At 44.9% G+C, this 72,089-nt stretch overlaps 1 protein-coding gene and 1 long non-coding RNA gene across 3 annotated transcripts in view; both read right to left on the bottom strand.

Moving 5' to 3' along the window:
* Nucleotides 1-42,693: 42,693 nt before the first annotated feature.
* Nucleotides 42,694-47,261, bottom strand: LOC126995916 (uncharacterized). 2 transcript variants are annotated; one of them, XR_007750847.1, is made up of 4 exons: nucleotides 46,529-47,261; nucleotides 46,059-46,257; nucleotides 45,764-45,940; nucleotides 42,694-44,415 (listed from the first exon to the last, which is right to left on the bottom strand). It is a non-coding gene; the product is annotated as an uncharacterized LOC126995916 (long non-coding RNA). The 2 variants fall into 2 exon arrangements; XR_007750840.1 differs by lacking the exon at nucleotides 42,694-44,415 and having other exon boundaries at nucleotides 44,996-45,940.
* A 23,149-nt stretch (nucleotides 47,262-70,410) lies between these two features.
* LOC126995852 (uncharacterized) overlaps nucleotides 70,411-72,089 on the bottom strand; it is a 1,956-nt gene continuing 277 nt past the window's right edge. Inside the window, exons 1-2 of the mRNA XM_050855768.1 lie at nucleotides 71,758-72,089; nucleotides 70,411-70,531 (exon numbers count right to left, since the gene is read on the bottom strand). The exon at nucleotides 71,758-72,089 is cut by the window's right edge and continues 277 nt beyond it. Of these exons, the coding sequence (XP_050711725.1) occupies nucleotides 70,495-70,531; nucleotides 71,758-72,089 (369 nt within the window). The 3' untranslated portion in view covers nucleotides 70,411-70,494. The remainder of the gene's footprint in view (nucleotides 70,532-71,757) is intronic.

The following is a 72,089-nucleotide window of genomic DNA, read 5'->3' as shown; positions in this document are numbered from 1 at the left end:
ACATCCCCAGTCAGATCTTTTACCATTGATTTGCACTCTTTGCTTCCTATTGCTAAGCCACGCCTTGACCCAGTTCAAAACTTTACCCTCTATTCCGTGAGCCTGTAATTTAAGCAACAGTCGTTGGTGAGGAACTTTGTCAAACGCTTTACTAAAATCAAGATAGATTACATCATAATTTTCATCTCTGTCAACCGCCTCAAATACTTTATTGTAGAAGGACAAGAGATTGGTGAGGCATGACCTACCTTTTGTGAACCCATGCTGCGAGTCGTGAATTAAGCTATGTTTCTCTAAATGCTCCCGAATGTTCCTGGCTATTATGGACTCCAGCATCTTCCCTATAACCGATGTTAAGCTAATTGGGCGATAGTTTGAAGCAACTGACCTGTCCCCCTTTTTAAAAATCGGCGTCACATTAGCTACTTTCCATAGGCTCGGCACATAGCCAGTATTTACCGACATCTTAAAGATGTCGGTTAGTGGGTCACTGATTATATCACCTAACTCCTTTAATACCCTCGGAAATATCCCGTCAGGACCTGGCGACTTGTTCTTCTTAAGCTTATCTATCTCATCCTGAACTACTTGCCTGGTAATGATTATATCCCTCAATTTATCGCCATCCCCGCCCTCGTACACCTGAACTCTTTCCGGTATAGTCGTTCGATCCTCCTGTGAGAATACTGAAATGAAGTAGTCGTTCAACAATGTGCTCATATTTTCGTAATTTACTACTAGCTCCCCTGTGTTTGTTTTCAGCGGTCCAATTTTCTCCCGTGTTTTTGTTCTATACATCTGAAAGAAGCCCTTAGGATTACTTTTCGCCTCATTTGCTACTTTGATCTCATAGTTCTTTTTTGCTATCCAGGTGTTTTTCTTAACTAATCTAGATAGTTCGACGTACCGGCCCCTGAGATGTGTTTCCCCATTCTTTATTTTCTGATAAATTCCCTTCTTTAACCCAATCTCGTGTTTTAGTCCACGAGTCATCCACTTAGGATCATTGTTTTCTTTTCTAAGTGTTCGCTGTGGTATATGCTGTTCTTGCCCCTCTACTAATACTCTAACTAAATTATTGTAAGACATTTCTACCTGGTTCTCCTGGCTCTCCAATCCGCAGTTCTGGCCCTCTTGAATCCCTAAATTATCCCAGTTTACCCCTTCAAGATGTTTTCGAAGCCCCTCGTAGTTTGCTCTTCTAAAATCTGGCACTAACACTGGGTTTGGTTCGCGGGTTACCGCCCAGTCTAAGCTAAAACGAACCGTTATGTGATCACTATTTCCTAACTCTCCGCCCACCTCCAACTCACGTAGCAAGTTCCCATTATTGGTTAGGACTAAGTCTAATATGTTATCTCCTCTGGTAGGCTCAGTAACTACCTGCTTAAGGAAATTATCTTGTATAACTTCAAGAAAGTCCTCGGCTTCCAGGTCACCCACTAGATCTTCCCAGTCTATATTCCTATTTTAAAGTCCCCCATTACGCAGACATTTCTACTCATACTCGCCCTGCCAATCTCCTGTAGTAATATACTCGTGTCCTGCCTGTTAAGGTTGGGTGGCCTGTATATAACTCCTAGAGTTAGTTTTTCTTTCCCTTTGTAAACGTCCACCCAAACTGATTCTGAATCCATGTTAGTTTTGACCGAGTTGTTAACTAAACATTTAAGTGAGTCTTTAACATATAGCGCAACTCCACCTCCCTTTCTGCCCCTTCTGTCTTTGTGAAACATCTGATAACCCGTTATTTCAAATTCTGATCTAAAATTTCTATTAGCAGTGTCTATCCATGTCTCAGTGATCGCTATTATGTCAAAATTTTCTGAACAAGCTTCACCCCTTAGTAAGTCTATCTTGTTTCTGAGGCTCCTGCTGTTAGTATAGAAGATTCTTAGCCCGTCCTCTGTTACTCCTCTAGAATTACTTCTAAGCTGCCTGGTTATATTATGAGCTAGATGTCCCCTCCCATTACTCCTCCCATTGCTCCCATTACTCCTCCCCCCCTCGCCTATACTAAAAAATCCCTCAGGGTACCAAGTGCTCGCTCAAGGGAGTCTGAGAGAGCCTCAACACCCTTGAACGTCAAGTGTATCCCGTCACGGGCGTAGAGGGCGTCGTTGCCAAAGAAGAGGTCCCAATTGTCGACGAACAGCCACCCATTGCGCTCGCAGTGCTCAGCAAGTCTGCTGTTCACTGCTATCGCCCTGGACAGCCATCCATCGCCAACGCCCCTCCTTGGCAGGACGCCACACACTACTGGCGACCCACCAGCGTCTCGTATCCTGCCTAACAATTCTCTAAAATGCCTGAGAAGGTCCTCGCTCGGCACACGGGAAACGTCGTCTCCACCACAGCTGAGAAAGACAATGGGGTTCGATCCCTCGCTTTCCATACACACCTCAATCCTGTCTGATATATGATCCACCCCTGCCCCTGGGAAACAAACCCTCGTCCTGTTCTTATCCTTGGAGCAAAAATACCTGTCAACTGTCCATCTCCTCCCATATCTCTCCTCCCTTCACTCCGTCCCTCTGTCTCTCCCATGGAGGTGCCATGGTCCATCCCTTGCTCTTCCTCCTCCTCCTCCTCCTCATCCTCATCCTCATCCTCCTCATCCTTCTACTCTTCTTCCTCCTCCTCCTCCTCCTCCTCCTCCTCCTCCTCCTCCTCCTCCTCCCCCCCCCCATCGCCTAATTTTTCACAGCTTGGTCAGCCATAAGTCCCGCTAGGCAAGACAGCCAAGGTCACGGGGTCAAAAGTCACGTGTTTATGTCTATTATTATTATTATTATTATTATTATTATTATTATTATTATTATTATTATTATTATTATTATTATTATTATTATTATTATTACTATTGTTATTATTATAGAGTTTTCATCCTGATATATTAGCTTTGTCTATTTCTTTATTTTCTCCTTCACATTTCTTTATATATATATATATATATATATATATATATATATATATATATATATATATATATATATATATATATATATATATATATATATATATATATATATATATATATATATATATATATATATATATATATATATATATATATATATATATATATATATATATATATATATATATATATATATATATATATATATATATATATATATATATATATATATATATATATATATATATATATATATATATATATATATATATATATATATATATATATATATATATATATATATATATATATATATATATATATATATATATATATATATATATATATATATATATATATATATATATATATATATATATATATATGAACAGGCAAAGCCACTCCCAGTGAGGTATATGGGAGTGAGAGAGCTGAAGCCTCCAAAGACCCTTCCCATGTCCTCACTAACCGTTTCCCTATTGTCTCACCAACACCGGAGAGTAGTTCAGCATGCTCTAAAGACAGATCCTCTCTTTATCCACACCACACTACATTCACACAACATATACACCTTTTCCCAAAATCAAAATTTCAAAATGGCGCGCATACACCAAGCCTCGGAGTCCCCGACTGGGGGGGGACCACAAATTCCCCCAGGGAGGACTCCCCTTCTGGCTGCCGACCCGAGAGGTGTCTTGGTAACTCCTCGAACCTCTTTCTTCTCAATTTCTGTAACATTCGCGGTCTTCGCTCTAATTTTCATTCTGTGGAACATCATCTCTCCTCCTCTAAACCTCACCTTCTCTTCCTTACCGAAACACAGGTTTCTGAGGCTACTGACAGCAATCTCTACTCTGTTCCCTCCTACTATCTCTATCCTAAATTTCAATCCAAAGTTGGATGTTGCGCCTACGTGCGCAACGACATCACTTGCTCTCGTGCCCACGACCTTGACTCTTCTGAATTTTCCACCATCTGGTTAAGACTTCACTGTCATTCTATTAGTAAATACATCTGTGCTGTTTATCTCTCACCTAACTCTACCAACTATGTAAAATTCTTTGACTATTTGAATTCTAAAGTGGAGCACATCTTGACCCACTCTCTCTTCGCTGAAATCTCCATCCTAGGAGATTTCAATGTTCACCACCAGCTTTGGCTTTCATCCTCTTTCACTGATCATCCTGGTGAACAAGCCTACAACTTTGCTATCCTCAACGACCTAGAGCAGTTGGTCCAGCACCCAACACGTATTCCCGACCGTCTTGGAGATCGGCCCAACATTCTAGACCTCTTCCTTACCTCAAACCCTTCTGCTTATTCTGTCAAACTGTTCTCTCCGTTGGGCTCCTCCGATCACAATCTTATTTCTGCATCCTGTCCTATCGCTCCTGTACACCCTCTGGACCCACCGAAGAGGCGATGCTTCTGGCATTTTGCTTCAGCTCGGTGGGACGACCTGAGGATGTACTTTTCCGATTTCCCGTGGAATGATTATTGCTTCCAGGATAGAGACCCCTCTGTGTGTGCTCAGCGCATCACAGAGGTAATTGTCTCTGGAATGGAGGCATACATTCCTCGTTCTTTCTCTACTCCTCACGCAAAAAAGCCTTGGTTTAATCACGCTTGTTCTCGTGCTGTCAATGATAGAGAGGTAGCTCACAAAAGGTACCAGAGCTTTCAAACTAATGCTAATTATGAACTTTACATTTCTGCCCGAAATCGTGCCAAATCTATTCTACGACTAACCAAAAATTCTTTCATTAATAGAAAATGTTAAAATTTTGCTTTCTCTAATTCTCCAATGGACTTCTGGCATCTAGCCAAAAACATCTCCTCCAACTTCACTTCTTCATCTTTCCCTCCACTCCTCAGACCTGACGGCAACACTGCCGTCTCATCTATCTCTAAGGCTGAACTCTTCTCTCAAACTTTTTTTCTAAAAACTCCACTCTGGACGATTATGGGCATATTCCTCCTACTCATCCCCCCTCTGACTCCTTTATGCCTGTTATAAAGATTCTTCAAAATGATGTTTTCTATGCCCTCTCTGGCCTCAATCCTCAGGAGGCTTATGGATCTGATGGAGTGCCTCCTATTGTCCTTAAAAACTGTGCCTCCGTGCTGTCACCCTGCCTGGTCAAACTCTTTCGCCTCTGCCTGTCAACATCTACCTTTCCTTCTTGCTGGAAGTATGCCTTCATACAGCCTGTACCTAAGAAGGGTGACCGCTCCAATCCCTCAAACTACCGTCCTATTGCTTTACTTTCTTGTCTATCTAAAGCTTTTGAATCAATCCTTAACCGGAAGATTCAAAAGCACCTTTCCACTTCTGACCTTCTATCTGATCGCCAGTATGGGTTCCGCAAGGGGCGTTCTACTGGTGATCTCCTAGCCTTCTTAACTGACTCTTGGTCATCCTCTCTTAGCCGTTTCGGTGAAACTTTTGCTATTGCGCTGGACATATCAAAAGCTTTTGATAGGGTCTGGCACAAATCTTTGCTTTCAAAACTACCCTCCTACGGTTTCTATCCTTCTCTCTGTACCTTTATCTCCAGTTTCCTTTCTGACCGTTCTATTTCTGCCGTGGTAGACGGTCACTGTTCTTCTCCTAAATCTATTAACAGTGGTGTCCCACAGGTTTCTGTCCTATCTCCCACTCTTTTTCTGTTGTTCATTGATGATCTTCTTTCCAAAACGAACTGTCCTATCCATTCCTACGCCGATGATTCCACTCTGCATTATTCAACCCTTCAGGAACTTAACGACTCAAGGCTGGAGACTGCAGAACGCTTAGCCTCAGACCTTACTATTATTTCCGACTGGGGCAAGAAGAACCTGGTGTCCTTCAACGCCTCAAAACACAGTTTCTCCACCTATCCACTCGACACAAACTTCCAAACAACTATCACCTATTCTTTGACAACACCCAGCTATCACCTTCCTCAACACTAAACATTCTCGGTCTATCCTTAACTCAAAATCTCAACTGGAAACTTCATATCTCATCTCTTACTAAATCAGCTTCCTCGAGGCTGGGCGTTTTGTACCGTCTCCGCCAGTTCTTCTCCCCTGCACAGTTGCTGTCCATATACAGGGTCCTTGTCCACCCTCGTATGGAGTATTCATCTCATGTGTGGGGGGGCTCCACTCACACAGCTCGTCTGGACAGAGTGGAGGCTAAGGCTCTTCGTCTCATCAGCTCTCCTCCTCATACTGATAGTCTTCTACCTCTTAAATTCCGCCGCAATGTTGCCTCTCTTTCTATCTTCTATCGATATTTCCACGCTGACTGCTCTTCTGAACTTGCTAACTGCATGCCTCCCCCCCTTCCGCGGCCCCGCTGCACTCGACTTTCTACTCATGCTCATCCCTATACTGTCCAAACCCCTTATGCAAGAGTTAACCAGCATCTTCACTCTTTCATCCCTCACGCTGGTAAACTCTGGAACAATCTTCCTTCATCTGTATTTCCTCCTGCCTACGACTTAAACTCTTTCAAGAGGAGGGTATCAGGACACCTCTCCTCCCAAAACTGACCTATCTTTCCACCTCTTTGGATTCTTTTTAGGAGCAGTGAGTAGCAGGCTTTTTTTTATTAATGTTTGCTTTTGTGCCTTGAACTGTCTCCTCTGCTGTAAGAAAAAAAGAAAAAAAATATATATATATATATATATATATATATATATATATATATATATATATATATATATATATATCTATATATATATATATATATATATATATATATATATATATATATATATATATATATATATATATATATATATATATATATATATATATATATATATATATATATATATATATATATATATATATATATATATATATATATATATATATATCAGGTAGGCGGTGGCCGAAGTGATAGCGTACTGGAACCACATTCGCCGCGTGATGGACGAAGCGGGTTCGAATCCTCACGGTACCACTCGGATATTTCGGTCACCGCAGAGTGGCTTAAAACATGCTGTCCTGAAGACCACCCATCAACTCGGACTCTAGAGGAAGCCGTCCAAGCGAATCAAGTACGAGTTCCGGGGGGCAGCATGAGCCAATGCAAGATGGCGCCACTATAAACACTAGCCTGCGCCAGAACGGGCTGGGCCGACCATCAGGCCCCACCTGGAAGAAGCCTTGGGCCGACCATCAGGGCCCACCGGGAAGATGCCTACCGGCGCAATAGGCAACAACGTAAAAAAAAAATATATATCTATAGATATATATATATATATATATATATTTATATATATATATATATATATATGTATATATATATATATATATATATATATATATATATATATATATATATATATATATATATATATATATATATATATATATATATATATTTATATTTATATTACTTATTTATGTATATATTTATTCACCTGTTTGTATTTCTTCATTTATTCAATTATTCATTAAGTTAGCTTGTTCATAACCTAGCTCGTTTTTTTACTCGCTTAACCATTTAGTACCACGCTTCCGTGGTCTAGAGCTCTGCGTGCGTGTCTACTACTCCGTGGGCCCGGGTTGGAATTCCGGGCCGGGCAGTCGGCATGCAGCTCACCCAGCTGTTCATCCTCCCTCTCGGGCTGGTCGATAAATGGGTACCTGGGAAAACCTGGGGAAGGTAAACTGTGATAACCCGGATGTCACACTGGCCTTGTGTCCCGGGGTAATGGGATGTGTAGCCGGGTCGGGAAGTGTAGCATTCTGAGTGTTAGGTAGGAATAACCCCTCACACAATTACTCCTTAAATGGCAATCCTCTAAGTAGGTCTGGGCGTGAGAGAAACAAGTGTCCTGGTGAGCGCTGACCTCCGTCCTGGGGCTGAATGCATTCAGGATAAAAATTGGGCAAACAGAGTACTTGGTTTCATCTCATGGAGCGTAAGCAATAGGAGCGCTGAAGTCATCCTCAAACTTTACTTAGCACTAGTTAGACCTCATCTCGATTATGCAGTTCAGTTCTGGTCCCCTTACTATAGAATGGATATCAAGATGTTAGAATCTGTACAGAGGAGGATGACAAAGATGATTCAGGGGGTGAGAAACTTGCCTTATGAAGACAAGCTGAAACAGTTAAATCTACAGTCGCAAGAAAGGCGAAGGTTGTGAGGAGATTTGATCGGAGTCTATAAATGGATGAAGGGCTTTAATAAAGGGGATGTCAATAAGATTTTGTTAGTAAAAGAGCCAGGCAGGACGCGTAGCAATGGTTTTAAGTTAGACAAATTCAGATTTAACAAAGACATAGGCAAGAATTGGTTCACCAATAGCGTGGTGGACGAATGGAACAGGCTTGGGGGCCATGTTGTGGGTGCCAATACCGTAGATACATTCAAGAAGAGGTTGGATGAAGCCATGGATGGGGAGGTAAGGTGGGGTTGAGTGTACAGGAGCTGCCTTGTATAGGCCAACCGGTCTCTTGCAGACTCCTTACGTTCTTATGTTCTTATCCCTCCCACCACAGGCTCAAGGGGCAATGTTACGGAGATGAGCACCGAGGCCACGCGCTGCTACAGCGTATGCCCCCATCTTTACCTTTACCTAACCATTTACCAATCTCCTTACTACAGCATTTCTCATACGTACAGAGGCAGCAAGCGGCAGACGAGGAGAGCCATCCTGAGGGGGTTAGCGGAGGGGAGACAGACGGGGCAGCCTCACACCTCACACCTGCTCCATCTTTCCCTCCCTCCCTCCGTGATACAGTGTTTCGGCGCCACATAGACAAGCTTGCTCGGCCGGGTAAGTACGTGAGACTCTGTTCTGTTCTGTCCCGTGCGTGTAAAGGCTGCGGCAGGAAGGTTGAGGGCGGACCGTTGCAGTGCAGAAGAAAGGATGAAATGAAGGATTGTTTTTAGTGGTACTAGTGGCTGATGTTGTCGTGCTGTAGTAGATGATTGTAGTTGTGGTCGTGGTGGCGGTGATGGAAGTGAAGGTAGCGGTAGGAATTGTAGAGTTGTGTTCTTCTCGTTGATGCCGCCTTTCCCTCCAGCCTCGGTCCACACAAGGCTGCATGTACCCAAGATCTTTTTTTACTCCTTAAGATCTCGCCTGTACCCGCCACACCACCGTTGCTGCGTCGCTCCAAGAAAATCCTCCAGCCTCCAGGAAGCCACACACGTCACCCCTTGAGCAGCTTGGCAGGCCCAGTATAACGCGTTCACCAGCATGGCTGAGCCCTTCCTCGACGACTACTGTCTTGAGATAATGGGGGGAGGAGATGACAAGGACAGTAAAAGGGAAGATTGAGTTAGAGGGAGGTGAAAAAAGGTTATAATTTACTTGATCAAAAGACATTGAGAGATTGGCTTAGAGAAATCAGATTAAAATGTTATTAGCACGCAAAGGTAATGAATGTTGGAAGCTGAAGAGGGAGAAGACTAAGAAGAAGAAAGAGAACAAAAAGAGATGAGAAGAGAGGAGAATAAGAGTTAAGAGAAAGTACTGGAGGAAGAGTATAACGAAGAAGAATAAAGAGAAGAAAAGAGAACAAAACTCACGAAGTAAAAGGAAAAGGGAAGGAAAAAAACGGGAAATAAAGGAAAAGGAAGCGCCAGCCAGTAAGCCACACGCCCACACCCCGAAGACCAATGGCCGGGCGGGGAAAGAACTACAATGACCTAACACACCAAAGGGACCCAGAGACTTCATCGCTCGATAAACCCATTACTCTGATACACTTGTTTGCTCCTACAGTGTCTTCGTGTTCCATGGCTGGCTCTGAGGGCGCATGAGTGCGTGATACTGCCCTTAAATATTAAAAGGGCGCCTCTGACGCCTTTTTCTGCCCCTTAAGTGCCGCCCATGTCGAGATTATCAACCTGATTAATGACTGACGGATTCCACGCGTGATTCTGATCCTCGACAACCGATAAAGCCATGAACAGCGCATACTTGTACCCGTATCTCGGCCACAACCTTTCAAACGGTGGCCGAACTGGTAGTGTACTGGGCCCACATTCACCGCGTGATGGACGACGCGGGTTCGAATCCCCACGCTACCACCTCGGATTTTTCGGTCACCGCCGAGTGGCTTAAAACTACCCACATGCTGTCCTGAAGACCACCCATCAACTCGGACTCTAGAGGAAGCCGTCCAAGCGAATCAAGAACGAGTTCCGGGGGGCAGCATGAGCCAATGCAGGATGGCGCCACTATAAAATACTCGCCTGCGCCAGAACGGGCTGGGCCGACCATCAGGCCCCACCTGGAAGAATCCTTGGGCCGACCATCAGGCCCCACCGGGAAGATGCCTACCGGCGCCATAGGCAGCAACGTAAAAAAAAAAAAAAAAAAAAAAAAATACAGTAGAAGTAACAGCTGTTAGAGTAGTAGTAACAGTAGCATAAGTAGTAGTAATAATAGTAGTGGTGGTAATTATAGAGAAGCAGGAGCATTTAAAGGGCAAGACAGGTCGCGGCGAGGGGGAGTAATAACGCGCGGGCAGGGCAGGAAAAAGCTCCCCCGCCAGGCCACGTCAGCGATGCCCCGCAGCTGCCGGAGAGTGATATTCCCGCGATGGGCGAGCACCCGCCGCCGCCTCCACGCCACCCTACCGCCACCCTGCCACCACCCTGCCGCCACTCCATCAACCCTGGCACCGCTTCACCCCCCCCCCCCCGCTCCCCCGCCACTCCACTACCTTGCAACTACCCAGCGCTCTTTCCTCCATCAGTCTCTCTTCCACCGTGGCAACGATACACCCAACATCTCCCTCTCCACCTCCTCCAGTACCACCTTGCCACTCATCCAGCACCGTACTCCACCCTGCCACCCATTCGTCACTCCTTCATTCCACCCTGTCACATCCTCCCATCCCTCCTCCTAGATATACACCCATCCACCTCCTCTCCATTACCCCTGAAACCCTGCGATCCTTTCACCTTTTCACCTCATACTCCACATCACCTGCACCCACCCGTCTATCCACCCTGTTTTTCACTTCCCGTGGCTGTTGCTTCCCTTCCACCCTTCCACCCTGTCACCTTAGCCAAACTCCCGCTGTAGCTCTTCCACCAAGACCTTCACGCCACTTCTAGAGTCCCTTGATAGAGAGAGTCCCGACACAGGCGGCCCTGTGCATAAGGCTGCTGGGCGCCATTATTGGCCCTTCGAGCACCGCGCCGACTCTGAATGAGGTACTAAAAACATAATTTTACCTATTTTGGAGGTGGATTCGGCTGCTTTTTAATGTAACAATGCCTTGCTGCCTAGCCTTCGGCTGTAGCAACATGTCACAGAGGGGACACAAAGTGTATAATTTAACTGCAAGGCCGCTGAGAAGACAGACAGAGGCGTGCTAACAGTCAGTCGTCTTGGGAGGAAACCATCGTTATGACAGCAAGACACACACACTGCCATTGTGTGTGTCTTGCTGTCATAACCGCCCTCCCTGTGTACTGTCTATGGAAATCATTGTGAGAGAGACACAGCTACAAGGACTGAAACAATCGTTCACCTCAGGTCCAGCCATCGAAGCTGATGAGGGAAGCTGTGGCCCTTATGGCCAAAATTATTGGATGTGATCTCTCCCACAGGGCTCTAGCTGTTATTACAGACTCACAATGGATATTTCACAGTCTCATCAAGGCCAGTCTAATAGACTGGGCGTGTTACAAGAGTTTAATGAACAGAAGCTAGCTTTCGATGAGCCATACCTGTCTTGGTAAAACTAGAATCACACCCAACTCACTCTAAAAGTTAATATATTATTTTTTATATATTTTATTTGCTAATCATCACTCTGGTAACCGTTTCCATTATTATTACTCGTTTATGAGATTTTAAAATGCGGGAAAATAATACTATTTCAGCGGTGATAGGTTAGGGTACTATTTGCTCATGTGGAGCCCGAGTCTTCAGCCAGAAACTCCTCTAGGTTGGGTTATGAGTGCATCTTTATTTAATAGCCTAATATATAAGGTTGCACAGTCTTCATTTTCATTGGTTCCAATGTCATTATAATATGCTGAAGACATTTTCCTACAATATTCTCTAAACCTATTTTGACCCTCAAGCAAAATGAAACACGTTTACATGGCCTTAGTATTTTATTGTATTATTTTTCAATCAACAATGCGTAAGTATTTTAAATAAATCAAATTAAATCAAATGTTATTGAACTCATTGATAACTTATCCTCACAATACCTTGGAAACGCACAAAAATTAAATTCATTGCAGCAACTACATCCTTGTGTGTGTGTGTGTGTGTGTGTGTGTGTGTGTGTGTGTGTGTGTGTGTGTGTTAACACAATAAAGAAAGCAGCAAGGCGAGTAATGGAATCAGAGCCCCCTTCACCCCCACGTAAGTACTTTATACTAATTTTCTCTTCATACGCTAAAGTTTTCTGCAAGCAGGTAACGGAAAGGAAGCAAAGTGCCTTTGCATTGATGGAGCTTGGGTAGTGTGTCAGCCACGTGGCCCATGACAAGTATATCAAGGCTCATGACGTCCAGGGGGCAGCGTCTCTCCCTGAAGGCAAGGGTCAGGCGATGGAGGGATATGTAGGTATTAGAAAGACTTCCCAAACTGCTGCCGATAATGTTTTACAGCGATAAGTATTGTTAAATCCATCCATCACAGTAGCAACACTAGAAGAGAAGCACCCAGACTTGTGTGAAGTCTCAGTACCCTCTGAATGCTGGAGCCTCTCACGGTCGTCAGCAGCCCGCCGTGACACGCCTATATCACAGGCTACGTGGGTTACTGAGTGCCTATACTGAGACAGTGGCTGATCGTAAGGCTAATAATAATCTCCTGTCACCTTCTTACGGCACATTACAACGGCTGGTGACCAAATTATGGTAAAGTATAAGGGCGTAAAGGTGGGATGGCGACACCTGTTTGTGTAGCCACAAACTGTCTCTTATTTACTTTCCCAGAGCTCGTTGGCTGATGGCTGTTAGAGTAAGGTGTGCAGGTCTGACACAAGTGTGCTCAGTTTCAGTGGACGACCCGTATGGCTGTGAAACAGAAATAAAAAAAGAGAGCGTGTACTAGCGTTTGAAAAGCGCGGCGAAAACAGGGCCAATTATGGCGTCCAAATCTTAGGTTGTCGGGACTCTCTCTATCAAGGGACTCTAGACACTTGCCTTCCACCATACTAACCAACAAAAGAACAGACAGACGGACAGACACACAGACATACATTATAGTTCCTAACGTGTGCACGATCACCTCCACGCCTCATTATTATTATTATTATTATTATTATTATTATTATTATTATTATTATTATTATTATTATTATTATTATCATCATCATCATTGGAGTTGTTGTAAAGATCGTTTCATCCCCAATTTTTTAGTTTTGTTTTCCTTATTGTTTCTTTCACATATTTATCTGTCTGTCTCTATCTATCTTTATCTTTATCGGTCTATCTTCCTTTTAACAATATTATCCTTTGGTCTTTTTTTGTGTTGACTTCACTATGTCATTTTTGTACTTATTGTTATACTTATTTATCCACTTATTTATGTATTTATTTATTTTTTCGTTAAGTCAGCTCGTTAATTACCTAGCTATATAATTACTCCATCAACCATTTACCAATCTCCTCATGACAGCATTTCTCACACGAACAGAGGCAGCGAGCGGCAGACGAGGAGAGCCATCTTGAGGGGGTTAGCGGAGGGGGACAGACGGGGCAGCCTCACACCTCACACCTGCACTCCCTCCCTCCCTCCCTCCGTGATGCAGTGTTTTGGCGTCATACAGACACGCTTCTTCGGCCGGGTAAGTACTTGAGGCTCTGTTCTGTTCTGTACCGTGCTTGTAAAGGCTGTGGCAGGAAGGTTGAGGGCGGACCGTTGCTGTGCGGGGGTAAAGGATGAAAGGAAGGATTGGTTATAGCGGTACTAGTGGTTGGTGTTGTCGTGCTGAAGTAGATATAGATGGTAGGAGCCGTAGAGTTGTGTTGTTCATGTTGATGTTAGCTTTTCTGCCAGCCTCGGTCCACACAAGCCTTCATGTACCCAAGATATTTCTACCTCCAAAGATCTTGCCTGTACCCGCCACACCACCGTTGCTGCGCCGCTCCTAGAAAATCCTCCCCAGCCTCCAGGAAGCCACACACGTCATTCCTGGAACAGCTTTACAGGCCCAGTACCTGTAACGTGTTCACCAGCATGACTGAGCCCGTCCTCGGCATCTGATGTCTTAAGATAATTGGGGAGGCGAAGGGATGAAAGGAAATAGGAAAAAGAGCAAATATGGAGGAGCAGTAGAAGGGAATATTCAGTTAGAGAGACGGTGATAAAGGGTCTAATCTATACTATCAGAAGACACTATTAAAGAGAGATTAGCTTAGAGTAATTAGATTAAAGAAGTTATTAGCACGTGCTGAATGTTGAAAGCTGAAGAGGGAGAAGAAGAAGGAAAAAGGAGAACAAAAATAAGGCGAGAGGGAAGGAGAATAATACTTAAAAAAAAAGGACTGGAGGAAAACTGTAACGAAGAAAAAAAAGAGAAAAAAGAAAAGAAGAAAAGTATAAAGAGAAAAAACAAAGTAAAAGGTAAAAGGAAGTACAACAAATACGAAATAAAAGAGAAAGGAGACGCCAGCCAGTGAGCCACACGCCCACGCCACGAGCCAGGACCATGCAGCCAGTGAGCCACACGCCCACACCCACGCCACGAGCCAGGACCATGCAGCCAGTGAGCCACACGCCCACACCCACACCACGAGCCAGGACCATGCAGCCAGTGAGCCACACGCCCACACCCACGCCACGAGCCAGGACCATGCAGCCAGTGAGCCACACGCCCACACCCACGCCACTAGCCAGGACCATGCATCCAGTGAGCCACACGCCCACACCCACGCCACGAGCCAGGACCATGCATCCAGTGAGCCACACGCCCACGCCCACGCCACGAGCCAGGACCATGCATCCAGTGAGCCACACGCCCACGCCCACGCCACGAGCCAGGACCATGCATCCAGTGAGCCACACGCCCACGCCCACGCCACGAGCCAGGACCATGCATCCAGTGAGCCACACGCCCACGCCCACGCCACGAGCCAGGACCATGCAGCCAGTGAAAGTACGGGAAAAGAACTACAGTGATCCGACACTAACCAGTAGGAGCCCAGATACCTCATTGCTCGATAAACACATTACTCTGATACATTTGTCAGCTAATATAGTGTCTTCCTACTCTATGGCAGGCTCTGAGGGGGCTCAAGGGCGTGCTGGGGCCCTAGAAAAATAAAGTGACCCCTCTTAAGCCATTTCTGCGCCTTAAGTGCCGCCCATGGCCAGAGTAGTAACTTAAATCATGGCTCACGGATCCCACGCGTGATTCTGATCCTCGGCACGCGATAACGTCATGAACAGCACTTACTAGTACCCACACCTCGGCCACAACCTTTCCAACAGTGACGGTAACAGCGGGGAGAGAAGTAGTGAGAGTAGTGGTAAGGAGGAGGAGGAAGGAAGAGGATAACAGTCAGGATCAACACTCGGCTGTAACATTTCTTTTGATACCATATATCTATATATATATATATATATATATATATATATATATATATATATATATATATATATATATATATATATATATATATATATATATATATATATATATATATATATATATATTTGGTATCAAAAGAAAGCAAATGTATTATTCATAAATGAGAAGAGATATGGTTGAATACTAAAAAAAAAAGAACATGTATAATAAGGCCCTTTAATATAGGTTGGTTTATATAGTGAAATGATTATAAAAAAAATAGTACTTTTTTATTTAGATATCTTAAAATGGTTTTATTACAAGTTAGTCAACATATTGAAGTCTTCATATATGAATTTTTATGCAGATATATTAATGTTTGTGGCGTCAGGAAGGTTTTTCTTCGCGGCGCTTGAAATGAGTCAGATTCGGCGAATGTTCGTCGCGACTTCTGGTCGTGCTCGAGCAACAACTACTGAAGCTAGGAAGGCGTGCTTGGTGGCAAATGAAAGCTCTTTTGATCCAGATTGATAATCAGAAACAAAATGGAAAGTAATAAATAATTTTTAAAAGTTATAAGCAAAAAACTAGGACGTATCCAAATCGCGCAAAAGGGCCGAAAAACAGGCTATATTGTGACGGCTCGACGACGAACTTGGAATTGAGCTATCACAAAATACTTCGAGTAGGAAAAACTACATTGCCGTGAGGGGCTACATGACAAAGTACAGCCTTCTAGAGGCAATAGCAGTGCCACACTAAACAAAAACGGTAAAGTGTCTGGAGTTCGTCAAAATCGCTCTCGACAGGATTTACGTTTCGAGCTCTAGGGACGAAACTACTGGGAGTAGGGAAATGTTATGCACAATATTGGAAATAACATTGGCAGGGCTAAATCATTTGTTAATTTTTTTTTTAATTATCTAAAAATGAGCGGGTCTCAAGGCTGGAAACTCAAAAATAGGTATTCTTTCCGAGTCTTTTTTTTTTTTTTGCGAATTTATTCGATTTTTTACCCTTTCGAATCAGTTTTCGGCCCCGGTCGCTAATTACAGAATATGGCTCTTTTATTTTGCCGTCGATTGATACCAAAACCGTGTGGTTCCAGAAATAAGGGAGTTATGGCGATTCCCCCCAAAGGGATGATTTTTCCAAAATTCGCGGCTTAATGACAAGGCTGGGGCAAGTGTCGGTTCCATAGTATAGAGTTCACTGATTACACACATAATTTGTTTTCTGAAGGACGGCTGTGCCACTGACGGCTGACTCTAGTTCATAAAAAAAAAATTGCTGATTCTATACTACATCGCCTCGCTTGAATGGCCAGACAATTGTTTCTAGTTCTTGGGTTAGTTTGGAGCCCAAAAACCTTGAAGTGATTGAAGTTACTGAACTTCTTAAGGTACTTTAAGACCTGAATAATATCTCCTGGTAAGCGTCTCTCTTCTTGGGTCGTTCAGTGATGATGATGATGATGATGATGATGATGATGATGATGATGATGATGATGATGATGATAATGAGGAGGAGGAGGAGGAGGAGGAGGAGGAGGAGGAGGAGGAGTAGAAGGAGGTGAAATATATGAGGAGTCAAGAGCAGAAATTAAATGTCCCAGCGTTTCATGCAGAGAGAGAGAGAGAGAGAGAGAGAGAGAGAGAGAGAGAGAGAGAGAGAGAGAGAGAGAGAGAGAGAGAGAGAGAGAGAGAGAGAGAGAGAGAGAGAGAGAGAGAGAGAGAGATAGAGAGAGAGAGAGAGAGAGAGAGAGAGAGAGAGAGAGAGAGAGAGAGAGAGAGAGAGAGAGAGAGAGAGAGAGAGAGAGAGAGAGAGAGAGAGAGAGAGAGAGATAGAGAGAGAGAGAGAGAGAGAGAGAGAGAGAGAGAGAGAGAGAGAGAGAGAGAGAGAGAGAGAGAGAGAGAGAGAGAGTCGTAGTAGTAGAAGACACGGCAGGTGGTATGGGGTGTCTGTATCGTTGTGTCCCGCCATATTCTGAGGTTATAGTGTGGTCTGCCTTCCCTCCTTCCTTAATACCTTCCTTCCTTCATTCCTTCATTCCTTCATTCATTCATTCGTATCTCCCCCCTTTCCTTCCTTCTCCTTCCTTTTTTCCTTCTTTCTTTCGTATCTCCCTCCTGTCCTTCCTTCCTTCATATCTCCCTCCTCTTCTTCCTACCCTCCTGCCTTCCTGTCCCTGACTTCACATCTCCCTCCCGTCTTAGCTTCCCTCCTTTCTTTATTCCATCCTCCCTCCTTTCCTCCCATGTTCCTTTCGTATCTCCCTCCCTCCCTCCCCCCTCTCGTCAGGAGGATGCTCACCAATGACAGACTAACCAGTGACTCGGAAACTATCATGCCTTTTACTGTTTCTCTTCCTCCTCTTCCTCCTCCTCGCTCAGGTATGAAGCTTTGTCACCTGTGGGAGAGTATGCACGGGTGTGTGTGTGTGTGTGTGTGTGTGCGTGTGTGTGTGTGTGTGTGTGTGTGTGTGTGTGTGTGTGTGTGTGTGTGTGTGTGTGTGTGTGTGTGTCTGTGTGTGTGTGTGTGTGTGTGTGTCTGTGTGTGTGTGTGTGTGTGTGTGTGTGTGTGTGTGTGTGTGTGTGTCTGTGTGTGTGTGTGTGTGTGTGTGTGTGTGTGTGTAAATGGCGGAGCAGTGTTGGTTTGGGTGTCAAATCAAGTATACATAGGCAGCCATGCATATATATACATACACACATATATACATGCAAATTACATTTATACGTGCTTGACGTGTGTGTGTGTGTGTGAGTGTGTGTGTGGGGTTGGGGGGGGACGTGGATGATGCTGTGTGAATTTGACTTGCATACATGTCGAGAGAGAGAGAGAGAAGAGAGAGAGAGAGAGAGAGAGAGAGAGAGAGAGAGAGAATGCTGGTGTAATGTTTATAGTTTGTATAATGCCGCGATGACCATGCTGATGCGATACGATGCCTTGGAAAAAATAAAGAAAAATATAAAAACAAAAGGTAATGAAAAAAATTAGTAAATTCATAAATTGGCGTATATATTATTTTCAAACAACAATGTCATGAACTGTTAACGCACCTGTTATTTTTATTATCAGTAGTAATTGTTGCAGTAATAGTAGTAGTAGGAGGAGAAGGAGGAAGATGATTATTGTTGTTGTTGTTATTGTCTTTTGCTATTTATCTATTTCTATCTACTTTGTTTGATTTACTTTGTTTCCTCTATTATCATTGTTATTGGTAGTGTTCTTGTTGTTGTTATTGATTATTTATTTTGTTTACCCTTTATATTTACAGATGAGGGAACGCTGTGCCGGCGCCGGCGCTGCCAAATCTCAGGTGAGTCAAAACAACACTCGTGAAGGTGTGGCGCGTGTTTCTTACCTGCGGGAATGTTACACCAGGGTACACACACACACACACACACACACACACACACACACACACACACACACTCGCTCGTACACATACAGCCTCTTGAGAAATGGTTGGTGCTTGCATATATTTACCAAAAACATTCGCTCTCTCTCTCTCTCTCTCTCTCTCTCTCTCTCTCTCTCTCTCTCTCTCTCTCTCTCTCTCTCTCTCTCTCTCTCTCTCTCTCTCCTCCCCCCCCCCAGTGCCCACACCAACATTAACTGACCTTGCCAATCACTTCCTCAACATACTCCCGCGAACACTCGCCGAATATCCCGCCTTTTGTGCCGCTGGCGCAGGAACTCTGTAATTGTCTTTGTAGGATATACTGTCTACCATTGTACATTGTACTGTAACATGCCAAGACTGGGCCGTCAAGGGCCGTGAAGTCTTTTTCACAGATGTGTTTGCTTGTGAATAAAAGTTTCAATCAATCTCTCTCTCTCTCTCTCTCTCTCTCTCTCTCTCTCTCTCTCTCTCTCTCTCTCTCTCTCTCTCTCTCTCTCTCTCTCTCTCTCTCTCTCTCTCTCTCTCTCTCTCTCTCTCTCTCTCTCTCTCTCTCTCTCTCTCTCTCTCTCTCTCTCTCTCTCTCTCTCTCTCTCTCCTAGTCAGTAATGTCACGGTAGGAGAACACCTCGGTTCTTGCGATCATAAATTAGTCCGCGTCGACATTAGAGCTTAAACATCAGTGACTGAAAGTAAAGTAAAGGTGCCCAATTTTAAAAGAGCTAGCTTCGTAGAAATCCGACGAAAACTAATAGAAATGCAACTATCAGATGACGGTAATGTAGAGGACGCCTGGCTAAGCTTTAAAAATCATTTACTCACTCAGCAGAACATATTCGTCCCTTTGTGTAAGAAGCGAAGTAACACTAATAAAAGCCCACCTTGGTTTAACAGCGATTTTAAACACTCAGTCAAGGAGAGAAAATTGTTTTACAGGCTAAAGAAAGAGCAAAGCACGCCCGAAGACATTAGACGTTACGATGATGCCAGGCGACGAGTAAAAAGATTAGTATGTCAGGCAAAGCGTAGATATGAAGAAACTAACGCGGCCAACTGTAAAAATAATCCGAAATCCTTCTTCAGTTACATAAACAACAGAAAGGCGATCAGAAGTGGAATTGGACCCTTAACAAACAGCGACGGTGCACTAGTGACTGACAGCCAACACGCTGCAAACCTATTCAACAATCACTTTTCCGCGGTGTTTAATACTAATTGTCCTCCCACCACTACCACCAACACCAATGATAATGTAAATCCCGAGCATGCATTGCCTAACTTTGAAATAACAACCGATGAAGTCCTTAAAGCCCTCCAATCACTCAAAGCAAATAAAAGTCCTGGACCTGGCAAAGTATATCCTACTCTGCTCAGAGAAACAAAGAGCGAAATATTCTCCTCCCTTACAACCGTATTCAATATGTCCTTGCGACAAGGCATCGTCCCCTTGGTTTGGAAAAAGGCTAACGTGACACCGATTTTTAAGAAAGGAGACAAAAAAGTACCAGGTAATTACAGGCTCATTAGTCTAACTTCGGTTGTAGGTAAGCTACGCGAGAGCATAATTAGAGACAAAATTGTGAGTTACCTTGAAAGGCACTCATTAATTGGGGACTCACAACATGGCCTCCGTAACAAAAGATCCTGCCTATCAAACCTATTAACCTTTTATAACGACCTCTTCACTGTTTATGACGTAACCAAATCACTGGACGTAGTCTATCTTGATTTCCAGAAAGCGTTTGATAAAGTCCCATATCATAAATTACTTTACAAATTAAAGCAAATAGGTATTGACGGTCAAGTACACTGCGAATTGGTTCAGCAACAGACAACTAAGAGTGGTGATTGACGGATTTAACTCAGAGTGGGCGCCTGTCACTAGTGGCGTCCCTCACGGCTCGGTTCTTGGCCCAGTGCTCTTCATTATTTACATCAACGATGTGGATGTTGGACTCAATAACCGTATTAGTAAATTTGCAGAAGACACAAAGGTTGGTAACTCGGTTCACACCGATGAAGACAGGCAAAGCCTCCAAAAGGATTTGCACAAAATTTTAGCTTGGTCTGATAGATGGGAGATGCCCTTAAACGTAGACAAGTGCCAGGTCCTTCAAGTTGGAAAAAGGAATAAGAAGTTCGATTACGAGATGCGCGGCGTTAAACTCAAAAGCGTTCAATGCGTTAAGGACTTTGGGGTCAAAATCGCGTCAAACCTAAAATTCTCACAACAATGCATCGATGCAGCAATAAAGTGAACAGAATGTTGGGCTTCATTAAAAGAAACTTTTTATTCAAGAATAAAGATGTAATACTTCCACTAGTCAGACCCAACTTGGAATATGCGGTACAGTTTTGGTCTCCCCACCATGCAAAGGACATTGCTAAATTAGATGTTCAGCGTCGGGCAACAAAAATGATCCCTTCCTTGTGCAACAAATCTTACGACGAAAGGCTTTCCACCCTTAACATGTTCTCTTTTGAGAAACGTCGCCTCCGAGGAAAACTGATCGAATGTTTTAAAATACTTAATGGTTTCACGAATGTAGACAGATCAACATTGTTTATGATCGATGACACTTTGCGTACGAGGATGAATGGCGTAAAACTCAAATGTAGACAAGTAAATTCAGACTGCCCCAAATTTTTCTTCACCAACGTTGTAGTGTTTGAATGGAATAAGCTCCCACCGTCAGTGGTCCAGTGTAACACGATTGACTCCTTCAAAAACAAGCTCGACCGTCACTTCCTTCAACTTAATGTCAACTAGAGTTGAAATGCAACGTTTTGGAACCTTCTGATTAATGTAAAATCACTTAGGTTTAAGGACAGACCACCTAGTCTGGACCATGGGGTCTGTGTGGTCTGATTTTCTATGTAAATCTATGTAAATCTCTCTCTCTCTCTCTCTCTCTCTCTCTCTCTCTCTCTCTCTCTCTCTCTCTCTCTCTCTCTCTCTCTCTCTCTCTCTCTCTCTCTCTCTCTCTCTCTCTCTCTCTCTCTCTCTCTCTCTCTCTCTCTCTCTCTCTCTCTCTCTCTCTCTCTCTCTCTTTTCTTCTCTTTTTACGTCTACGCCTACAGCGCCGGTAGGCTTGCTTGAGTGGCCTGGATGGTGTTCGGCCCCAGCCCGTCATGGCGCAGGCAAGTGTTTATTGTGGCGCCATTTCCTTTTCGTCTCCTCGCTCCTCCTTTTCCTCGCTCCTTATTTTTCTCTCTCCTCCTCCTTCTTCCTGTCTCCTTCAATCTTTCTTTTCTTCTTATTTCTGTCGTTCCTCCTTTTTTTCCTATTTTCCTCTTTATCTTTCTATCCCTCCTCGCCCTCGCTCCTCTTTCTTATACCTTCCTCTTTCCCCTTTCCTTTTCATCACTTCTCCCGCCTCTTTTTATCAGTATCTTTTTATCTCTATCTATCTATCTATCTATCTGTCTTTTGTCATGTCCTTCCCTCCCTTCCTTCCCTCCTTCCTTCCTTTCATTACCTCCTTTTCATAGCCGCACCTTTCCTCACATTGTCCTTCATTCCCTCTCTTCATCTCTCGCAATTCTTTCTCACTCTTAATTACCTTTCCTTCCTCCCATACCTTCATCTTCCCGTTTCTTCCCTTCCCTTCCTCTGCCTTCCATCCCTTCCTCTCTCTTCATCTTCTTTCTCCCTCCTCCTCTTCGTGAACGAAATAGAATAAAATAAAATAAAGGTAAACACGCGGGTGGCGTCAGGTCCCGTAGGTGTGAGTTTCGAAGTGCGGGAATCCCGGGAGGAAGTTGGGGAAGGTTTTTATCCCTGACTATTTTACTCCTTTATTTCCTCCTTTGTTTTTGTTTTGTTTTTAATATTTCCTCTCTTTATCTTTTCTTCATTTAGCTTAAGCATTCAATGGTAGAGGAGTTCCCTTTGACTGTTTGTTAGTTTGTTCTTGTCTTGGTGTTCTTTTTTTTTCGTTATTTTGTTATATTTTTTGTCTGTTTTTTTTTCTTTTTTTCTTTTTCCTTTTTTTCTTGATTTTTTTTGTTACATATTTTTTGTCTACATTTATTTACATGTTTCGCCTTTGTCTTGTTTATATTCATCCCGTCTTATTAGTATAGTCTATTGTTTTTGTCTCAACTTTCCTTTTGCCATTTTTTTCCTATTTTTGTTTTGTTAGTATTTTGTCGTATCTAGTTTTCGTTATGTTTTTTTTTCATCCCACCTTGTTTTTTTCTTTTCAATTTCCTTATATAACTGTTTTGACCCATCTCTATTTTCTTCGTTTTATTTTTCCTTTAGTTTCGTTCCACCTTCTTTATTCTCTTATTTATTTTGAACCTTCTTGTCATTTTTTTTTCCTATTCCTGTACATATTTGTTTTTGTTCTATTTTTGGTAGTTTTTATCACGTTTTCTCTTCTCATTTGGGCAAGGTGAAGGGAAGGAAAGGTGAGGGGAAGGGATGGGGTCTAATCCTACCTGTAATCCGCGAGTCTCCGCGTTGCTCAGGTGTTAAGTTTTAGGAAAGTTCTCACTTCCCACTGACTCCATTCGATTTATTTTAGGTGTCTTCTAAGCTCTTCCCTCCCTCTCTTTCCCCTCTTCCTCGTTCCAGTCTGTCTTTCTATTTTTTTTTCATTTTTATCTCTTCCTCGTTTTCCCCTCTCTCTCTCCTTCTCTCGATTTCCTCCCTCGCTTCCTTCTTCCGTTCCTTCTTTTTTTATTTTAACTAACTTACTTGATTTTTTTTCATAATATTTTTGAGGTGTTCGATGAAAGCAGATCAGTAGATATCATAAATCTGGATTTTCAAAAGTCATTTGATAAGGTCCCCCACCAACGATTGCCCAGCAAACTATTGGCGCACGGTATCTCGGGTAACATTCAGAATTGGCTTGTGGACTGGCTCTCTGAGCGGAAACAGAGAGTAGTTCTAAACGGTGTTACATCTAACTGGCTCGACGTCAGAAGCAGCGTGCCTCAAGGATCAGTGCTTGGCCCCATGCTCTTCTTAATTTATGTTAATGATATCGATGATGGGCTCACTTGCAAAGTATCAAAATTTGCTGATGACACAAAAAATGCTAGTAAAGTAACTGCGACACTCGACGAAAAAGCTTTACAATCAGATCTAGATCGACTTGCACGTTGGGCCAATCAGTGACAAATGAAATTTAACGTTGACAAATGTAGTGTTGCACATCGGAAAAAAAATAACAATCGCGTTCGGAACGTAATGAATGGCCAACAACTTTCTGCATAAGTAAAGAAAAGGATCTTGGAATCACTATATCAAGCGATTTAAAGCCCGGTCAGCATTGTTCAGAGGTAGTTAAAACTGCAAACAAATTGGTTGGCTTCATCGGACGAGTCTTAATAATAAATCTGAAAAAGTAATATTAAAACTGCATAATTCGTTGGTTCGACCCCGTCTAGAGTACTGTGTACAGTTTTGGTCTCCCTATCACAGAAAAGACATAGAAAAGTTGGAACGGGTACAACGAAGATTAACAAAGATGATTCCTAGGTTGACAAATTTATCATATGAACAAAGGCTTAAAGAAGTAAATTTATTCAGCCTATCAAAACGAAGAATGCGAGGCGATCTAATAGAAGTGTTTAAAATGTTTAAAGGATTCAGTGATATTAATGCGGAAGATTACTTTACAATTGATCGATCAAATAGCACAAGAAGAAATCACAATTTGAAGATAAGTGGCAAAAGATTCTCGTCGTACGAAGCTAAACGCTTCTTCTTCAATCGAGTTGTTAATGTTTGGAACTCTCTACTCTGTCATGTCGTTGATAGTACAACAGTTACGGCCTTCAAGAATATATTAGAGAAGTATTTTGAGTCCAACCAGGGGAGGCCGTGGCTGAGTCGTCAGAGTAACGGCCCCGTGTTCAGGAGGACGCGAGTTCAATCCCCGCCCGGTGCCACCAAGCTGGGATTTTTCAGCCGCCGCCGAGTGGCTTAAAACTACCCACATGCTGTCCAGAAGACCACCTATCAACCCGGACTCTAGATTCTAGGATCAAAGATGACCTCTGGGAGGGCAGCATGAGCCAATGCAAGATGGCGCCACTATAAATACTCGCCTGCGCCAGAACGGGCTGGGCCGACCATCAGGACCCACCGGAAAGAAGCCTTGGACCGACCATCAGGATCCACCGGGAAGAAGCCTACCGGCGCAATAGGCCGCAATGTAAAAAAAAAAAAAAAAAAACTAAGATATTACTCATTGTCGTAATAACTCCCCTACCCTACCCTCTCCTACCGTACCCTCTCCTATCCTACCCTCCCCTTCCATCCCCTCCCCTCCCTATCCATCCCCTCCCCTCCCTATCCTTCCCCTCCCCTCCCTTTCCCTGCCTTTCCCTTCTTTCCCCTTCCCTTGCCTACCCTCCCCTTTCCAACCCTTCCCTCCGTGACTATAATTATTTTTGTTAAACCTTTTACCTTCATTCCGCTTTTTGGATTCCGTTCCTTCCATTTTCGTCATTTTCCAAACCGTTCTCCACTTTCCCTCTTAACAATATTACTGGACTAGAAACGAGAGAGAGAGAGAGATATATATATATATATATATATATATATATATATATATATATATATATATCTATATATATATATATATATATATATATATATATATATATATATATATATATTTGTAGTGTGTTATTGTATTTTTTTTTGTTTGTTATATGCCACTGACTATTTTTAATATTAATCAATTTTAATTATTTCATAATTTTTTACTTAATTATTTACAATCATTTTTATAATTTTATAATATCGTTATTAATTTATTTTTTTCTCTTCCCATTTATTTTGTGTTATTCATATATTCTCTGCAGCGTATTCTTTTATTTTTCACACCCTCCCCGGCCCCTCCCGGCCCGAGGTGAAGCATTACTTTTTTTTTTTTTTTACCACTCCTCGTTCTCGTCATCTTCACCTTATTTTTCTTTCCCTTTTTCTTTGCACTCACACGAGTGTGTGCATGTCTGTCTGTACCCTTGGGCAAGTTAGTCGGTTAGTCAGTGTGTGTGTGTGTGTGTGTATGTGTGTGTGTGTGTGTGTGTGTGTGTGTGTGTGTGTGTGTGTGTGTGTGTGTGTGTCGTCTCCTGCCAGCCGTGGTCGCCACACAGCCGTCCAAGACAACTTGAAAACTTAAGCCGCCAACTCTTGAGCTTTTTACAGTAAACTCGCTGAACTCAGGCGTCTGTAGGGCAGAAGTTAAGCACACACACACACACACACACACACACAGACACACACACACACACACACACACACACACACACACACACACACACGGCTAAATGAGTTCACTAACATTTTTTTTCCGTTAATGCATACCCTAATCCAAGGCTCAAGAAAAACTTTAATACTTGGAGTGGTGAGGCCTACTGAAGAATCAAGGAGAGAAGTAACATGGAAAATATATTGTCAAGGAATCGAAAATACGGAGAGCAAATTATCACTGCGAGACGAACCTACGTATACAAAAAAGGCGAGCATCAGAACTTTGCGGTTGGTACTCTGTTCATATTAAGTCGGCATATAAGCTCCCCCTTTACTCTTTAATAACCGCGTACCAATGGCTAGTCCAAAAGCAAGCCACGCCCACTCTCCAAACCAGGTTGCGTGTGGTTGGTGGATGCTGGAAAGGCTAAATCTCATTGGTGGTTGGTAGCCTTGCATCGGCAAGACATTGTGGAAGAGTTAGCGTGGATAGAGTATTATTTAGGCTGAAAGTATTGTGGCCTGGCATTAAAGAGAAGGAGGAGGAGAAGCAGGGAGGGGGTCGTGTATGCATAGGAATGGCGGTAGTCAGGGCGTGTTGTGTGTGGAGCTGACGATACGTGAAGAGTGAGGTCGAGTTGATGCTGATGCTGCAGCGAGAGAATGGGAGTGAGGCTGCGAGATGAAATGGTAGTGTACGGAGTGAAGAGGGTAGATAGCAAGCCAGGAGGGAGGGAGAGAGGGAGCTGGAGATGAAAATTGATAGTGAGGGAAGTAGGGAGGGAGTGAGGCTGGGAGATGAAAAGATTGCATGAGGAATGATGGAAGGAGATGAAAGATGGTGAGGAGGTAGAGGGAAGGATGCTGAAGGGAGAAGATGGTGTCCGGTGATGAGAGAGTGAAGAGGAAGTGACGCAAGCAGATGATAAGGATGTGAGGGTGTAAGGGAGTGTGTTTGGCAGAGAAGGAAAATCATGGAGGAAGAGAAAGACGGAAGGAAGTGAAAGTGGGATCGAAACTTACGATCACAAGAAAGAACAAAGAGACTGAATGATGTAAAGTCTGCTCACTAAGTCCGACCCAAGCTGACAACATAAGCCTAAGTGAGTTTGCAAGTTGAGTGCTGATTGGCAACTGCTTTGGCTTCCAAGTTTTCTTTAACCTCTGTTTGTGTTTATCTCACGCAGCACTTTCTGCTAATCTGCACTGTGCTTACGAACACGCTTGGGTTTATGTTCTCAGCTTGGGTCAGACTTAAGTGAACAGACTATAGTGAAAGAAACAATGAAGCAGGGAAATGCAACCATGGCGAGTGTAGGAAGAGAAACAGACAAAGAGCCATGGAAAGTGAAGGAAGAGAGACTGAATGGAGTGGAAGAGGTAGATAAAATTACAGTCAGAGAAGGAAAGGCGGACGAAGAGATGGAATGAAGCAATGAAGGAAACGATGGTGAGGAGAGTGAGAAGGGAGGCTGGTACACTAAATTAGGATGGTGAGGGAGAGAGTGAGGAGAAAGGATGGGAAGAGTAAAGAAGATGAAGGGAAACTAGAGAGTGAGTCAGAGAAACGTTATGAAAGGAAGGAAGGAAAGGAAATAATGGTGAAGGGGAGGGTAAGAAGGGAAGCTGGCAGACGAAACGAGGAAATGAGGCAGACGATACAGGGGTGAAGGATGGAAAGGAAGGGAAGTGTAGCGCGGAGACAAACTTTTAGTGAGGAAAAAAGAAGGAAGGCAATGAGGCTGACAAATATGACAGAGAGGGAGAGAGCGAGGGAGGCTAACGTGAGGGGAGAGAGGGAGCGAGGTGAAGCCATCGTGACGGGACTGAGAGACGCAGGAAAAACGAACAAGAAAATATGTAAATGTGAGTATGTTCGGGCAGCCGTGAAGAAATATATAAACTTATCGAGTGTGAAGAAGGAAAATAAAACGGTGGCGCAGAAAAAAAAAAGAACGTGTGAGGAATTCGGAACTGTACATGTAAGAAGACACGCAGGTTATGCCTCACCTGTCGATCTTATAATATATTTCACTTCATTATTCAGTTTCCTTATCCATTCATTGTTTGCGTGTTATACTTTCCGTCAACACCTTTATTTCTTTTTCATTGCATCTCGTTATTCCTTTTCCTAGCATTCTTATAACGTATTTCCATTTCATTATTATTTAACTTCCCTATATTTCACTCCCTTATTCCCTTTCATTCACTTAGTTTCACTCCCTTTATTTATTTATTCTTTATATTTTTCCTCTTTTCTTATCTATTTATCCATTATGTATAGTTATTATACTTCCATTCCATCATTACTTCACTTCCTTGTTATTACTATTACCTCGTCCACGGCGCGCATCAATTCATCAGTTCCGTTGCTGTTCGTATTTCCCGCGAACGCATTTCTGTTCCTTATTTCTCGCCGCCTTGCGTCGCGTTCATCGTTTCCATTCCGCGCAACGAGCAGCAAAGCGGCGCGGCGGCGAGGGAACGATGTTCTTTGCCTTCGTTTCGGCGGATAACTATAATTTCATTTGTTGCGGCGGGCGACGCGCCGGGCTGGCCATGTTGATGTCGTCACTGGTTTGGCGGCGAGTGGGTGTGTGGGGGAGGGGATTATGGGGGGAGGGGTGTTAGAGGGGTCGTGTGGGGCATGGAAGAGTGTGGGTGTGTGGGGGTGGTAGAGGGGTGTAAGGGAGTGTAAATATGGGAAAAGATGTGGGTGAGAGTACTGTGTGGGTGTGGCGGGTTTTTTTTTTTCAGTTTCTCTCGCTCTCTCTCGCTATCTCTCTCAAATTTGGGTTCCATTATATTCTGAACTGATCAGAATTCGAATCCATTTCTTCCAATTCCAATCAGTGCTAATATTATTATAATTGAGTTCCACGAAAGAGCATCAAGGGAAAAAATTGAAATAGGTCCACACAAAGTCGCCTCGATGAGCAGACATGGATATGAAAAATAAGAGAAAGGTGACAGTAAAGTAAGAAGGAAAAAACCTGGGAACAGAAGCAATGCCTAGCGAGTTAACAGCTGGGTGTTGCCTTTTGCTTCAAACTTATCAATGACAACAGCTGGGTGTTGCCTTTTGCTTCAAACTTATCAATGACAACAGCTGGGTGTTGCCTTTTGCTCCAAACTTATCAATGACAACAGCTGGGTGTTGCCTTTTGCTTCAAACTTATCAATGACAACAGCTGGGTGTTGCCTTTTGCTTCAAACTTATCAATGACAACAGCTGGGTGTTGCCTTTTGCTTCAAACTTATCAATGACAACAGCTGGGTGTTGCCTTTTGCTTCAAACTTATCAATGACAACAGATGGGTGTTGCCTTTTGCTTCAAACTTTTCAATGACAACAGCTAGGTGTTGCCTTTTGCTTCAAACTTTTCAATGACAACAGCTGGGTGTTGTCTTTTGCTTCAAACTTTTCAATGACAACAGCTAGGTGTTGCCTTTTGCTTCAAACTTTTCAATGACAACAGCTGGGTGTTGTCTTTTGCTTCAAACTTTTCAATGACAACAGGTGGGTGTTGCCTTTTGCTTCAAACTTACCAATGACAATAGCTGGGTGTTGCCTTTTGCTTCAAACTTTTCAATGACAACAGGTGGGTGTTGCCTTTTGCTTCAAACTTACCAATGACAACAGCTGGGTGTTGCCTTTTGCTTCAAACTTTTCAATGACAACAGGTGGGTGTTGCCTTTTGCTTCAAACTTACCAATGACAATAGCTGGGTGTTGCCTTTTGCTTCAAACTTTTCAATGACAACAGCTAGGTGTTGCCTTTTGCTTCAAACTTTTCAATGACAACAGCTAGGTGTTGCCTTTTGCTTCAAACTTATCAATGACAACAGCTGGGTGTTGCCTTTTGCTTCAAACTTATCAATGACAACAGGTGGGTGTTGCCTTTTGCTTCAAACTTATCAATGACAACAGCTGGGCTACCCGACAGTGTTGCCCAGTCGATATGGGGGAGGTTAAAGTCTCCTAATATCAGTGAGTCGCTGTTATTAAGTGACTGCCTTAAGACGCTGTACATTTCAAGATCGGCATCGAGTGATTGCCCCGGAGGCCTGTGGGTGACAGATATATTTAAATTGACTTTTGCTATGTTTACTCGCACGCACAAATGTTCAACGTTACTGTTTCTTGGTGTTTTGTCAGTGGGATGCAAATAGCTTTTGACGAAAAGGGCGACACCACCACCTCTGCGGTTTACACGATCTTTGGCAGTGGAAAAACGGGGAGAGAGAGAGAGAGAGAGAGAGAGAGAGAGAGAGAGAGAGAGAGAGAGAGAGAGAGAGAGAGAGAGAGAGAGAGAGAGAGAGAGCGAGAGAGAGAGAGAGAGAGAGAGAGAGAGAGAGAGAGAGAGAGAGAGAGAGAGAGAGAGAGAGAGAGAGAGAGAGAGAGAGAGAGAGAGAGAGAGAGAGAGAGAGAGAGAGAGAGAGAGAGAGAGAGAGAGAGAGAGAGAGAGAGAGAGAGAGAGAGAGAGAGAGAGAGAGAGAGAGAGAGAGAGAGAGAGAGAGAGAGAGAGAGAGAGAGAGGAGTTTAAGTACCTTGGATCAGTTATGTGTAGGCATGGTGGTACGGAGGGAGAGATAAGAGAAAGGTAGAAGAAGGGTGGTATGGTCTTTGGGACGAATCATGAATGGCAGAAGTGTGAGCATGGAGGTAAAGGGGGATTTGAGAAATACAATCATAGTACCAACCCTCACATATGCAAGTGAAACGTGGGCCTGGAATGAAAGTCAGAGGTCTAGAGTGCAGGCAGTGGAAATGAGTTATTTGAGGAGTGTTTGTGGTGTGAGTAGAATGGATGGAATGAGTAATGAAAGTGTGTACGAGCATTTTGGAATATGTCACAGGATTGAAGGGAGGAAGTGTGGAGTGGTGGAAGAAGTGAAGCGACAGACTTTAAAGTGGTTTGGCCACATGGAGCGAATGGAGGAGAGTAAGATGACCAGGAGGGTGTATGTGAGTGAGATAGAGGGAGGAAATGCTAGAGGACGACCTCGATTGAAATGGAGGGATAGGGTGCAAGAGTACGTTAGGGAGAGGGGGGAAAGATCTTTGAGAAACTTTGAGCAGGCACGGAGGGAGTGTCTGGATAGAGAAAGATGGAAGCTCTTCTGCCGTGGCCAATCCCTGGAGGGAGCTCCTAGGAGCAGGCGTCGATGAAATAATGATGATGATGATGACAATACAAGATAATCAACAGCCTGAGAGTCATGTTAATAGGATATTCGGTGATACGTATAAAATGGTGAGAAATAAAGGATTAGCATTCCACTACGTGGATAAGGATATGATGAAAGAGTTAATAACCACTATGATTAGGCCAAAATTGGAATATGTGGAGGCGGTGTGGTCTCCCCATAAGAAGAAACACAAAAAAAAATAGAAAGAATACAAAGAATGGCAACAAAAATGGTTCCAGAACTGGAGGGATTGACATATGAAGAAAGATTAAAGGAAATGGACCTACCAACACTGGAACAAAGAAAAGAAAGGGGAGACCTAATACAAATTTATAAATTATTGAGCAAAATGGAAGAAGTAGATAATGAAGGAATAAACACCAGGAACACAAGAGGACATAGTAAAAAATTGAGGAAAGAAGGATGCTTGAGAGATAAAGAAATAAAGCTTCCCGGAAAGAAATATAGAGGTTTGGGACAGACTAAGTGAGGATGTAGTACCGGCGAAGAGTGTGCAAAGCTTTAAGGAAAAACTGGACAAATACAGATACGGAGACGGGACCACACAAGCGTAGGCCCAGGCCCTGTAAAGCTACAACTAGGTAAATACAACCAGGCAAATACACACACACACACACACACACACACACACACACACACACACACACACACGCTCATTACACACCTCTTTCCATTCACAGGTGAGGTGGCCAGCCAGCAGGAGACGGTAACAGTAGCAGAAGCTCAGGAATCATGACTTTATCAGCAGCAGCAGAGGCAGGATGACCCAAGACTTACTCTGCCCAGGACCAAGAATTATAGTAACAGTAGCCGTGGTAATAGTAGTAGTAGTAGTAGTAGTACTGTAGTGCGGCGACTATGCCTTTTGAACGAGGCTCCCAAAACCCACTTAGCCAGTGGGGTACCTCTTTGGCTGACTCGGTAAGGAGTGGCTCTCCCGTCACGCTGGTCGCGGGTTCAATCCCAGGCAGCCGGCGAATACCCTCACCTTGTTGTGATTAATTTCTCGTGTGTTTCCTTACACGTAGAGGACGTGTGGGACTGAGAGAGTAATAGAAAACAGAGAATAGAAAATCTCATTAAAGTAGTAGTAGTAGTATTTGTAGTAGTAGTAGTATTTGTAGCAGTAGTATTTGTAGCAGTAGCAGTAGTAGTAGTAACAGTAGTAGTAACAGTAGTAGTAACAGTAGTAGTGGTGTGCATGATTCCAATCTCCACCCTTCTGCTCTTCCTCCTAATTTATAGTTTGTTCTGTTCATGTTTTTCCTCCTCTCTGATATCCTTCCCTCATGTCTCCTCTTTGTTATATTATTTCCTCTCCCTTTAATACCATTTTTCCTTAATTTTCTTCTTCCTAATATTTATCTTATTCTCTCCTCTTCTTCTTCCCATAACCCTCTCTTTACCTTCTTACTGTTCATTTCCCATTTCCTTCTGGTCCTCCTCCTCTTTCTCCTATTTCCCTCTCTTTACTCTCCTTTTTGTTAATTTTATGTTTTTCTACTTGCTCTTCTAATTTTCCTCTTCCTGTTTTCCTGTCCTGCCAAATATTCTTCCATCATTCCCCTGCGTCTGGCTTCTCTGCACCACCTGTTCTGCTCTGTTTCCTTCCTACTTTACATCTCCATTCCTCCTCCTCCTCCTTTTCCTATTCCTTCGTTTCCATGTTTCCCATCTCAGTTTCCTTCCATTCTCCTCCTCCTTTATGATTTTGAAGGAAACTTAGATTTCTCTCTCTCTCTCTCTCTCTCTCTCTCTCTCTCTCTCTCTCTCTCTCTCTCTCAGGGGGAAGACTTACACACAGTTATTTTCTTATTTCATTTATTAACATATTTCTTGATACATTTTATTGTTCTCCTGATCAAAGCCTGGGTGGGAAGGGAGAGGGAGATGCTTTCTCTGTCTCACACACAGAGACACACAGACCATGAATTCAAAGCAAAATTGGAGAAAAGCAGATATGAAGACATGCCAATATGTGGTGCCCCGCGAGCCGCGACACCACTCGTGTCATCATCATCTTCACCGGCAATATTTTCCGATGACAACAGCGGTATCAACCGCTAAAACACAACACGGACTCCAAGACATGATTGTCCCCAGACGCACTGTTCATTTACCAACCTATACACAATTGTAATTGCCCATTAACGCACCCGCTTATCTCTCTAAGCCAAAACACGATCAACCGCGGAACAAAATGTTATGAAAACAAAGCTGCGTCACCGCGTGAATTAAGCATGTCGGTTAGGTAGATTATTGTATGAGCTCGGTGTGAGTTTGATGTATGACTCACACGCCTGACGTATTACCCTCGCGATGTCTGCCTATATAAGAAGCATTTCTCCAGGCTTGACCTCAGATTAACCAGCACTCTGTTCGTTGCTGGACACTCAGTTGTCCTTCCCTAGACAACATGGGTAGAACATTCATCGTTGCTACTGTGAGTATGGAGTGAAGAATTACCATAGAGGAAAGCGTATCTAACATATCTATTGTGTTCTATTATCTTAGTTTTACTTAGGATTATATTTCTATGATACTTTATTGTGTGAGTTTTTACTCAATATTATACCAGTGTTAACGTCAGTAACCAATAGTGAAAGAAAACCTGAAGACTCATTGAGTCTAGTAAGCCAGTCGCTGGTTTAAACAATATTTTTACCCTCTGTAATATTAAGTAGTATTAAGGTAGAATAAAATACATATAAGAAAGGCGACACCGTTTCATCACCCCATTTACGAACTCCTTTAAATACTCCTAAAGTACTAGAATTTTAAGTCAAGTGTCACTAATACAAACAGTGTGTCGTCGCCCTGTGTGACCCGGATTACGGGTTACAACATTGGTGTCAGGTGTGGGGTGGTGAAACATGTGGTGAAACATGTGGTGAAACATGTGGTGAAACTTGTGGTGAAACTTGCAATTTATATTGGTTTATATTGGTATTGTACTGGTGTATGTCCACATCCGAAAGCGAGGGAGAAGACAGTTATTCTTGGAATTACGGGAATAAGACTTTAGAGTTAAAAATGCCAGACGAAGGCAAGAACCCTCCCCCCAAAAAAGAAGATGGAAAATCGATCACCCTTGCCCATGATGATCTTGTCACGCTACTTAGCCGTCATACCTTGAATGATTTTAGTAGAGTGCAGGGACTCTTATATTTTTGTGGTGGAGAAGAAAAAAGTAGCAAAGCACCAAACCTCCCATGCCATAAGCTAGCAAAGAAATGGATAGAGGATATTGATAGCCGGACGCAGGCAAATTGGGACACTACCGGAAAGATTGAGTTAGCCAAACAATATGCCCTGGGAGCAGCGCGCGATCATCTCCTCTGTTGTATCACTAGATGTGGACAGGATTGGGAAAAAGTAAAGGAAGACTTCCTACGTGTGTTTCCCACAGTAAGGACCTTTTCGGTCCTCCAGAAAGAATTGGGAGAGGCAAAACGGCGGACAGGAGAAAACATCCGCACCTTCCTCATCCGCCTGGAGACATTGAGAGACGAGTTGATCGCTCTCAAGCCTGACAATGCCAGTTTCTAACTGAGATAACCGCTTTACGGCTCAGAGGCTTTCCCTCCGGCCCTCTTACTCATCCTAACGGAGGAAGAAAAGGGGGACCCACAGAAGGTATTAAAGAAAGGGTATGAGTATATTAAAGCTTATCCAGAGTCGAAGCTATCCGATGCCGATATCGCCAAAGAAATAAAAGTGCTGAACGTCTGTTCCACCCAGGCATACGGACCCAAACATGTCTCACAAGCCCGTCCTCCACGCCCTCCAGGCCAGTCACGTTACCCGATACCCCATAGGTGTGGACGGCACGCCGCGCCACCTACACGCCCATATGGGAACGCGCCCACGCCACCTACATGTTATGCTTGTGGGTATGTAGGACACATGGCTCGCGATTGCACATATGGAAGGCAGTATAGGGGTGCCTACCACCCACCAACGGGCTCTCGGTACCCTCAGTACCAGCCCACTCGAAACAGGCGTCAGCCTGTCTCGCCTTGCGCTGCCTGGCGCCCGGAGTACACAGCCGGTCTCTCACCCCGTAGCTCCTGGGTTAACCCTGACCACGAGAAGAACAAAAAAAAACGACCCCAGAGTAGCTGCGGCAGTCCACGGCCCTACCAACGCCCTCACGTTGAGATTGTGCGTAGGCGCTAATGCACCAAAGGAGATGGTTTACGCAATGCTAGACACAGGAGCAGGAGCGTCCCTAATAGAAGAAGATTTATTTAGGAAGGTAGGCGGGAAGATGATAGTTACAGAACCTCTCTCCATACAAGGGGTAGATCGGACTCCAATCCCTAATAAAGGAATAGCCGAAGTAGTAGTAGACTTTGGGCACGGAGAAATTATAGAAAAGTTTGTAGTAATATCACAAGGTATAGTGTTACCAACAGCAGTTTTGTTGGGCCTAGAATTTATGTGGAGACAAAATGTGGTAGCTGCACCGCTGGACACACCTGGGCAGTTTAGTGTAATGGTGGGCGCCTACCCAGTGGAAGTACATTCCCTGGCTGCGGACGATATGAGCCCGTACCCAGAAGATCATAAACCTACTTTAGACGAGATGGAGGAAGTACCAGTGAAAGCATACGCTATTAACGTGGCGTCCTTGCTCCCAGGCACGGCAGGGTATGTCACTCTGGAGGCAGAGATTGGCAGAGCCCAGCAAGCCTTATTTCTCCCAAGGTCGAATGATATCCCTTCTTCATTTTTATTTCCCGGGTTAGTAACCTTAACTCCTAACGTCAAACAAACCAAAGGCAAATTCATCATTCCCTATGCTAACCCAACTGAAGAAACTATTGAGATGCCAACAGGTGAAGTGATGGGACACATTTATTCTTGTCACTCAGAATACTATCAATCATCGACTAATGAATGTGTAGCGGCTGTCACAAAAACAGCTACAAAGCCGCCTGTCACCCAGTCAAGTAAGCAGATGGTACTCGATAAGCTGATAGACGAGCTATTTTACCCTCACAACAGGAAAATTGCTGTCTGAAGGGCTTAACCTGCAAGTATCCTGATGTGTTTGCTCTAAAAACGAGCCACTCACTATTACCCCTATTATGTTCACACTTTAAGGCTAAAAATGACAAGCCTATATATAAAAAGCCATACCCAATACCAGTAAAATATCATAAAGAAATAGAGATTCAGCTCAAGGACCTTGAGGCCCAGGGTATTATACGCCCTAGTGCGTCACCCTACAGCGCACCTCTAGTCCCTGTTGCTAAAAAGGATGGTGGAGTCAGACTTTGTCTCGACTTCCGCGCTCTGAACGATGAATTGATTGATGACAAACATCCACTCCCTAACATTAACCTCATTTTGCAACAGTTAGGGGAAAGTAAAGTATTCACCTCACTTGATTTGAGCCAGGGCTACCACCAAGTACCATTTTCAGAGGAATCTAAACACTTTACATAATTAACGACACCTTATGTACTCTATTAATTCAATACAGTCCCCTTTGGATTAAAAACAGCACCTGCAGCCTATCAACGGATCATGAATCAAGTTCTCATAGGTCTGACAGGAAGAATTGTACATGTATACCTTGATGATTTGATAGTACAAGGGAAAGACATGGACCATCACCTAAAGAACCTCCATGCCGTCTTGGACAGACTGCAGAAGGCTCACCTGTCCTTAAGACTAGATAAGTGTTCCTTTTTCAAAGAGCAAGTAGATTATCTGGGTCACATTGTTAGTGCTTCTGGCTTGAAGCCTCAGCCCTCAAAGGTACAGGCGGTGCAACAACTCACTCCTCCGAAAACAGTCAAAGAACTTCAAGGTTTCCTGGGATTGGTTAACTTTTATAGGAAATTCATTAAAGACTTTGCCAAGATAGCATCCCACTTAATAATTTACTCAAAGGGAGGAAAGTAACCAAGAATGATAAGACACATCTGGAGTGGAATGAAGAGGCATTGCATGCATTTAGCACACTAAAGAACAGTCTAACGACTGACATTGTTTTAGCCTTTCCGGATTTCCGGAAGCCCTTCAATCTCACCACAGATGCGTCAGATAAGGCAATAGGTGGTGTGTTGCAACACAAGGATGAAAATGGTAGTTTACGTCCCATAGCATATTTTAGTAGAACCCTGAATGGAGCAGAACGTAACTACTCAGCGGTAGAGAGAAGCTTTAGCAGTCATCTATGGCCTCAGTACTAACCGACCCTTATCTTGGGTTATAGGATACACATCCTGTCGGACCATAGACCACTGACTTGGCTGTTAAAAGCACAGTGCCTAGCAGCAGGATTGCACGCTGGCAGACACTTCTAGGAGAATTTGACTTTAGTATTGATTATCTCCCAGGCTCCAGCAACATGGTAGCAGATTTTTTGTCAAGGATTAGGAATCAGGAGAGTGACGTGATAGAAGGCGAATTGGATGCTCGAATTATGTCTGTCACCCTTACGGGTGGACAGGACATGTCTGTCGCCTCTCCGGAGGGACATGACAAACAGGATAAGTTTCTCCATTGGAGTCTTGCTGGACTCATGGAGCACCAGGATCGCGATCCTGAACTGAGAGAATTGAAGCATGCTTTTGAACAAACCACCGGTGGTAACGTACATGAGAGAGATGAGAGAAAGGTTGCAGAGAGGAGCAATGTAACGTTAAATGCAGCTAAGAGGCACTTCAAAAAACTGCCTCTTAGTGAAGTGTGTGTGAGAACGGCATTCTCTACCGCGATGTTTGCGATGAATACAACAAGCAGAAAAGACTGGTTATCGTTCCGCAAGCTACATTCCTAACGCGTTAGCTTTGGCGCATTCCATGCTACCTGCAGGGCATGGAGGCACTAAGGTTACGTTGGCACGCTGTCGCAAGTTTGCGTACTGGCCGGGAATGAAGGCGGACGTGGAGCAATATGTCAGATCTTGTCCTGTCTGTTGTCGGTTTAAGAGGGATCCCCGCCAGCTCCACTTATGAGGTATCCAGAGGTTGGCCAACCGTTTGACAGAGTCCATATGGATATTGTCGGACCTTTGTCTGTTTCAGACGAAGGCTATAGGTATGTACTGACAGTGATAGACGTCCTGTCACGCTTCTTGGTAGCAACCCCCCTTCGTACGAAGGCAGCCAAGGAAGTGGCAGCTGCGTTCTACAAGAACGTAGTCTGTGTACACAGCATCCCGCCGATTCTAGTCACGGATCAAGGAAAGGAGTTGGTCAACACTCTCTTACGAGAGTTGACTCAGTTGTTACAGATTGATCATCTAAGGACAACTCCTTATCACCCGTCTGCAAACGGTGTGATAGAAAGGCCTAATGGCACCTTAATAAATATCTTGAGAACTTTGTGCGAGGACAATCGCGGTATCTGGGACCAAATGCTTCCGGTTGCAACACACGCCTACAACACTGCCTACCATCGTGTTCTGAAAGATTCACCATTTTCTTGCTTTTCTCTCAGGACCCAAATGTTCCTTTTGAAGTGCTTGAGAATAAACTCCAACCTTGTTATGATGTTGACAGCTATAAAGCATTTACTTCTAGTGTCGCGCAGCAAACCTATAAACTATGTCAGACCAATATAGATATAGGATGGCAGGAGTCAGAAAGAATGTTTAGGAAATCCAAACCCAAACAGGTGGTAGTAGGAGATCAGGTCTACTTAAGGCATGTATGTACAAAGGGCGAACCAAAGAAGCTCCAGCCCTTGTTCAATGGACCTTTAGGGTGCTAGAAAAAATAAGCCCTGTAGTCTTACGACTGCGTCATGTTAGAGGTGGTAAGATCAAGACAGTTCACACAAATAATGTTCAGGTCGTTCACGAGGACTCTCTTGGCTTCCATGACTCTCCTAATGTCAGGCGTGCATACCCTCTCCCTGATCAAGTAGTAGAAGTGGACCCTCCCATGACTTATTCCCCGAGGAGCCGCTGCCATTGTCCTTTCCAGCTCCTTCCGAGCTCTCCTCACCGGCTCCTGTCTCCTCAGATGCTTCAGAGGTCCCTCATTGGTTCCCTCAGCTCCTTCAGAGCCCTGTGTCAGTCGCTCATTACGATCCAATACGGTACCCCCTTCTCTCCCCAATGTGATGGACCGCCCTCTTGAGTATCGCCAACGACCAACGAACTGATGCCCCCTATAATTACAGATCCTGGGTGTTGCCCTCTCCTTGTCTTCCCTTGATCCTCCAGGAGCAACCCATTCGTCCGGCCTCGTCTTCTCCCAGTCTTTAAGATGCTGTTGACAGGACGGTACTATGTTGTCCCCGTCGTCATCAAGACGGACGACATCCAACGTCCTCTCATCAACGTGGCAAATCTAACAGCGGAAGTTTCATGGTCGATTGAACATATGAATAAATCGTTCCCCACTGTTGGTCTGCTCAGGCGCACTCTAGACTCTTTTCACATTGAGTTTGAGAAGTTATTCAAAGATCTTAACAGCTTTCTGTCGGCTATGAGTGGTAGAGATGGAATACAGTTTCGGACTCGCCAGAAGCGAGCAGCCTTGGATTTCCCTGGCTCGGTAGCAAACCTCCTTTTCGGTACGGCCACTCAGGCCCAAATAGATGTGATACACGGGAAGCTCTCCCAGCTCTACACTCTGTCCACAGAAGAGAGACGTCAACTTAACCTCCATCAGGAAGTCCTCAACGCCACAGTTCGGGACCTCCGTCATGTTCATTCTGCCATCTCCCGTCTAGAGTCCGCCTCGGCTTTGGCCTCAGCTATTATCCGTCAGTTCTCACTAAAAACCTTGCAAATTGAAGGGGAAATGCGTATTTTGGAGACTATCCTTCTCATTCAGTTGGCACTTAGTGACCTAAATCATGATACTCTGAATCTCAAGCTTGGCCTTCAGCAGCTGTCCCAAACGCAGGTTTCCCCTCTCCTCCTTCCAAATGATGTACTATTTCGTGTGCTCAGCAATGCGTCACTCCATTACCCAGGCTTACTTTTCCCTGCAGCACATGAATATTTAGCATTGTATAGAGATGTCTCTAGGGTTATTTCTAAAGGTACGCTTTCCTCAGGAACCCTTCACTTCTACTTACAAATCCCCATGAAAGGGATCCTCTGACGTGTTCGATGTGTTTAAAATGGACGCGTTGCCTTTTCATCTTGATGGCACGCCATATTTTCTGCACACCGACACGCTTTCCACTACCTTGCGGTTTCTGAAGACCGCACTCACTATATGCTCTTAGACTCCTTGGACCGCTGTACTAAACACCACCTGCTCTAGGTATGTCCCCATGTAGCCCCGGTCTACTCGACTTATGTACAGCGCTGCGAGATCGCTCTCTTTCTCGATCGCCCAGACGCCCTCTCGCTGTGTTCTAAGTCTCTCCTCAGAGTCGTCCCCAGTCTTCATCCCGTCTCCTGCGGGCTGGGTCTTCGCTACCGATACTCCCCAGATGGTCACCATGGTCTGCCCGGACAGCCCGGTCTCCAAATACAGGCAGACCATCAACGGGACGGGTCTCCTCCGCCTCGGTATGGGCTGTAGTGCCCACTCCGACGCCTTCAGCCTCCCTGCCTCTGCTACTATGGACGGTGACGCCCCGCTGACGGTTCATCGCGCCCCCTTCCACATCGGACGTGACGTGGTCTCATCGCTCCTGGCCAAGACTCCTTGGCCCTTCCCTCCCGCCGCCGTCGCCCGGGTCGTCTCTGGCCCCCCCGCTGGACCTCCCTCCAGCACTTCACGCGCTCCAGGAATCCGTCTCTCCGGTCCCCGCCTTCGACCCCTTCCTCCCTTGGTGGGGGTGGCTGCTCCTCCTCGGCGTCGTCTTCGTCGCCGGTGGGGTGGCCTTCTTCTGTCTCTTCAGGTCCCGTCTCTCGCAGGCCTCCTCCCCCACGATCCCGCCATCCCCGTCTTGGCCCTCCATGGTCGTCCGCCGGGCGGACCGCTTCGTGCCACGAGGACGTGGCGTGGTTTTAACGGGGGGGGTATGTGGTGCCCCGCGAGCCGCGACACCACTCGTGTCATCATCATCTTCACCGGCAATATTTTCCGATGACAACAGCGGTATCAACCGCTAAAACACAACACGGACTCCAAGACATGATTGTCCCCAGACGCACTGTTCATTTACCAACCTATACACAATTGTAATTGCCCATTAACGCACCCGCTTATCTCTCTAAGCCAAAACACGATCAACCGCGGAACAAAATGTTATGAAAACAAAGCTGCGTCACCGCGTGAATTAAGCATGTCGGTTAGGTAGATTATTGTATGAGCTCGGTGTGAGTTTGATGTATGACTCACACGCCTGACGTATTACCCTCGCGATGTCTGCCTATATAAGAAGCATTTCTCCAGGCTTGACCTCAGATTAACCAGCACTCTGTTCGTTGCTGGACACTCAGTTGTCCTTCCCTAGACAACATGGGTAGAACATTCATCGTTGCTACTGTGAGTATGGAGTGAAGAATTACCATAGAGGAAAGCGTATCTAACATATCTATTGTGTTCTATTATCTTAGTTTTACTTAGGATTATATTTCTATGATACTTTATTGTGTGAGTTTTTACTCAATATTATACCAGTGTTAACGTCAGTAACCAATAGTGAAAGAAAACCTGAAGACTCATTGAGTCTAGTAAGCCAGTCGCTGGTTTAAACAATATTTTTACCCTCTGTAATATTTAGTAGTATTAAGGTAGAATAAAATACATATAAGAAAGGCGACACCGTTTCATCACCCCATTTACCATCACCCCATTTACGAACTCCTTTAAATACTCCTAAAGTACTAGAATTTTAAGTCAAGTGTCACTAATACAAACAGTGTGTCGTCGCCCCTGTGTGACCCGGGATTGCGGGTTACAACAAATACAAGTTTAGCTCAAATCATGTGTACTACAACCAGGTAATCACACACACACACACACACACACAGAGACACACAGACCATGAATTCAAAGCAAAATTGGACAAAAGCAGATATGAAGACATGCCAATACAAGTTTAGCTCAAATCATGTGTACTACAACCAGGTAATCACACGCACACACACATTTCTAATAGGAGTGGGGTCACTTCAGAGAGTAAGGGGGAGGAGGTCTTATCTATCTGGGGGGGCATGTGTCTGTGGGTTTGTAAACATTCTGTGGGGGACATCCTGTGTGTCCTGTGAACAAGAGAGAGAGAGAGAGAGAGAGAGAGAGAGAGAGAGAGAGAGAGAGAGAGAGAGAGAGAGAGAGAGAGAGAGAGAGAGAGAGAGAGAGAGAGAGAGAGAGAGAGAGAAAGAGAGAGAGAGAGAGATAGAGAGAGAGAGAGAGAGAGAGAGAGAGAGAGAGAGAGAGAGAGAGAGAGAGAGAGAGAGAGAGAGAGAGAGAGAGAGAGAGAGAGAGAGAGAGAGAGAGAGAGAGAGAGAGAGAGAGAGAGAGAGAGAGAGTTTCAGACCACTAAGGATATGCAACCCACATGCATGCAATATCAACCATTTTAGCGAGTCCATTGGGGCGTTGGTTCATCAAGGGTCCTTTCCTCCCCTCTGCTCTGCCACACAGTCCCAACACCTATTTTTTCCTCTCATGTGTTGCCTGTAGCTAGCACATGAGAGGAAGGGACAGGTGTTGGGATTGTGTGGCAAGGTGGATGGGAGGAAAGGACCCAAGGAAGCTAAAATGGTTTCACTGTACCAATACTTAAATCATTACTGCTATTACTACTACTACTACTACTACTACAATTATTACAACTACTATATTACTGCTATTTCTGCTGTTGTTGCTACTACTACTACTACTACTACTACTACTACTACCACTCCAACTGCTATGGCCACATATAAATAAATTGCCTTTCTTTCCGTCTTCTATCGATATTTTCACGCTGACTGCTCTTCTGAACTTGCTAACTGCATGCCTCCCCCCCTCCCGCGGCCTTGCCTCACATGACTTTCTAATCAAGCTCATCCCTATACTGTCCCTTATACAAGAGTTAACCAGCATCTTCACTCTTTCATCCCTCACGCTGGTAAACTCTGGAACAATCTTCCTTCATCTGTATTTCCTCCTGCCTACGACTTGAACTCTTTCAAGAGGAGGGTATCAGGACACCTCTCCTCCCGAAATTGACCTCTCTTTATGGTCACTCCTCTTTACTCCATTCAGGAGCAGCAAGTAGCGGGCTTTTTTTTCATTATTATTTTTTTATGCCCTTGAACTGTCTCCTTTGTTGTAAAAAATATAATAAAAATTCATCTCAGTTACATAAAAAGACATCTGGCTCTGTAAGTAAAAATAAAAGTTATTTCTAATAATATACTGTGATTTTTAGTAACTTTGCTTCTTGTGAAGACTTTCTATTGGGAAACGTTGAAGGCCATGAGGAGGAAAGAGAAGAATCAGGCAGAATGTGCAAGTGTGATGGAAGGGAGATCATGTGTCCTTCCCTGAAAGATGTAAAGCATTGTACTCGGTCACCAGCCAGCCAGACACACACACACACACACACACACACACACACACACACACACACAAGACACTTGGTCTGCTGCTTGATCCAGAGTACCCATTGCAAAGAGGCTTGGAGGACAACACTGAAGTCTTCTCCCCTGTACAAGCAGCATGACTGGTGAAGCTTTCCTCTCCAGACAAACTACTAATGGTGTCTCTTCTTAAAGGAGTCGTGGTAACTACATTTTCACCTTTCAGCTCACCCCTGCAGGAAGGTTTGCATAGAAATGACACTTTCTCTTGAGCGTTCCCCTCGGCTGCTGAAGTGTTTTCAAAATCACACAAAGAAGTAAAGAGAGCACCTTGCTGGGATCCTGCTTAAGCCTGACCTCCATTCTGGCCAGCAGCAGTATTCTGTAGCCAGTTTTATGTAAAATTTATCCTGGTGACTGTAGTGCTGCTTCCTGCCTGTGTGCATGACTCACTGTTAAACATACCTCTTGGGAGCTGGTCCAGGCTGCTCTCCTCACCCACAGTGAGGCACGGGTGAACGCTCTTGTGGTCTCCAGCGAGCAAAACTTGCTTCATCTATCGAGGTCTTTCCTGGTGACTCCCGAGTTTGTCCGCCAAGAAACACGTCCTTCGTCCAGGGGTGAAGAGCTGAGGCTTAAGGGTTCTGCTTCACCTGCTGTCTTGGCCCCAGCAGCCACTTCCCTCCTGGCTTGTGGTGACTTGACATCATCACACCTGCAACAATCATCATCATCATCATCATCACCCCAAGCTTCACCTCCTGCCCAAGTGTTGCCTCTCACCAGCTGTCACTAACAAGGACTGGAACTTACAACAGACTCTGTTGGAGAAAATCTTGAGCTGACTTTGCTTTTTTGAGAATGCAAGAGGATTCTCAATAACAGTTTTGATTAAAAATATACATCTTTAACCCCTTGACTGCAGATTTCGTATCAGAAGACCTCATCAAGCTACAGGAGTGGAACAAAACAATTCGATGAAGAAAAATGTAAAATCCTGCACACCAATACCACATGGGAAACACTTCACTATCCACCACAGGGGCAGAGAAAGACCTGGGAGTAGATAAATTCATGGACAGCGATATTAGGTGGGGTTAGATACACGGGAGCTTAGGGTCAAAGGAGCTGCCTCTACAGAATGGACATCAAATTGCTAGAATCAGTTCAGAGGAGGATGACCAAGATGATTCAGGGGCTGAGGAACCTCCCATATCAAAATAGGCTGAAACATCTAAACTTACATTCACTAGAGAGACGAAGAGTGCTGGGAGATCTGATAGAAGTATTCAAATGGGTCAAGGGTTACAACAAAGGCGATATAAATAAAGTACTAAGAATTAGCCAGCAGGATAGAACTCGCAGTAATGGATTTAAATTAGAAAAGTATAGATTTAGGAGGGATATAGGCAAGCATTGGTTTAGTAATAGGGTGGTGGGGGAATGGAATAGACTCAGCAATCACATAGTTAGTGCAGGGACGATGGCTTGTTTTAAGAGTAGACTGGATAGCTACATGGACGAGGACGACAGGTGGCAGTGAGGTGTGGGTGCAGTAGGGTGACGGGGTGCTGGATGCGTGCCTAGTACCGCCGGCATAACGAAGATCAAGCCTCTACCTGTAACCCCTGTAACTACACCTCACCCATCGTGAGTAGTGGGGGGGATTCTGGAGCTGCCCTGTGTAAGCCACCCGGCCTCTTGCAGTTTCCCTACGTTCTTATGTTCTTCTTCTTATGTTCTTACCAGTGAAGCCAAATCCATGCCCATCATAGTGGACAGGTTAAATATGCTTTATATCCCCCTTTCCCAACCCTGGGGTCGCCAAGCGCTTTTCCTGGGGTCGCCAAGACCTCAAAATATTAAACATGGTGTTATTATGTTATGATAACACAATAACATATTATGTTATAATAACACAAACACAAACAACTAAACTGGTGGGGTCGCGGTCATGTTTAGAGGTGCATGATTGGGGTCGCCTGAAAAAAAGGTTGGGAACCACTGCTTTAGATCATAAGATTTCCCAAGGATAATTTCCCCAAAAGCTCAAGGCTTCTCACCTGGACATTGAAGTGTTCCTCGGGATACGCTCGGTGCTCCCAATGACAAGGGCGACGGTGGCCTGCTGCTGTGCCTTGAGGGACAGCCTTCATGGAGAGACTCCTCATCACTGCTGAGGGAGCTGTCCTGCTGCCCTGCGCTGGCCTCTGTGAGTCTGCTCCCAGGCAGGTGGCAACCTTGGAAACATTAAAAATAAGAGGAGGCGACACTGGCCACACTTATAACTTTCATGTCTGATTTGTTTATATTCCCTGCCTGTTCCCTTATCAGTAATCTGTCAGCAGCAACACTCACCAGTATCAGAGCCTTGGTCCACCTGGGCGCTCTGAGCCTGTGTCCGCACCACTGCACAGCCTTCAGCCACCAGTACCAGCACAAGATCTTGTGTCAGCCAATCTTTGGGTGTCTCAGGGTGGCCACTTGCCTTCAGCCGGGGCACCAGGCTGCCCAGCACTCCCTGGAAGGCTCATGGCCAGCCTGCCGCTCACACAGCCTGAGAGTGAGGAAATAATCAGAAGAAAAAATGATAACATGGAAACAAATACCTCACATACACAGTTTCTTACTAACTAAGAGTGAATTTTCATATTCTTGTCAAAACATTCAATCAGTACACTTCAAGAACACTTTGGGAATATCCAGATCATGCACAGTGATGAAAAATGACACAACTAAATATTTACTGCAATATCACAGTGAGACATCAACCAACATGAATCAATCAAGAGGTTATCAACGGAACATGACAATGACTCCATGCGCACCCTCATGGTTGAGGCCGAGCGCCTCAAACTCCACCTTGGCGACTTCCCACACACTGACCCAACATGGCTTGCAGCGGCCGGGCCCAGCGCTGGAAGTCTCTGCAGAAGAAAGTTGAAAACAGTGTTTGTGGAAACAAGAAAAAGACGCTGCAACAACCACAAGCTTCACCTCTTTATGTGTCCATGAATACACTGGAAACAAGAATGGAAACTAATTCAGTCTTGCTAAATAACTGTTGAGCAAGCCCTTCAGTTCGGCAAAGACTTGTAAATAAAGAAAAAGATACACTCCAGCACCCCAGTGCTTGGTCTGCTGGAGGATCCTGATCACTGTACTGCTGAACAATAACCAAACATGACAACTTTTCATTCCTCTCACACATGACAACTTTCACATCAGGGTCACACAGTACTAATGCACATCCCATGCAAAAAAATGGCATTATATTACAATGTTTAACCCTTGACTGTGAATTTCCTACCAGAAGACCTCACCAAGCTACAGGAGTGGAACAGTGTCTGCTATAATTCAATGAAGAAAAATGTAAAGTGCTGCACCTTGGGAGGGGATATCCAGCACACCAATACCACATGGGAAACACTCCACTATCCACCACAGAGCCAGAGAAAGACCTGGGAGTATATGTTACCAGGCTACCAGTGAAGGGATATCCAGCACACCAATACCACATGGGAAACACTCCGCTATCCACCACAGAGCCAGAGAAAGACCTGGGAGTGTATGTTACCAGGCTACCAATAAAGGGATATCAAGCACACCAATACCACATGGGAAACACTCCACTATCCGTCAGAGAAAGACCTGGGAGTATATGCTACCAGGCTACCAGTGAAGGGATATCCAGCACACCAATACCACATGGGAAACACTCCACTATCCACCACAGAGCCAGAGAAAGACCTGGGAGTGTATGTTACCGGGCTACCAATAAAGGGATATCAAGCACACCAATACCACATGGGAAACACTCCACTATCCACCACAGAGCCAGAGAAAGACCTGGGAGTATATGTTACCAGGCTACCAGTGAAGGGATATCCAGCACACCAATACCACATGGGAAACACTCCACTATCCACCACAGAGCCAGAGAAAGACCTGGGAATATATTTTACCAGGCTACCAGAGAAGGATATCCAGCACACCAATACCATGGGAAACACTCCACTATCCACCAGAGAGACAGAGAAAGACCTGGGAGTATATGTTACCAGGCTACCAGTGAAGGGATATCCAGCACAGCAATACCACATGGGAAACACTCCACCATCCACCACAGAGCCAGAGAAAGACCTGGGAGTATATGTCACCAGGCTACCAGTGAAGGGATATCCAGCACACCAATACCACATGGGAAACACTCCACTATCCACCAGAGAGACAGAGAAAGACCTGGGAGTATATGTGACCAGGCTACCAGTGAAGGGATATCCAGCACACCAATACCACATGGGAAACACTCCACTATCCACCACAGAGCCAGAGAAAGACCTGGGAGTATATGTGACCAGGCTACCAGTGAAGGGATATCCAGCACACCAATACCACATGGGAAACATTCCACTATCCACCATAGAGCCAGAGAAAGACCTGGGAGTATATGTTACCAGGCTACCAGAGAAGGACGAATCCCGGTCAATCGCAGCGGACAGGTTAACCATCAACAGTCCACTACAGTATTATGGAGTTTCCTAGGATGCTCTAACTCTCCTGTTATGTTGCCATACTCCTCCCTGTTCAGGCTAATGCTCTGATTCCACCTCTCCACCTGGTTCTCTGTCTAATGTTAGTGTGCTCCATCCTGCCCTAGCAAAGTTTATAATTCCACCTCTCCACCTGGTTCACTGTCTGGTGTTAGTGTGGTTCTTTGTCTGGTGTTAGTGTGTTCCATCCTGCCCCAACAAAGGTTCTAATTCCATCTTTCCGCCTGGTTCTGTTTGGTATTAGTGTGCTCCATTCTTCCCCAGCAAAGGTTCTAATTCCACCTCTCCGCCTGGTTCTCTGTTTGGTGTTAGTGTGCTCCATTCTGCCCCAGCAAAGGCTCTAATTCCACCTCTCCACCTGGTTCTCTGTCTGGTGTCAGTGTCCTCCATCCTGCCTCAGCAGAGGTTCTAATTCCACCTCCATCCTGCCCCAGCAAAAGCTATAATTCCACTTGTCCACCTGGTTCTCTGTCTGGTGTGTACTCCATACTCCCCAGCAAAGGTTCAAATTCCACCTCTCCACCTGGTTCTCTGTCTGGTGTTTGTGTGCTCCATCCTGCCCCAGCAAAAGTTATAATTCCACTTCTCCACCTGGTTTTCTGTCAGGTGTTAGTGTGCTCCATCCTGCCCCAATAAAGGTTATAATGTCACCACTCCACCTGGTTCTCTGTCTGGTGTTAGTGTGCTCAATCCTGCCCTGGTGAAATGCCAGAAATTTTCTCTTTACAACACTCCCACACGATCTCTGCGTGTAACGAAACACACGAGAAATTAACCCAGACAAGGAAAGGTTTGCCGGCACCGGGGAACGAACCCGCGACCAGCGTAACGGGAGAACCACTCCTTTACCAGTCGGCCAAAGAGATACCCCGCTGGCTAAGTGGGTTTATGGGAGGCTCGTCCATCAGGCAAGTCGTGTCACTACACGGCTCTCCATTCCTATTTAGATTAATTTATGTGTGTTGAGTTCCCGTTTTCTATGAACTTCGGAGAGTATTCGCCATCACTCTACCTGTTACCCTCTCGGGGTGACACAACAGTACCACAGGAGAGGATCCCACCGCTTTTGCCACCAGTGAAATGCCAGAATTTTTCTCTTTACAACACTCCCACACGATCTCTGCGTGTAACGAAACACGAGAAATTAATCCAGACAAGGAAAGGTTTGCCGGTGCCGGGGAACGAACCCGCGACCAGCGTAACGAGAGAGCCACTCCTTTACCAGTCGGCCAAAGAGGTACCTCACTGGCTAAATGGGTTTATGGGAGGCTCGCCCATCAGGCAAGTCGTGTCACTACCCTGGTAAAGGTTAAAATTCCACCTCTCCAACTGGTTAGCGGTCTGGTGTAGTGTGCTCCATCCTGCCCTAGCAAAGGTTCTAATTCCACCTCTCCACCTGCTGGTGAAGAGGTGGATTAGATCCTTTGACGGGGCAGGATGGGGCACACTAACACCAGACAGAGAACCAGGTGGACAAGTGGAATCATAACCTTTCCTGAGGCAGGATGGAGCACACTAACACCAGACAGAGAACCAGGTGGAGAGGTGGAATTAGAACCTTTGTTGGGGCAGGATGGAGCACACTAACACCAGACAGTGAACCAGGTGGAGAGGCGGAATTATAACCTATGTTGAGGCAGGATGGAGCACACTAACACCAGACAGAGAACCAGGTGGAGAGGTGGAATTATAACCTTTGCTGGGGCAGGATGGAGCACACTAACACCAGACAGTGAACCAGGTGGAATTAAAACCTTTGTTGGGGCAGGATGGAGCACACTAACACCAGACAGTGAACCAGGTGGAGAGGTGGAATTAGGTCCTTTGCTAGGCAGGATGGAGCACACTAACACCAGACAGAGAACCAGGTGGATATGTGGAATTCGAACCTTTGCTGCGACAGAATGGAGTCCACTAACACCAGACGGAGGAGAAAGAGATGTGGAATTACAACCTATGCTGGGGCAGGATGGAGCACACTAACATCAGACAGAGAACCAAGTGGAGAGGTTGAATTAGAACCTTTGTTGGGGCAGGATGGAGCACACTAACACCAGACAGAGAACCAAGTGGAGAGGTTGAATTAGAACCTTTGCTGGGGCAGGATGGAGCACACTAACACCAGACAGAGAACCAAGTGGAGAGGTTGAATTAGAACCTTTGTTGGGGCAGGATGGAGGACACTACCACCAGACAGTGAACCAATTAGAGAGGTGGAATTATAACCTTTGCTGGGGCAGGATAGAGCACACCAACATCAGAGAGAGAACCAGGTGGAGAGTTGGAATTATAACTTTTGTTAGGTCAGGATGGAGCATATTAACACCAGACAGAGAACCAGGTGGAGAGGTGGAATTATAACCTTTGCTGGGGCGGGATGGAGCACATTGACACCTGACAGAGAACCAGGTGTTGAGGTGGAATTATAACCTTTGCTGGGGCAGGATGGAGCACACTAACACCAGACGGAACCAGGTGGAGATGTGTAATTAGAACCTTTGCTGGGGCGGGATGGAGCACACTAACACTAGATAGAGAACCAGGTGGAAAGGTGGAATTATAACCATTGCTGGGGCAGGATGGAGCACAGTAACACCAGACAACTAGGTGGAGAGGTAGAACTATAACCTTTGCCGGGGCAGGATGGAACACATTAACACCAGACAGAGAACCAAGTGGAGAGATGGAATTATAACCTTTGTTGGGGCAGGATGGAGCACACTAACACCAGACAGAGAACCAGGTGGAGAGATGGAATTATAACCTTTGCCGGGGCAGGATGGAGCACACTAACACCAGACAGAGAACCAGGTGGAGAGGTGGAATTATAACCTTTGCTGGGGCAGGATGGAGCACACTAACACCAGACAGAGAACCAGGTGGAGAGGTGGAATTATAACCTTTGCCGGGGCAGGATGGAGCACACTAACACCAGACAGAGAACCAGGTGGAGAGGTGGAATTATAACCTTTGCTGGGGCAGGATGGAGCACACTTACTCCAGACAGAGAACCAGGTGGAGAAGTGGAATTATATCCTTTGTTGGGGCAGGATGGAGCACACTAACACCAGCCAGAGAACCAGGTGGAGAGGTGGAATTATAACCTTTGCTGGGGCAGGATGGAGCACACTAACACCAGACAGAAAACCAGGTGGATTGGTGGAATTAGAACCTCTGTTGGGGCATGATGGAGCACACTAACACCTGACAGAGAACCAGGTGTAGAGGTGGAATTAGAATCTTCGTTGGGGCAGGATGGAGCACACTAACACCAGACAGATAATCAGGTGGAGGTGGAATTAGAACCTTTGTTGGGGCAGGATGGAGCACACTTACTCCAGACAGAGAACCAGGAGGAGAAGTGGAATTATAACCTTTGTTGGGGCAGGATGGATCACCCTAACACCAGCCAGAGAACCAGGTGGAGAGGTGGAATTATAACATTTGCTGGGACAGGATGGAGCACACTAACACCAGGCAGAGAACCAGGTGGAGAGGTGAAATTAGAACCTTTGGCGGGGCAGGATGGAGCACACTAACACCAGACAGAGAACCAGGTGGAGAGGTGGAATTATAACCTTTGTTGGGGCAGGATGGAGCACACTAACACCAGACAGAGAACCAGGTGGAGAGGTGGAATTAACTCGATGATACGATGAACTCTATGAAACGTATACGATGTGGAAAAGCAAGTGGATCCAATAATATTGGTTCTAAACTACTAAAATCCTGTGCCGAGCAGCTTGCTGATTATTCCAGTATCCAAAAACAACCACCCGAGGGAATTTAATGATCTTTGACCCGTAGCCTTAACATCAATTATAGTGAAATGTTTTGAGCAAATTGTGAAGAGGTACATTTGTTCAAGCATAGATCTCTTGAAAGATATTTTGCAATTTGCTTATTGTCAAGGTATGAGTGTTCAGGATGCTGGGTTAACCTTACTTCACCAAACTTACGAACATTTAGAAAACCGAAATTCACAGGTTAGAATTCTATTTATAGATTTTATCAGCACTTTCAATACAATTCAGCCACATACTTTACTTAACAAATTACTAGAGATGAATGTCAACAGTAATCAAGTACTGTGGATCTATAGTTATCTTTCGCAAAGACCTCAATACACCAAAATAAAACATATTAAGTCTGACACTGTACACACAAATACGGGGCTCCACAAGGGTGTGTCCTTTCACCGCTACTTTTTACCCTTTATACAAACAACTGTAAAAACAACTTCCTCTGCAGCTGTTCGATTGTAAAGTATGCGGACGATGCTGTAATTATAGGTAAATTCAGAAATGATAATTCAGGGGAATTTTTGAGTCAAATAAATAACTTTTTGATTGGTGTAACAATAATTTCTTAACCCTTAACGTAAAGAAAGCAGAAGAAATGATAACAGATTTTAGAGTAAATAATTATGTACCTAACCCAATTGTCATAGCTAATGAACATGTTGAAAGAGTTAATGAATATAAGTACTTGGGCATAATGATTGATGAAAAACTAGCAGGGTCCTGAAATACACAAGAAGTCTACAAGAAATGTTAACAGCGTATTCATTTCTTACGAGTACTGGAAAACATTCACATTGACCAAATAATAGTATCACTATTCAACAAATCCGCAGTAGAATCGATCCTGTGCTTCACAATTACATTATGGTATGGAAAAATATGTAAAGATAAGAATAAACTGAAGAAGATTGTAAGGACCACCACTAGACTCGCAGCAAAAACTGTACCACTAGATGAACTGTACAATAATAATGTAATGAAACAGGTAGATAAGATTATGAACAAAATAAATCACCCACTGAACTGTCACTATACCTTTCTTAGATCAGGCAGCAGATTAGCACTCCCTATACAACACACAAGTAGGTTTAAAAATTCTTTTGTTCCAAAGAGTATAAAAATGTACAACCATCTAAGGACTTAACTGTGTAAATAAATACAACCTAGTAAAGTGTATAAAGGTAGTGACTGGTATGATATTGTGAATAATGTACTGTTTTTAGTATCTTTAATGCAAAATATGTATTTTTAGTGAATGGATGAGTTCAATGCCAAAAAAAATTCATGTTGTATTTCGTATTCAATGTGACAATAAATTTATCTTAACTTATCTTATCTTTGCTGGGGCAGGATGGAGCACACTAACACCTGACAGAGAACCAGATGGAGAGGTGGAATTAGAACCATTGCTGGGACACAGGATGGAGCACACTGATGTAATGCCCCGACGAGCTTCTTTTCTATCCTTCCTATTTCTCAACACGGCCTCTGCGTGTATCGAAATAACACGAGAAATTAATCAAGATCAGGGTATTCGCCGGCTGCCTGGGATTGAACCTGCGACCAGCGTGACGGGAGAGCCACTCCTTACCGAGTCGGCCAAAGAGGTACCCCACTGGCTAAGTGGGTTATGGGAGGCTCGTTCATCAGGCCGTCGCCGCACTACACGGCTTTCCCCCCTATGTAGATTAATTTCTGTGTGTTGCCAATGTCCCTTTGAGACATAACTCCACAATGTCCCTTTGAGACATACCTCCAACTCTTCCCATTTTCTATTACCCTCGGAGCATGGGTCATCCTACCTGTTACCCCTTCGGGGAAACTCAACAGAACTGCAGGAGAGGATCCCACCGCTGCCACCACTGTAATGCCCCGACGAGCTTCTTTTCTACCCTTCCTATTTCTCAACAAGGCCTCTGCGTGTATCGAAACAACACGAGAAATTAATCAAGTTCAGGGTATTCGCCGGCTGCCTGGGATTCAACCCGCGACCAGCGTGACGGGAGAGCCACTCCTTACCGAGTCGGCCAAAGAGGTACCCCACTGGCTAAGTGGGTTATGGGAGGCTCGTTCATCAGGCCGTCGCCGCACTACACTGACACCTGACAGAGAACCAGGTGGAGAGGTGGAATTATAACCTTTGCTGGGACACAGGATGGAGCACACTGACACCTGACAGAGAACCAGGTGGAGAGGTGGAATTATAACCTTTGTTGGGGCAAGATGGAGCACACTAACACCAGACAGAGAACCAAGTGGAGAGGTGGAATTAGAACCTTGTTGGGGCAGGATGGAGCACACTAACACCAGACAGTAAACCAGGTGGAGAGGTGGAATCATAACCTTTGCTGAGGCAGGATGGAGCACACTAATACCGGACAGAGAACCAGATGGAGGGGTGGAATTATAGCCTTTGCTGAGGCAGGATGGAGCACACTAACACCGGACAGAGAACCAGGTGGAAGATGCTAGGAAAGACCTTTATTTTGCAGTGGACTATTCATATCAGAAGACAATTTTTCTTTATACTCCTATCACCACATGCATGGGTGGTGTGGTGCCAGGATGGTGTGGAGACAGGGAAGATAGGGGCAGTAAGGTGTGCATGGGTGTGTGTGTGTGGATGGCCATGGGTGGTGCGGTGCCAGGATGGTGTGGATGACAGGGAAGATAGGGGCAGTAAGGTGTGCATGTGTGTGTGTGTGCCAGTGAAGGGTAAGGGAAGGAAAGGCAGGATTGTGTGGAGGACTTAGGACAGTGTTTAAAAACTTTGGAAGTGAAAGAAGAATTCTTGTGTTAGGAGATATGAATGCAAAAGTTGGAAACAGGGAGATTGGTGGTGTGGCTAGGAAGTGGGGTGTGGAGGGAGTGAACGGGAATAGACAACGCCTTGTGGATCTTTGTGCCGAGAGGGATCTGTTCCTGGCAAAAACCTTCTTCCAGCACAAACTAATTCACAGGTATACATGGGCAAGGGGTGACATGAGGAGTGTAATAGATTATGTAGCTGTGGATACGAGGCTGAGGCGGGATGTAGTGGATGCAAAGGTTGTGGTGGTAGCCAAAATTAGGATGAAGGAGAAATGGGGACTCAGAGGGAATGGGAAGAGGGAAAAGGGTAGGAAGGAACTCGCAAGTGACAGTGGCCACAGGGAGATGTATAGGAGGAGAGTGGAGGAAATACTTGGAAGAGCAAGAGTACAGAAAGAACACAGTGCAGGAGGGAAGGAGGCTCATGAGGTGTTTGAGAGTTCAGTGGTCAGGGCAGCTGTGGAAGTACTAGTCGGGTATGGGTCATGTGGAAGAGGAAAGAAAGGGAGTGTGTGGTGGACAGATGAGGTAAAGGAGGCAGGTGAGGAGAAAAGGAGGAACCACTGTGGTGCCCTCGGCTCTCCTGCTCTTCATTTAAGGCACCACTGAGTGTGTGGGGGTTCACAAGAAAACAAAACTAAAAACCATAATAAAAAAAAAATAACCGCGAAACCAATTCGCGGTGTGGAATGGAGTCGAAGACAATCAAGAGAACGTTAAATTACTCTGACAACCCTACTCTCTCCTCGTGTCTGTGTTAATGAAGATAAAAAAAAAATAATTTCGGTAGCGTGTTATGACACGAAGGAGGAGGGAGTAAGGGTGACTCCTACAAGTGATTAACGTGGAATATGGGGTAAGGTAGGGAGGAAACAAGCAGTGTTACATTAAATGGTTTCGGTTTATTAGGACACTGGGTATTCATAAATAATCTGCCACCCCTTTGAAGAGGTGTGGGGGGGGGGGGGGGAGACGATTTAACTCTCAACCTATCCTGTAACGGCGACGGGACAGCGAGTCTTAAAAGGACCAAGGGCGACGGAGGCCTCTATAGTCACAACCCTGTCATTATTATGTTATTACCAATATTACAAGATGACGCAATACATACAAAGGGGGGAAAAACATATATAAATATATAGGCGACGGCAACACTCCCCTTCCTCCTACCAGTCACGAAGCTCGCCCAGCGACACTCACATCAGCACTTTTCCATACGTATCTTGATGCGTCACAGAGGCCACGACAGGGGGGAAGATCGCTAAACCCCTTACAAACACAACGATTTGACACCCATCCTAACAAGTGTGTTGGGGAAAAGAAATTAAAATGGGCTTCCCAATATGACTGAGGAGGTGGTGGTTACAGGCATGGCGAAGGGTATCAGATGACTACCTGTTGTAACACTTATAAATCATGTGAACACTGTAATTTTAATGGGGAGGTATATCCAGGGAGAACAGCGCCTACCTGTGAGCAGGGCGAAGGGTATCAGATGACTAACCTCGCCCAGCGCGGTGGAGGCGAGGGGGGGGGGTTACCTCGGGAAGGGGGAGGGGGTAAGAGAAGCAACGGATAGGAGAGAGGCGGAGTGCTTGCTGCTGATCGCCAGTTACCCTAACTAATAATTATGCAGGGAAGGTTATATCCTTCGACGACGGTTCGAACCTTTCTCGCTAGGTTTGTAGAGTAAAATTAATGTCTAGACGTTATTTGCTCGTTTTGGGGGCACTACACCACAAGATAATATTAGAGAAATGTGACGGAGGAGGTGAGAGGGAGATGGGAGAGAAAGTACAGGGAGAGTAAGATGGTCGTGAAAAGATTGGTTAGGGAAAGTAAAGGGAGAGTGTACCAGGATTTTGGCAGGAAAAATTCAGCAAATACCAGAACAAAAAACTTTTCTGGAAACAAGTTAAAAGAGAAATGGGGGAGGAAAAGAGTGACATTTGTAGCATGAAGAGGAGAGGCGGGGTGCTGTGAGAGGGAATGAGGAGATGAGGAGAGGTGTGGAAGCAGCCCTTTGTGATGATTGGGAGTGTGGGAGGGAGAGCAGAAGTGACTAGTGTGGGAATAAAGATCAATGTGGGGCGGCCAGATCCACAGGGGAGGGTGCAGAGAGGTGAGGTAGAGGAGGCAATGAAGAAGTTCAAAGTATTAAAGGCCCCTGGAGCTGATGGCATAACAGCAGAAATGCTGAAGTATGGAGGAGGGGTAGTGGTGGAATGGATGTTATGGATATGTAACCCAGCATGGGAGCAGGGTGAGGTGCCGGAGGACTGGAGAAAGGCTGTTGTTGTGCCGCTGTACAAAGGGAAAGGAAGCAGAGGTGATTGTAATAGTTCCAGGGGAATAAGTCTACTCAGTGTGGCAGGAAAAGTGTATGGACGGGTTTTAAATGAGGGGATGAAGAAAATAGCTGAGAAAAGTGTAGGCAATGAACAAGGGGTTTTAGGAAGGGGAGGGGTTGTATGGACCAAATATTTGCACTCAAAATATTAGCTGAAAAGTACCTAGAGAAAGATAGGAAGCTGTTTGCTGCTTTCATGGACCCAGAGAAGGCATATGACAGGGCTGACAGGAAGGGACTGTGGGATGTTCTAAGGATATATGATGTGGGAGGGCGTTTGCTGGAGGGAATCCAATCCTTCTATATGGATGCGAGTGCCTCTGTACGCGTGAAAGGTGAGTTGAGTGAGACAGGGGTGTGTGATGTCACCATGGCTTTTTAAAGTGTACATGGACAGTTATATGAGAGAAATGAAAGCCAGAGTGGGGGAGCTTGGTCCAAGGCTGAAAGTAAAAGGTACGGAGGAGTCATTGGTGGCTGGCAGGACTGATTGCTGATGATAGAGTGTTCCTGGCAGAAAATAAGGGGACACTGCAGAGAATACTGCTTGAGTTTGACAGGGTGTGTAAGAGGAGGAAGCTGAGAGTGAATGCTGGAAAGAATAAGGTTATGGTATTTGAGAGGGAGAGAGAACAGGTCACTGATTTGGCAAAGCCGTACACAGTTAAAGCAGAGGGTACAACACAGTGTAGTGTAGCGTGGGAAATAGAGAAGAAAAAAAATAATAAATTAAATTAAATAAATAAATGCTACATCCCTTTAATTATGACAACCACTAGGGTAGTGAATGGTATGTGGTAGCGTGGTAGTTGTCGAGCGCTGGTCCCGGATGTTAAGGCCTCAGGACAAGTGAACACTCGTTCCGAAGTTTGTGACCAGAAGGGCGTTACTTGTGTGGTTAATTATGGAGGGTGGGAGGATTGGAACCACTTTTGAGACAGCATTAAGAAATTGGATGGTGATTATGTACTATGGAGGGATGTGTGTATGGTTCAGTAATTTCAATGAGCAGCAAAACAGGCTCCAAATGATAACACTCAGTAAGGTTAGATATAAATATGTATTTGGTTTACTTTAAAGGTTGTGCTAATAAAAATATGAACAAAATGAATGACCGACAGGCTGTAGGCCTCTAAACTAGCTAACTACCGGCACAAGGAGATTTGGGGAATACACAGAATGCTTAGCTCTGTAGTTGATGGATGCGGAGGAGGAGCTGCGTGAGTGTCTGGCTCGGCAGAGGACGTCCACGATGGGAATGGGCGATCCTGGTGATGGACAGACAGGCGCCGCTTGATGTAGAGATGGGGGTGGTGTGGAGGCGGGCGCCCTTTGATGTAGGAGCAGCTTGGGGGCAGTGGTATTGGAGCCCCAGGACAGTCGAGGGTTCCCATCCTGTAGTCCGTCTCACCCGCAGGCCGTGGGTGGTCTCTGAGTGGAGAGGTGGACACCGCTCTTACTCAACTCGCTGCCTTTCCTTGCTAGGGCTGCTGCTCGTCTCCTGCTAGCCCGCCTCACACAGTAGGCCGTGGGTGGTGTGTACGTTCTCCAAGCTTCTGGCTTGCTGCCGTGGTGCTCGTCTCCGGTCTACCCAGCTTCTGCCTTGCTGCCGTGGTGCTCGCCTCAAGTCTACCCAGCTTCTCGTCCTTCCTCCTCACCCTCGCTTACTCATCAGCTTCTCTCCTCCATAACGTGATCTTTTAACCCAGCATTACTGACTCTCTCCCTTCCGGAACATTCTTTTACAATCAAACCCCTACCTATCTAACTAACTAGTTATTGGTCTCTTGGAGGGGCTCGAGGCTTTGAGATGAGGGATTTCAGTAACTCGTTCATATATTCGCTCATTCGCTCGCCGTGTTATCTTCTCATAACCTTTTACGCACTTACATTCCTCAGCTACCCATTCACTCTTTCACTCATTCACTCATTCACTCATTCACGCTCCCACTCGCTCATACTTACTCACTGTCACCGACTTACTCACATTCTCTCATTCATTCACATTCGGACCGTTACAGTAGGATAAGGTTAGGGGAGGAGAGAATGGAGGAGGTGACTCAGTTTAAATATTTAGGGGCTGTTTTATGTAAGCATGGCAGTATGAAAGGTGAGGTGAGGGAAAGAGAAATGAAGGACAGACAGGTGGTGGGTGCATTGGGGAGAGTTATGAAAGGAAGAAGGGTGAACATGGAGGTAAAGAGGAGAATAAGGAACAGTATTGTCCTGCCAACTCTGTCATATGCACCAGAGGCGTAGACATGGAATGCCGCACAACATTGGAGAATACGGGATTAGAAACTGCCATACAAAAGCTTACAAGCTATTAATGAATGAAGGATAATCGAGAGAGGAGGAGGAAGGAGGGAGGAGGGGAGGAAAACTGGGCTGGAATGATGGGATGCCGTTTGCTGTTGATGAGGTTTCAGGCCTTGCTCCGCCGCTCTACATATACCAAGTCGGGCCAGCTAAGTGCCGAAAATGAAATATTTATGCGCAGCCGGCAAACAGCGGCAACTCAGCACACGCCGTGACGTCAGTGGTTAGTTGTCCTTCCGCTGTGGTCAAGCGTGGTCGGGTGCGTGTGTGGTGAACATTTACATCATGTCTCAAAAATGTGCTGTTCAGGGTGCAAATCGCTACACACACCACCAAGTAAATGTAACGTTTCATCACCTCTCGAAAGACCCAGCATTACGCTGAGTCTTGGTTGTACATGTACTTATGTCTTTGGGGTGAGAAATGTTTGTTGGTGGTTGTGGTGGGGGGATGTCATGCATAAATAGGTTGTATATGATGTTAATGGTATATATATTTTATAAATATAATTGATTTACATATCCCTGTCCGTTTTTCTGTCCCCATCTGCCAATCTGGAGAAAAAGAAAAGTCGTGATGAACAAGTGGTAAAAATACCTAGTCAATGAAGCGTTCTTTTTCTGTGTGTGTGGTTGGGGGGGGGGGGTCTATGCTGTGTTGTGCTGTGTCTGTGTGCATGTGTGTGTGTGGTCTACGCTGTTATATGCTGTGTCTGTGCTTTTGTGTGTGTGTGTGTGTGTGTGTGTGTGTGTGTGTGTGTGTGTGTGTGGTATGTGGTCTGTGTGTGGCTATGCCGTATGTGTGTGTGTGTGTGTGTGTGTGTGTGTGTGTGTGTGTGGACTATGCTGTGTCCGTGTTTGTGTGTGTGTGCGTGCTGTCTATGCTGTGGTATGCTGTGGTTTTATGTCTGTGTGTGTTGTGCTGTGTCTGTGCTTGTGAGTGTGTGCGTGTGCGCGTGCGCTGTGGCTGCATATGTGTGTGAGAGAGAAAACGTTCTATAAACACGATAATATTTTAGTCTGACATTTCTCAATCCGTTTTCTTCATCAGAAAACCAATTTCTCCTACTCAGCAACCAGTGACGTCATCCATAGCCCCGCCTTCTTGCGCGGTGGTCCGACTTGGTATATGTAGACTCAGCCGCCTCTGATGCAGCGCCCTCGAGGGCCGTCAACAATTACAACGTTAGCCTCAATAATAGTCTTCGATGCACTTATTCTCAAACATCGTAGTGAGTGAGTGAGTGTCTTAATTTATTTCACGAATAATATCGCATATAACCAATAGTTCAGTTTTCATGTCTAATATTTTCATAATAGTATCACAATTAAATATCCAACGATTATTTCCCAAGCACTGAACATCCATCACCCACAATTTAGCGTTGAGTACAGACACTAATTAATAGCCATGATCGGTCATGTTACGAACTTTCTCAATTTCAGTCTGGAGAACTACTCAACACTGGTCATTCGCTGAGTGGTTGATTTCAGGCTTCTTGTACCTCAGACAGTTTATGCATTTCTTCTCAGCCATGGTGCACTCCTGTGATATATCATTGCCAGCTCATTTGAAACAATTTGGGGCGTCTCCATTGGTCTTGGCAGTGCAGTTGGCCTCCAGGTGGCCATATTTGTGACAATGATAGCATATAATAGCATGATATTTGTCTCTCACTGTGTATAATCCCCATTCGAGTATTAACTAGTCGTGATTCTTGTGAATCAGCTCTCTTACAATTGGATCACATCTCAGAATGTAGTGCATCGTGCCGCCAGCTGCAGGCTTGCCAAAAAACAGCTCAATGTTATCCACAACACCCTCGATTGCGTGTAAGAACTCGTTGCGGTCTAAGATGGTCTCCTTTATCTTTTCCTTGGTCTCCTCTTTATGCACATTGCATATCATGATCTTGGTACTAATTGTTCAACAAACTCCAGTTTTTTAGCAGCCTTAGCCCTCGTGTTCTCATTATCAAAGTTCATGACAATATTACCTCCATAAGTGAATTTTGAATCAGTTATCTGAATGCCATTCAATGCCTGGGAAACTGCATCCTTCATTTCTGTTGCCTTTTCTTCCTGTGTAGAAGCCTTCACGACCAGAATATTCTTCTTAACTTTCCTCTTGCGCTTGGTGACCTCAGCCCAAGTTGCACCTGCTGACTCCGCATGCTCGGCCCGCTGCAATGCGTCAGCCACCTCATGAGCCACCTCACCCAGCTCCTCCTTCACGCTCACTGCTCGTGACTCAACTTTTTGTCTTACTTCAAATATTTCCTTAGAGAACTCTTGCTTGAATTCATCCATTTTTTCCACAATTTTGATAGCAAGAGATGCTTTATGAAGGCATGGGGTGCAAATCCAATTTATTTTAGGTATGTTCTCCGACTTAATTCCAGACAGATGAGCACGCTTCCAATGACACCATTTAGGGCACAGACAACATCCTATCCACTTATCGCCTGCGAGATCCACACAAACCTAACAAATCCCCCAAGCTCTTGGCTCGGCCAGCCATGTCGACGCAGCACTTTCGCGAGCGAGGCGCAACACATCCGATCAGCGCGGCGACTCAATACTCATTCCTTAATTATATTTTTGTTAAGGGACGAAATACGTGTCCTTCAACCATAATATGAAGGCACAAGAACTGAAAAGTAAAGAAAAAGGCCTAATTCACTTCCCCTAACGATCTTGGGAGACCCGTGGGAAATCTTTTTTTTTTTTTGGGGGGGGAGCATATTTAAACTACTCCAACCGAACTTTACATAACCTATCTTTTAACAGGGGGGGGGGTTCGACCCCCCCCCACACACACACACACATGTACGATGCGCCAGTAAAACTAGATAATTACAACTATGTGAGACCTTGGAAAGGTTATTATTCTCGTTAGGGCAATATTGGAGGCGCGTAGTGAATCTCCATGTTTACTGAAAACTGAGGGAAAAGGTGCAAGTTTATACTGCACTAGGAGACAAAGGATGGCAGAAAACACAGGTGGGAGTTAAAGGAAAGACCGCGAGTGGAAAGTGGATTGGGTGACTTTAATAGGCTTTAATATTAAAGTTTTTGGTTAGGAGATAAATTTTAGGTGAAATGGATGCATATGAAGTGTGGAGGTGGAATTATAAGGTGAGGGCTTGGTGGATTATACAAAGGAAAGGAATGACATTGCACAAGTGGAGGCACCAGTGGAGGGACATCAGGGGATGCTAGTGGGTGGATGTGATAATAAACCTCATAAATAGGTGTAATGATTTGGACTAGTGAGAAAAAACAATACGCAATTAACAACATGGCAACTGATTGCATGGGTGGATGAGCATTGGACGGAAACGTGCTATTATAATGGAGGTACAGAAGAGGAAGCTGTTGGGTGGATGTGGAACTCATGAACGGCTGGGGTGAGTTAGGCTGGTTAGGATATAAGTAAACAATGCAGACATACTAGCATTAAAACAGATCCTGACCCTGAAAACATCCCTCCCGAGCCTCAACACAGATTCACAGCCTTAGCTTACCGTTTACCGTTGATAAATTTTCAGACCCCGCTCCAAGGTTAGTGCAGCGCTCTTTGAGGGCCGTTAGCAATTACAATGTTAGCCTCAATCCTCGATGCATTTGTTCTCAAACATCGCAGTGAGTGAGTGAGTCTTAATTTCTTTCTTCAATAGTATCACAAATATCCATTGGTTCAGTTTTCATGTCTGATATTTTCATTATAGTATCAATTAAATATCCAATGATTATTTCCAACTCAACATTTATCACACAAATTATCTTTGAGTACAAACACTAATTAATAGCCATGATTCTAACCACTTAACCACAGTGCACGACACTCACCGTCACCTGAACGACATGTGTCTCCGCTGCCTCCACACCGTCCCACAGCCTTCACGCGTCGGGTTCCCTCCTTGACTGACAACTGTTCTCGTCCTCCCTTTCGCCCTCCCCCTCCCCTCCCCTTTCTCTAGGTTTGGTTATTCCCCCTTACTCCTCCTCCTTTCTTTTTCAAACTTCTTAACTATCACTACTTCCTCCGCTCGCTCCCTCTCATCCCATTCCCTCTCTATAATATCCTAATAACACTTTTTTCCCTTTCCTTCTCCAACTTCGTAACTATCACTTCACCTCTTCCTCCTCTTGTTTCTTAATTACCTCCTCCTTCTTCTCCTCCTCCTCCTCCTCCTCCGTGTTCCTAGTTCCCTCCCTCTCCTCCTTAACACTTGCTGCTCCTCCAACTACATAACTATCCATAACTAACCATCATTTCACTACTCCTTCCTCTTCCTCCTAGTTTCATTACCTCTTCCTTCCCCTCCTGTTCCTCCTTTCTAATAACTTAATAACACTCCCCTCACCATTCTCAGACGCCAAATTTTCTTTGCAAATTAGCGTTGACAAGCGCTAAGTCGTCCCTCTGGCCAATTAAGGAAGTGAAGGGAAAATCAAAACTGTAGTGGTAATAGGGGTGCAGGCAACAGTCCGGTTACAGCTGCATCTTCTGGTGGATAAGAGGAGGTGGGAGATAGTGTTACAGCATTGTAAAAGAGGAACAGGAGGAGGTAATTAAATTAGGTGGAGGAGGAGGTAGTGAAGCGATAGTTCTGTATATTGAGAATAAGGAGAAGCGAGAGTGGAGAGTTAAAAGGCATCGTGAGAGGAACAGGAATAGGATGAGGAGGAGGAGGAGGAGGCGATAAAGAAACGAGGACGAAGAAGAAATGCTAGCACGCTGGTTTTGTTTTCCCGCCTAGCTAATCAGTGACAGCCTCGCGGTGATGGGAGGTCAGGCAAACGAACACCAATTTATATGTAAGCAAGCCACGTCGCCTGTAGCTGGAATGTGTCTGAGGTCATTATTGATTTCACACAGTTGTTTTGGAGTGAAATTGCATAAATGATCAAACTCGTCCTGTGATCATGTTTCTATTATGGGCACTAAACTGTTTGTCCTGCCTAACGTCACGATGTATTATTATGTGGCGCTGAAAACGTTGATTTTGAACGGCAAACACGCACGCACGCACGCACGCACGCTCTCTCTCTCTCTCTCTCTCTCTCTCTCTCTCTCTCTCTCTCTCTCTCTCTCTCTCTCTCTCTCTCTCTCCATTCTTATCTCCCTCTTATTCTTTCATTCGTTGCCATATTTGTTAGTTTATTTGAGTGTATCTTCATATAATCTTTTCCACCCTACGCAGACCTCCTCCTCCTCCTCCTCCTCCTCTTTCTCCACCACCTCTCTGGTTCCTTGTTCTACTCTCCTCACTATTTTCCTTCCTCTCTTCCATCTTTCCAGTCTCCTCCTTCATTTCCTTTCCTTCTCCTTCTCCTCTTCCTCTTCTTCCCATCTCCCACACCTTCCTTTTCTTCCTAATTTTATATCGTTTCATCCTCATTGACACTCATTCCCTCGGTCTCTCATCTCCCTCTTCCTCCCTCCCACTCTCCCTCGTCCATGGTTGGGTTTAGATGCCTGAATGTCAAATAATAGAAAAAAAATAGTGTTCGCAGAGAGAGAGAGAGAGAGAGAGAGAGAGAGAGAGAGAGAGAGAGAGAGAGAGAGAGAGAGAGAGAGAGAGAGAGAGAGAGAGAGAGAGAATGTACCGATTACTTTTTCTTTTTTATGTTACGTTTATGTTTATTTTTTCAGTATAGGCTATAACTGTAATTCTTATTTTAGTTCATACCTTTTTCGTTCATAAATCATATTCAAAACACACACACACACACACACACACACACACACACACACACACACGTTCGGACTGTGGAGTTATTTTAAAGCAAAAAAACGGGAAAAAATTCTTTGAGGCAAAAAAGGGCATGAAAAAGGAAAATTATAAAAATGAATATAACAGAGGAGAAAGGTAAATAAGAGAAAACAGAAAAGGGAAAAGAAGTGAGAAATTAATATAAAACCAAGACACTGGAAAACAATAAGGGAAAATGATATAAAAAAGGATATTGATAAAATTAATATAAAACAAACGCAGTGAGCGGCAAGAAGGGAAATGAGAATAGTACAAGACAGTAGACCGCTAAGAGAACAAATTACTCATAATGACACAATCTAAGGCTATTAAAAGATATTCGGATACTGTATTTCTGCTATTGCGGTGGGTTTGTTATGATTTTTGAGGCTTTTAAAATACAAAGATCCAAGCGGCTGGGGAGGAGGAAGAGGAAGAAGAGGAAAGAGAGGAAGATTGAGATGGAAACGGAGATGGAAATAAGGGGATGAGGAGAAAGAGAGAGCAGAGAAGAGTCACAGAACAGAGATGGGAGGGGAGAGAGGGGAGGACATATGGGACAAGCCAGAGGGAGGAGTCAAAGGGAGGGAGGAGAGAGGAAGGAGGGAGACACAGACCAGAGGGAGGGGAGCGAAAGAGCGAGGGAGAGGAGAAGGAGAAGGGACACGAGGGACAGACAACAGAGGGAGTCACAGGAGCGAGGAGAGGATGGGAGAGGAAGGACACACAAACCAGAGGGAGTCACAGGAGCGAGGAGAGGATGGGAGAGAAAGGACAGACAAGCCAGAGGGAGTCACAGGAGCGAGGAGAGGATGGGAGAGGAAGAACACACAAGCCAGAGGGAGTCACAGGAGCGAGGAGAGGATGGGAGAGGAAGAACACACAAGCCAGAGGGAGTCACAGGAACGAGGAGAGGATGGGAGAGGAAGAACACACAAGCCAGAGGGAGTCACAGGAGCGAGGAGAGGATGGGAGAGGAAGAACACACAAGCCAGAGGGAGTCACAGGAACGAGGAGAGGATGGGAGAGGAAGAACACACAAGCCAGAGGGAGTCACAGGAGCGAGGAGAGGATGGGAGAGGAAGAACACACAAGCCAGAGGGAGTCACGGGAGCGAGGAGAGGATGGGAGAGGAAGGACACGAGGGACAGACAAGCCAGAGAGAGTCACAGGAGCGAGGAGAGGATGGGAGAGGAAGAACACACAAGCCAGAGGGAGTCACAGGAGCGAGGAGAGGATGGGAGAGGACGGACACACAAGCCAGAGGGAGTCAGAGGGGCGAGGAGGATGGGAGAGAAGGACAGACAAGCCAGAGGGAGTCACGGGAGCGAGGAGAGAGGATGGGAGAGGAAGAACACACAAGCCAGAGGGAGTCACAGGAGCGAGGAGAGGATGGGAGAGGAAGGACACACAAGCCAGAGGGAGTCACAGGAGCGAGGAGAGGATGGGAGAGGAAGGACACACAAGCCAGAGGGAGTCACAGGAGCGAGGAGAGGATGGGAGAGGAAGGACACACAAGCCAGAGGGAGTCACGGGAGCGAGGAGAGAATGGGAGAGGAAGGACAGACAAGCCAGAGGGAGTCACAGGAGCGAGGAGAGGATGGGAGAGGAAGGACAGACAAGCCAGAGGGAGTCACGGGAGCGAGGAGAGGATGGGAGAGGAAGGACACACAAGCCAGAGGGAGTCACAGGAGCGAGGAGAGGATGGGAGAGGAAGGACAGACAAGCCAGAGGGAGTCACAGGAGCGAGGAGAGGATGGGAGAGGAAGGACACACAAGCCAGAGGAGTCACAGGAGCGAGGAGAGGATGGGAGAGGAAGGACACGAAGGACACACAAGCCAGAGGGAGTCACGGGAGCGAGGAGAGGATGGGAGAGGAAGGACACACAAGCCAGAGGGAGTCACAGGAGCGAGGAGAGGATGGGAGAGGAAGGACACGAAGGACACACAAGCCAGAGGGAGTCACGGGAGCGAGGAGAGGATGGGAGAGGAAGGACAGACAAGCCAGAGGGAGTCACAGGAGCGAGGAGAGGATGGGAGAGGAAGGACAGACAAGCCAGAGTGAGTCACGGGAGCGAGGAGAGGATGGGACAGGAAGGACAGACAAGCCAGAGGGAGTCACGGGAGCGAGGAGAGGATGGGAGAGGAAGGACACGAAGGACACACAAGCCAGAGGGAGTCACGGGAGCGAGGAGAGGATGGGACAGGAAGGACACACAAGCCAGAGGGAGTCACAGGAGTGAGGAGAGGATGGGACAGGAAGGACAGACAAGCCAGAGGGAGTCACAGGAGCGAGGAGAGGATGGGAGAGGAAGGACACGAGGGACACACAAGCCAGAGGGAGTCACAGGAGCGAGGAGAGGATGGGACAGGAAGGACAGACAAGCCAGAGGGAGTCACAGGAGCGAGGAGAGGATGGGAGAGGAAGGACACGAAGGACACACAAGCCAGAGGGAGTCACGGGAGCGAGGAGAGGATGGGACACGAAGGACACACAAGCCAGAGGGAGTCACGGGAGCGAGGAGAGGATGGGACAGGAAGGACACACAAGCCAGAGGGAGTCTCGGGAGCGAGGAGAGGATGGGACAAGAAGGACACACAAGCCAGAGGGAGTCACAGGAGCGAGGAGAGGATGGGACAGGAAGGACAGACAAGCCAGAGGGAGTCACAGGAGCGAGGAGAGGATGGGAGAGGAAGGACAGACAAGCCAGAGGGAGTCACAGGAGCGAGGAGAGGATGGGAGAGGAAGGACAGACAAGCCAGAGGGAGTCACGGGAGCGAGGAGAGGAGGAAGATGGGAGGCGAACGACGACGAAGATGGAAGGGAAACAAAAAGAAAAAGAAAAAACTCCTCAATATTAGTAAATGAAAAAAAACGAGGCAAGAAAATATTAAAGACATAGACAATTGGGATGAAAACAAGGAGGAAAATAGAAATAAATGTGTAAGTATAAAGATGAAAAACAAGAAAAATACACTAAAAGACGTATAAGAGATGAAATAAAATACAAATGAATGAGAACAAGGAAATGGAAGAAGACAAAAAGAGAAAGAAATAAGTCCCCACCGAAATACCCCCCCCAAAAAAAAGGAGATACAATGACAAAGAAGATAAAAGAAAGGAGGAAGAAAACACGCACGTCACAAAACATTTTAAACACACACAAGACAAAGAAATCTAAGATGAATGGAAGGACTGCATGGACGAAGAAAGTGATGATGAAGAATTAATGAACCAATGAAAGTAGAACACGAAAAATTATGAAATTAGCTTCCCAAGAAAGGTGAAGAGCGAGTTAGCCTAAACCAAGACTCCACAATGGCAGAGGTGGTGGCAAAATTCCCACCTCCTCGATAAACTCCTGGTAAACTGACGACATCCTCTGACGGGCTCACCAGCCCGTACCCTACCCTAGGAGGACAAATCAACAACATCTCTCGTCACTTATGCGATATTTTTTTTTATCATCGAAGTAAAATATGCAAGGATTTTTTTTGGCAAAATCTCCATACATTCTCACGCACCAAAATAGAAAAATAACTGTTTACGTGCATGGCCAGAAAAAAACTATTATGAAGAAAATACTACTGACCAAAAATCCAAAAATCAAGAAATCACAAAACAAAAAGAGCGGCTAATCACACTGACGTGATTTCTTGATGTATAAATAAAAACCCACACTGGCAGACGATAGTTATATTTTTTTACCAAACAGTTTCGGTGGACACTGCCACCATCTCCAGTGGTGTAAAGGAAGAGTATAAGTAGTTACAATGTTTTACAATTCTCCTTATATACACAACGGAACGAGTAGCCTACCTAAGTATGGGAGGGCTGGACAGAGAGGAAGGGTGCGTTCGTCAGGTCTGGGGAGGAAGTGAGGTCTGGCGCCCCAACGCTACGGCGTTGGGGCGTAGGATTAGGGATTAGCAAAATATAATCTAACTGACAAACAGGAAAAAAAATAAAAACCGACCCATCTTGTCCTTATCACGTTTTTAGTTTTTGTTTTTATTTATCAAGTTGGAGGAACTGGCGGTCGAGCTGATTTTTAATGAATCAATCTTACTGCACTGGACGCTGAAGGATGTAGTTTATTCCATTCTCGCCCTTAACTAACTTGTTTACACTTACTATAACGAATGTTGTGTGCCATTATTTCTCGTCTGAACGTGTCATCAATCAAAAACAATTTGGATTTGGGTTTTGGTCCACATTAGTAAAGCCAGTGAGTATTTTGGAGCACACATTTTGTCGCACACCTAATTTAGCAATGTGCATTGCCTAGTCGGGAGACCAACACTGTATCGCATATTATAAATGGGGTCTGGCCAAGCTATTGTAAGTATTACATATTCATTTGTAACAAAGAAAAGTTTATCTTCATGAAGACAAGCATTTTATTCATTTCGTTGCATCAATGCATTGGTTTGAAAATTTGAGGTTTGACAATTTTGACACCCAGGCCCTCGGCACACTGAACGCTTTTGAGTTCAACGCCACGCTTTCATAATCAAACTATTTTTTGTACCAATTGGAAAACCTGACACTTATCTACATTAAGTAAATGGAGAACCTGACATTTCATGCAATCTTCTTGGAGGGTGTGTCTTCATCAGTGACGGCATAATTACCAGTCTTTGTGTCATCAAATTTACTACAAAGATTACCGAGTCTAACGTCAACGTCATTGATATAACTGGCCAAGAACCGAGCCCTGAGGGACACCACTAGTGACGGGCATCCACTCTGAGTTAAATCAATCTATAGTCACTCTATGATGTCTGTTGTTCAACCAACATGCAGTCCATTGGCATACTTTACCGTCAATACCTAGCTGCTTTTTAAATTAAGTATTTTATGGTGTGGAACTTATCAAATGCTTTCTGAAAATCAAGATAGAATATGTCCAGTGACTTGGTTACTTTATAAGCTGAGAAAGAGGTCTTCATAAAAGGTTAAATAGGTTCAACGAACATGATCTCTTGTTACGGAAGCCATATTGAGAATCCTTAATAAATGAGTGGCTTTCATGGTAACTCACAATTTTGTCTAATTTGCTCTCGAGTAACTTACCTACTAGTGAAGTCAGACTAATGGACCAATAATCCTTAAAAATCGGTGTTACGCAATCCATTTTCCAGTCAGAGGGGACGAGGTCTTGTCGCAAGGACATGTTGTGGCCAGGCTGCCAATTCAGGGTTTGTAAAGTCTTCGTAGTCGCTGCCCGGTTCTGTAAGGAAAATGGCGTTATATTTGAATTACTGTAGCCTATTCTCCTTTCATGTTAAGCCCTGATAAGGCTACATTAATAAAGGTTATATTAATTAAGCGATGCATGGTGCACATTACTAAGAATTTGACATGCTGCACAAAGAAATTATAAATTTTTCTATAGATTGACGCCTGAAATACACTGCACAGTGTAATGTATTTCTTAACATTGACTAAAAATTGGTAAATGACTAAAAATTGGTAAATAAACATTTGAAATTCACACTGCTTATTATTGGGTACTGAGCAAGACTTGAGCTCCTGGGCTATATCAGAGAACAGCTTTAGCAGACGCTTGTGCTTGTGGCAGTCAGCATGTCCAGGCTGGGCTGGGCTTGTTAAACTGTCCTGGAAGTCAATAAAAGGGTTAATAGGTGTGTGGTGTATAGAATGGTGGATGGAGGTGGAAGACAGGAAATACCCGACACCTGAAAGCAGAGGGACGAGTGCCGGAGAACAACTGGAAGGCCGTGGGTGACAGGTAACTGTCTTACAATAGGCTGGAATGAACTGAAATGGCACCAAATGGCTGGGTGGAAGATGGACTGAATGGAGGAGGAAGTTGAGGTGGACATTGTGGATTATACGGAGCAAAAGACCACACAGCAAAAGTTAAAAGTACACATTTCATGAATGCTAAAATGATAAGAACCGATTGTGTATTCACAATCCACATACTATTTTTGGCCAGATTACTATAGCATTTACACTATTTAGAATTATAACTATCAATTAATACTCATAGAAATGCACTTTTTTTGCCAGTATTGCTAAGCTCCTTAAACTAAATTTATAAATATCAACTAAATACTCATTGATATCCATTTACTGATTTTAGCCAACACTTCTATAGCTTTTTTTCTTTTACCAACTGATTGATTTCAATCTTAATACTCAGAAATTACTTTACACAAAACATTAAAAAAAAAATGAAGGTTTAAGATACTTCTAGGACTGATTGGAGAAAAAGCAGAACAAATTCACCCAAACGTGTCAAATGAAAATAAAAAAATAAAAACTCACAAACTTGGGGAGTCTGTGGACTTGACAAGGCAGCTCAGGGACCCAGGATTGATCTCAATCTTAATAATCAGAAATTACTTTACACAAAACATTAAAAAAAAAAAAAATTGAAGGTTTAAGATACTTCTAGGACTGACTGGAGAAAAAGCAGAACAAATTCACCTTGTCAAGTCTGTGGACTTGACAAGGCAGCTCACGGACCAGGAGCAGGGCAACCCTCGAGTCTTACGGGGGGGCGTCACGGGGCTGGAGGAGACTGATAGAAGTGGGCTGGGCTGGAGGAGACTGGTAGATGTGGGCTGGGCTGGAGGAGACTGGTAGATGTGGGCTGGGCTGGAGGAGACTGGTAGATGTGGGCTGGGCTGGAGGAGAATGGTAGAAGTGGGCTGGGCTGGAGGAGAATGGTAGAAGTGGGCTGGGCTGGAGGAGACTGGTACATGTGTGCTGGGCTGGAGGAGACTGGTAGAAGTGGGTTGGGCTGGAGGAGACTGGTA

This window comes from Eriocheir sinensis, chromosome 1 (genome assembly GCF_024679095.1).
Source record: "Eriocheir sinensis breed Jianghai 21 chromosome 1, ASM2467909v1, whole genome shotgun sequence".
NCBI classification, from domain to species: domain Eukaryota; kingdom Metazoa; phylum Arthropoda; class Malacostraca; order Decapoda; family Varunidae; genus Eriocheir; species Eriocheir sinensis.
The sequence above is the reverse complement of the archived record's forward strand: the minus strand, read 5'-3'. Positions and strand labels throughout refer to the sequence as shown.